Source organism: Phyllobates terribilis, unplaced genomic scaffold (genome assembly GCF_046119375.1).
Source record: "Phyllobates terribilis strain yellow unplaced genomic scaffold, ASM4611937v1 Scaffold_24__1_contigs__length_18792416, whole genome shotgun sequence".
Taxonomy (NCBI): domain Eukaryota; kingdom Metazoa; phylum Chordata; class Amphibia; order Anura; family Dendrobatidae; genus Phyllobates; species Phyllobates terribilis.
The window spans coordinates 18,180,673-18,252,761 of NW_027362784.1; positions in this window are offsets into that span (position 1 = coordinate 18,180,673).

Consider the following 72,089-nt stretch of genomic DNA (forward strand, 5'->3'; position numbering starts at 1 on the left):
CCTCAGACTGGTGTTTCTAATCCCATCATCATGTGCTATACTCCCCAGACTTGTGTATGTAATCCCGTCATCATGTGCGATACTCCCCAGATGGGTGTATTAAATCCCGTGATTATGTGCGATACTCCTTACACCGGTGTATCTAATGCCGTCATATGCGATACCCCCCAGACTGGTGTATTACGCCTTTCACTGGTGTATCTAATTCCGTCATCATGTGCGATACTCCTTAGACTGGTGTATCTAATCCCATCATGTGTGACACTTTTTAGACCGGTGTTTCTAATCCCGTCATATGCTATACCCCCCAGACTGGTGTATTACACCTTTCACTGGTGCATCTAATTCCGTCATCATGTGCGATACTCCTTAGACTGGTGTATCTAATCCCATCATGTGTGACACTTTTTAGACCGGTGTTTCTAATCCCGTCATATGCTATACCCCCCAGAGTGGTGTATTACACCTTTCACTGGTGTATCTAATCCCATCATTATGTGCAATACTCCCCAGACTGGTGTATCTAATCCTATCATCATGTGTGATACTCCTTATACTTGTGTATCTAATTCCATGATATGCGATACTCCCCAGACTGGTGTGTTACGCTTTTCACTGGTGTATCTAATCCGGTCATCATGTGTGATACTCCTTAGACTGGTGTATCTAATCCTATCATCATGTGCCATACTCCTTATACTGGTGTATCTAATTCCATCATATGAGATACTCCCCAGACTGGTGTGTTACGCCTTTCACTGGTGTATCTAATCCGGTCATCATGTGCGATACTCCCCTGACTGGTGTATCTAATCCCATCATCTTGTGCGATACTCCCCAGACCGATGTATCAAATCCCGTCATCATGTGTGATACTCCCCAGACTGGTGTATGTAATCCCGTCATCATGTGCGATACTCCCCAGACTGGTGTATGTAACCCCGTCATCATGTGCCATACTCCCCAGACCGGTGTATCAAATCCCGTCATCATGTGCCATACTCCTTATACTGGTGTATCTAATTCCGTCATAAGCGATACTCCCCAGACTGGTGTGTTACGCCTTTCACTGGTGTATCTAATCCGGTCATCATGTGCGATACTCCTTAGACTGGTGTATCTAATCCCATCATGTGTGACACTCCTTAGACCGGTGTATCTAATCTTGTCAAGTGTGATACTCCCAAGACTGGTGTATTACGTCTTAGACCGGTGTACCTAATTCCGTCATATGCGATACCCCCAGACTGGTGTATTACACCTTTCACTGGTGTATCTAATTCTGTCATCATATGCGATACTCCTTAGACTGGTGTATCTAATCCCATCATTATGTGCAATACTCCCCAGACTGGTGTTTCTAATCCCATCATCATGTGCAATACTCCCCAGACTTGTGTATGTAATCCCGTCATTATGTGCGATACTCCTTAGACCGTTGTATCTAATCCAATCGTGCTATACTTCCCAGACTGGTGTATTACTCCTTAGACCAGTGTATTTATTGCCATCATCATGTGCGATACTCCCCAGACGGGTATATCAAATCCGGTCATCATGTGCGATACTCCTTATACCAGTGTATCTAATCATGTCATATGCGATACTCCACAGAATGGTGTATTATGCTTTAGACTGGTATATCCAATCCTGTCATCATGTGCAATACTCCTTAGATCGGTGTACCTAATCCAGTCATGTGCGATACTCCCCAGACTGGTGTATCTTATTCCATCATCATGTCCGATACTCCTTAGACTGGTGTATCTAATCCCATCATGTGTGATACTCCTTAGACTGGTGTATCTAATCCTGTCATGTGCGCTACTCCCCAGACTGGTGTATCTAATCCTGTCATCCTGTGCGATACTCCTTAGACCGGTGTATCTAATTCCATCATGTGTGATACTTCCCAGACTGATGTATCTAATCCCGTCATCATGTGCGATACTCCTTAGACTGATGTATCTAATCCCATCATGTGCGATACTCCCCAGACTGATGTATCTAATCCCATCATCTTGTGTGATACTCCCCAGACTGGTGTATGTATTCCCGTCATCATGTGCGATACTCCCCAGACTGGTGTATGTAACCCCGTCATCATGTGCCATACTCCCCAGACCGGTGTATGAAATCTCGTCATCATGTGCCATACTCCTTATACTGGTGTATCTAATTCCGTCATAAGCGATATTCCCCAGACTGGTGTTACGCCTTTCACTGGTGTATCTAATCCGGTCATCATGTATGATACTCCTTAGACTGGTGTATCTAATCCCATCATGTGTGACACTCCTTAGACCAGTGTATCTAATCTCGTCAAGTGTGATACTCCCAAGACTGGTGTATTACGCCTTAGACCGGTGTATCTAATCCCGTCATATGCGATACCCCACAGACTGGTGTATTACACCTTTCACTGGTGTGTCTAATTCTGTCATCATATGCGATACTCCTTAGACTGGTGTATCTAATCCCATCATTATGTGCGATACTCCCCAGACCAGTGTATCAAATCCCGTCATCATGTACCATACTCCTTATACTGGTGTATCTAATTCCGTCATAAACGATATTCCCCAGACTGGTGTGTTACGCCTTTCACTGGTGTATCTACTCCGGTCATCATGTGAGATACTCCTTAGACTGGTGTATCTAATCCCATCATTATGTGCAATACTCCCCAGACTGGTGTTTCTAATCCCATCATCATGTGCTATACTCCCCAGACTTGTGTATGTAATCCCGTCATCATGTGCGATACTCCCCAGATGGGTGTATCAAATCCCGTGATTATGTGCGATACTCCTTACACCGGTGTATCTAATGCCGTCATATGCGATACCCCCCAGACTGGTGTATTACGCCTTTCACTGGTGTATCTAATTCCGTCATCATGTGCGATACTCCTTAGACTGGTGTATCTAATCCCATCATGTGTGACACTTTTTAGACCGGTGTTTCTAATCCCGTCATATGCTATACCCCCCAGACTGGTGTATTACACCTTTCACTGGTGTATCTAATTCCGTCATCATGTGCGATACTCCTTAGACTGGTGTATCTAATCCCATCATGTGTGACACTTTTTAGACCGGTGTTTCTAATCCCGTCATATGCTATACCCCCCAGAGTGGTGTATTACACCTTTCACTGGTGTATCTAATCCCATCATTATGTGCAATACTTCCCAGACTGGTGTATCTAATCCTATCATCATGTGTGATACTCCTTATACTGGTGTATCTAATTCCATGATATGCGATACTCCCCAGACTGGTGTGTTACGCCTTTCACTGGTGTATCTAATCCGGTCATCATGTGTGATACTCCTTAGACTGGTGTATCTAATCCTATCATCATGTGCCATACTCCTTATACTGGTGTATCTAATTCCATCATATGCGATACTCCCCAGACTGGTGTGTTACGCCTTTCACTGGTGTATCTAATCCGGTCATCATGTGCGATACTCCCCTGACTGGTGTATCTAATCCCATCATCTTGTGCGATACTCCCCAGACCGATGTATCAAATCCCGTCATCATGTGTGATACTCCCCAGACTGGTGTATGTAATCCCGTCATCATGTGCGATACTCCCCAGACTGGTGTATGTAACCCCGTCATCATGTGCCATACTCCCCAGACCGGTGTATCAAATCCCGTCATCATGTGCCATACTCCTTATACTGGTGTATCTAATTCCGTCATAAGCGATACTCCCCAGACTGGTGTGTTACGCCTTTCACTGGTGTATCTAATCCGGTCATCATATGCGATACTCCTTAGACTGGTGTATCTAATCCCATCATGTGTGACACTCCTTAGACCGGTGTATCTAATCTTGTCAAGTGTGATACTCCCAAGACTGGTGTATTACGCCTTAGACCGGTGTTTCTAATCCCGTCATATGCGATACCCCCCAGACTGGTGTATTACACCTTTCACTGGTGTATCTAATTCTGTCATCTTATGCGATACTCCTTAGACTGGTGTATCTAATCCCATCATTATGTGGAATACTCCCCAGACTGGTGTTTCTAATCCCATCATCATGTGCAATACTCCCCAGACTTGTGTATGTAATCCCGTCATTATGTGCGATACTCCTTAGACCGTTGTATCTAATCCAATCGTGCTATACTTCCCAGACTGGTGTATTACTCCTTAGACCAGTGTATTTATTGCCATCATCATGTGCGATACTCCCCAGACGGGTATATCAAATCCGGTCATCATGTGCGATACTCCTTATACCAGTGTATCTAATCACGTCATATGCGATACTCCACAGAATGGTGTATTATGCTTTAGACTGGTATATCCAATCCTGTCATCATGTGCAATACTCCTTAGATCGGTGTACCTAATCCAGTCATGTGCGATACTCCCCAGACTGGTGTATCTTATTCCATCATCATGTCCGATACTCCTTAGACTGGTGTATCTAATCCCATCATGTGTGATACTCCTTAGACTGGTGTATCTAATCCTGTCATGTGCGCTACTCCCCAGACTGGTGTATCTAATCCTGTCATCCTGTGCGATACTCCTTAGACCGGTGTATCTAATTCCATCATGTGTGATACTTCCCAGACTGATGTATCTAATCCCGTCATCATGTGCGATACTCCTTAGACTGATGTATCTAATCCCATCATGTGCGATTCTTCCCAGACTGATGTATCTAATCCCATCATCTTGTGTGATACTCCCCAGACTGGTGTATGTATTCCCGTCATCATGTGCGATACTCCCCAGACTGGTGTATGTAACCCCGTCATCATGTGCCATACTCCCCAGACCGGTGTATGAAATCTCGTCATCATGTGCCATACTCCTTATACTGGTGTATCTAATTCCGTCATAAGCGATATTCCCCAGACTGGTGTTACGCCTTTCACTGGTGTATCTAATCCGGTCATCATGTATGATACTCCTTAGACTGGTGTATCTAATCCCATCATGTGTGACACTCCTTAGACCAGTGTATCTAATCTCGTCAAGTGTGATACTCCCAAGACTGGTGTATTACGCCTTAGACCGGTGTATCTAATCCCGTCATATGCGATACCCCACAGACTGGTGTATTACACCTTTCACTGGTGTGTCTAATTCTGTCATCATATGCGATACTCCTTAGACTGGTGTATCTAATCCCATCATTATGTGCGATACTCCCCAGACCAGTGTATCAAATCCCGTCATCATGTACCATACTCCTTATACTGGTGTATCTAATTCCGTCATAAACGATATTCCCCAGACTGGTGTGTTACGCCTTTCACTGGTGTATCTACTCCGGTCATCATGTGCGATACTCCTTAGACTGGTGTATCTAATCCTATCATTATGTGCAATACTCCCCAGACTGGTGTTTCTAATCCCATCATCATGTGCTATACTCCCCAGACTTGTGTATGTAATCCCGTCATCATGTGCGATACTCCCCAGACGGGTGTATCAAATCCCGTGATTATGTGTGATACTCCTTACACCGGTGTATCTAATGCCATCATATGCGATACCCCCCAGACTGGTGTATTACGCCTTTCACTGGTGTATCTAATTCCGTCATCATGTGCGATACTCCTTAGACTGGTGTATCTAATCCCATCATGTGTGACACTTTTTAGACCGGTGTTTCTAATCCCGTCATATGCTATACCCCCCAGACTGGTGTATTACACCTTTCACTGGTGTATCTAATTCCGTCATCATGTGCGATACTCCTTAGACTGGTGTATCTAATCCCATCATGTGTGACACTTTTTAGACCGGTGTTTCTAATCCCGTCATATGCTATACCCCCCAGAGTGGTGTATTACACCTTTCACTGGTGTATCTAATCCCATCATTATGTTCAATACTCCCCAGACTGGTGTATCTAATCCTATCATCATGTGTGATACTCCTTATACTGGTGTATCTAATTCCATGATATGCGATACTCCCCAGACTGGTGTGTTACGCCTTTCACTGGTGTATCTAATCCGGTCATCATGTGTGACACTCCTTAGACCGGTGTATCTAATCCCATCATGTGCGATACTCCCCAGACTGGTGTATCTAATCCCATCATGTGCGATACTCCCCAGGCCGGTGCATCTAATCCCGTCATCCTGTGTGATACTCCCCAGACTGGTGTATTTAATCCCATCATCATGTGCGATACTCTCCAGACTTGTGTATGTAATCCCGTCGTTATGTGCGATACTCCTTACACCGGTGTATCTAATCCCGTCATATGCGATACCCCCCAGACTGGTGTATTGCGCCTTTCACTGGTGTATCTAATTCCGTCATCATATGCGATACTTCTTAGACTGGTGTATCTAATCCCATCATTATGTGCATTACTCCCCAGACTGGTGTATCTAATCCCGTCATCATGTGCGATATTCCTTAGACCGTTGTATCTAATCCAATTGTGCTATACTTCCCAGACTGGTGTATTACTCCTTAGACCAGTGTTTTTATTGCCATCATCATGTGCGATACTCCCCAGACGGGTGTATCAAATCCCGTCATCATGTGCGATACTCCTTATACCAGTGTATCTAATCACGTCATATGCGATACTCCACAGAATGGTGTATTATGCTTTAGACTGGTATATCCAATCCTGTCATCATGTGCAATACTCCTTAGATCGGTGTACCTAATCCAGTCATGTGCGATACTCCCCAGACTGGTGTATCTTATTCCATCATCATGTCCGATACTCCTTAGACTGGTGTATCTAATCCCATCATGTGTGATACTCCTTAGACTGGTGTTTCTAATCCTGTCATGTGCGCTACTCCCCAGACTGGTGTATCTAATCCTGTCATCCTGTGCGATACTCCTTAGACCGGTGTATCTAATTCCATCATGTGTGATACTTCCCAGACTGGTGTATCTAATCCCATCATCATGTGCGATACTCCTTAGACTGGTGTATCTAATCCCATCATTTGCGATACTCCCCAGACTGGTGTATCTAATCCCATCATCTTGTGCGATACTCCCCAGACCGATGTATCAAATCCCGTCGTCATGTGTAATACTCCCCAGACTGGTGTATGTAACCCCGTCATCATGTGCCATACTCCCCAGACCGGTGTATGAAATCCCGTCATCATGTGCCATACTCCTTATACTGGTGTATCTAATTCCGTCATAAGCGATATTCCCCAGACTGGTGTGTTACGCCTTTCACTGGTGTATCTAATCCGGTCATCATGTGCGATACTCCTTAGACTGGTGTATCTAATCCCATCATGTGTGACACTCCTTAGACCGGTGTATCTAATCTCGTCAAGTGTGATACTCCCAAGACTGGTGTATTATGCCTTAGACCGGTGTATCTAATCCCGTCATATGCTATACCCCCAGACTGGTGTATTACACCTTTCTCTGGTGTATCTAATTCTGTCATCATATGCGATACTCCTTCGACTGGTGTATCTAATCCCATCATTATGTGCGATACTCCCCAGACCGATGTATCAAATCCCGTCATCATGTGTGATACTCCCCAGACTGGTGTATGTAATCCCGTCTTCATGTGCGATACTCCCCAGACTAGTGTATGTAACCCCGTCATCATGTGCCATACTCCCCAGACCAGTGTATCAAATCCCGTCATCATGTACCATACTCCTTATACTGGTGTATCTAATTCCGTCATAAACGATATTCCCCAGACTGGTGTGTTACGCCTTTCACTGCTGTATCTAATCCGGTCATCATGTGCGATACTCCTTAGACTGGTGTATCTAATCCCATCATGTGTAACACTCCTTAGACCGGTGTATCTAATCTTGTCAAGTGTGATTCTCCCAAGACTGGTGTATTACGTCTTAGACCGGTGTACCTAATTCCGTCATATGCGATACCCCCCAGACTGGTGTATTACACCTTTCACTGGTGTATCTAATTCTGTCATCATATGCGATACTCCTTAGACTGGTGTATCTAATCCCATCATTATGTGCAATACTCCCCAGACTGGTGTTTCTAATCCCATCATCATGTGCAATACTCCCCAGACTTGTGTATGTAATCCCGTCATTATGTGCGATACTCCTTAGACCGTTGTATCTAATCCAATTGTGCTATACTTCCCAGACTGGTGTATTACTCCTTAGACCAGTGTATTTATTGCCATCATCATGTGCGATACTCCCCAGACGGGTATATCAAATCCGGTCATCATGTGCGATACTCCTTATACCAGTGTATCTAATCACGTCATATGCGATACTCCACAGAATGGTGTATTATGCTTTAGACTGGTATATCCAATCCTGTCATCATGTGCAATACTCCTTAGATCGGTGTACCTAATCCAGTCATGTGCGATACTCCCCAGACTGGTGTATCTTATTCCATCATCATGTCCGATACTCCTTAGACTGGTGTATCTAATCCCATCATGTGTGATACTCCTTAGACTGGTGTATCTAATCCTGTCATGTGTGATACTTCCCAGACTGATGTATCTAATCCCGTCATCATGTGCGATACTCCTTAGACTGATGTATCTAATCCCATCATGTGCGATACTCCCCAGACTGATGTATCTAATCCCATCATCTTGTGTGATACTCCCCAGACTGGTGTATGTATTCCCGTCATCATGTGCGATACTCCCCAGACTGGTGTATGTAACCCCGTCATCATGTGCCATACTCCCCAGACCGGTGTATGAAATCTCGTCATCATGTGCCATACTCCTTATACTGGTGTATCTAATTCCGTCATAAGCGATATTCCCCAGACTGGTGTTACGCCTTTCACTGGTGTATCTAATCCGTTCATCATGTATGATACTCCTTAGACTGGTGTATCTAATCCGATCATGTGTGACACTCCTTAGACCAGTGTATCTAATGTCGTCAAGTGTGATACTCCCAAGACTGGTGTATTACGCCTTAGACCGGTGTATCTAATCCCGTCATATGCGATACCCCACAGAACGGTGTATTACACCTTTCACTGGTGTGTCTAATTCTGTCATCATATGCGATACTCCTTAGACTGGTGTATCTAATCCCATCATTATGTGCGATACTCCCCAGACCAGTGTATCAAATCCCGTCATCATGTACCATACTCCTTATACTGGTGTATCTAATTCCGTCATAAACGATATTCCCCAGACTGGTGTGTTACGCCTTTCACTGGTGTATCTACTCCGGTCATCATGTGCGATACTCCTTAGACTGGTGTATCTAATCCCATCATTATGTGCAATACTCCCCAGACTGGTGTTTATAATCCCATCATCATGTGCTATACTCCCCAGACTTGTGTATGTAATCCCGTCATCATGTGCGATACTCCCCAGATGGGTGTATCAAATCCCGTGATTATGTGCGATACTCCTTACACCGGTGTATCTAATGCCGTCATATGCGATACCCCCCAGACTGGTGTATTACGCCTTTCACTGGTGTATCTAATTCCGTCATCATGTGCGATACTCCTTAGACTGGTGTATCTAATCCCATCATGTGTGACACTTTTTAGACCGGTGTTTCTAATCCCGTCATATGCTATACCCCCCAGACTGGTGTATTACACCTTTCACTGGTGTATCTAATTCCGTCATCATGTGCGATACTCCTTAGACTGGTGTATCTAATCCCATCATGTGTGACACTTTTTAGACCAGTGTTTCTAATCCCGTCATATGCTATACCCCCCAGAGTGGTGTATTACACCTTTCACTGATGTATCTAATCCCATCATTATGTGCAATACTCCCCAGACTGGTGTATCTAATCCTATCATCATGTGTGATACTCCCCAGACTGGTGTATCTAATCCAGTCATCCTGTGCGATAGTCCCCAGACTGGTGTATGTAATCCCATCATCATTTGCGATACACCCTAGACCGATGTATCTAATCCCGTCATCATGTGCAATACTCCCCAGACTGCTGTATCAATTCAGTTATGTGTGATACTCCCAAGACTGGTGTATCTAATCCCATTATCATGTGAGATACTCCCCAGACCAGTGTATCTGATCCCATCATGTGCGATACTCCTTAGACTGGTATATCTAATCACATTATGTGCGATACCCCCCAGACTGGTGTATTACACCTTTCACTGGTGTATCTAATTCTGTCATCATATGCGATACTCCTTAGACTGGTGTATCTAATCCCATCATTATGTGCAATACTCCCCAGACTGGTGTTTCTAATCCCATCATCATGTGCGATACTCCCCAGACTTGTGTATGTAATCCCGTCATCATGTGCGATACTCCCCAGACGGGTGTATCAAATCCCGTCATTATGTGCGATACTCCTTACACCGGTGTATCTAATGCCGTCATATGCGATACCCCCCAGACTGGTGTATTACGCCTTTCACTGGTGTATCTAATTCCGTCATCATATGCGATACTCCTTAGACTGGTGTATCGAAGCCCATCATTATGTGCAGTACTCCCCAGACTGGTGTATCTAATCCCGTCATCATGTGCGATATTCCTTAGACCGTTGTATCTAATCCAATCGTGCTATACTTCCCAGACTGGTGTATTACTCCTTAGACCAGTGTATTTATTGCCATCATCATGTGCGATACTCCCCAGACGAGTGTATCAAATCCCGTCATCATGTGCGATACTCCTTATACCAGTGTATCTAATCCCGTCATATGCGATACTCCACAGAATGGTGTATTATGCTTTAGACTGGCATATCCAATCCTGTCATCATGTGCAATACTCCTTAGACCGGTGTACCTAATCCAGTCATGTGCGATACTCCCCAGACTGGTGTAACGTATTCCATCATCATGTCCGATACTCCTTAGACTGGTGTATCTAATCCCATCATGTGTGATACTCCTTAGACTGGTGTATCTAATCCTGTCATGTGCGCTACTCCCCAGACTGGTGTATCTAATCCTGTCATCCTGTGCGATACTCCTTAGACTGATGTATCTAATCCCATCATGTGCGATACTCCCCAAACTGGTGTATCTAATCCCGTCATCCTGTGCATTACTCCCCAGACTGATGTATTTAATACCATCATCATTTGCGATACTCCCCAGACTGGTGTATTTAATCCCATCATCATTTGCGATACACCCTAGACCGATGTATCTAATCCCATCATCATGTGCAATACTCCCCAGACTGGTGTACCTAATTCAGTTATCATGTGTGATACTCCCCAGACTGATGTATCTAATCCTGTAATCATGGGCGATGCTCCTTAGGCTGGTGCATCTAACCTCGTCAAGTGTGATACTCCCAAGACTGGTGTATTACGCCTTAGACCGGTGTATCTAATCCAGTCATATGCGATACCCCCCAGACTGGTGTATTACACCTTTCACTGGTGTATCTAATTCTGTCATCATATGCGATACTCCTTAGACTGGTGTATCTAATCCCATCATTATGTGTAATACTCCCCAGACTGGTGTTTCTAATCCTATCATCATGTGCGACACTCCCCAGACTTGTGTATGTAATCCCGTCATCATGTGCGATACTCCCCAGACGGGTGTATCAAATCCCGTGATTATGTGCGATACTCCTTACACCGGTGTATCCAATGCCGTCATATGCGATACCCCCCAGACTGGTGTATTACGCCTTTCACTGGTGTATCTAATTCCGTCATCATATGCGATACTCCTTAGACTGGTGTATGTAATCCCATCATTATGTGCAATACTCCCCAGACTGGTGTATCTAATCCCGTCATCATGTGTGATATTCCTTAGACCGTTGTATGTAATCCAATCGTGCTATACTTCCCAGACTGGTGTATTACTCCTTAGACCAGTCTATTTATTGCCATCATCATGTGTGATACTCCCCAGACGGGTGTATCAAATCCCGTCATGTGCGATACTCCTTATACCAGTGTATCTAATCCCGTCATATGCAATACTCCACAGAATGGTGTATTATGCTTTAGACTGGTATATCCAATCCTGTCATCATGTGCAATACTCCTTAGACCGGTGTACCTAATCCAGTCATGTGCGATACTCCCCAGACTGGTGTATCTTATTCCATCATCATGTCCGATACTCCTTAGACTGGTGTATCTAATCCCATCGTGTGTGATACTCCTTAGACTGGTGTATCTAATCCTGTCATGTGCGCTACTCCCCAGACTGGTGTATCTAATCCTGTCATCCTGTGCGATACTCCTTAGACTGATGTATCTAATCCCATCATGTGCGATACTCCCCAAACTGGTGTATCTAATCCCGTCATCCTGTGCGATACTCCCCAGACTGATGTATTTAATACCATCATCATTTGCGATACTCCCCAGACTGGTGTATTTAATCCCATCATCATTTGCGATACACCCTAGACCGATGTATCTAATCCCGTCATCATGTGCAATACTCCCCAGACTGGTGTACCTAATTCAGTTATCATGTGTGATACGCCCCAGACTGATGTATCTAATCCCGTAATCATGTGCGATACTCCTTAGGCTGGTGCATCTAACCTCGTCAAGTGTGATACTCCCAAGACTGGTGTATTACACCTTAGACTGATGTTTCTAATCCCATCATGTGTGATACTCCCCAGACTGGTGTATCTAATCCAGTCATCCTGTGCGATAGTCCCCAGACTGGTGTATGTAATCCCATCATCATTTGCGATACACCCTAGACCGATGTATCTAATCCCGTCATCATGTGCAATACTCCCCAGACTGCTGTATCAATTCAGTTATGTGTGATACTCCCAAGACTGGTATATCTAATCCCATTATCATGTGAGATACTCCCCAGACCAGTGTATCTGATCCCATCATGTGCGATACTCCTTAGTCTGGTGTATCTAATCACATTATGTGCGATACCCCCCAGACTGGTGTATTACACCTTTCACTGGTGTATCTAATTCTGTCATCATATGCGATACTCCTTAGACTGGTGTATCTAATCCCATCATTATGTGCAATACTCCCCAGACTGGTGTTTCTAATCCCATCATCATGTGCGATACTCCCCAGATTTGTGTATGTAATCCCGTCATCATGTGCGATACTCCCCAGACGGGTGTATCAAATCCCGTCATTATGTGCGATACTCCTTACACCGGTGTATCTAATGCCGTCATATGCGATACCCCCCAGACTGGTGTATTACGCCTTTCACTGGTGTATCTAATTCCGTCATCATATGCGATACTCCTTAGACTGGTGTATCTAATCCCATCATTATGTGCAATACTCCCCAGACTGGTGTATCTAATCCCGTCATCATGTGCGATATTCCTTAGACCGTTGTATCTAATCCAATCGTGCTATACTTCCCAGACTGGTGTATTACTCCTTAGACCAATGTATTTATTGCCATCATTATGTGCGATACTCCCCAGACGGGTGTATCAAATCCCGTCTTCATGTGCGATACTCCTTATACCAGTGTATCTAATCCCGTCATATGCGATACTCCACAGAATGGTGTATTATGCTTTAGACTGGTATATCCAATCCTGTCATCATGTGCAATACTCCTTAGACCGGTGTACCTAATCCAGTCATGTGCGATACTCCCCAGACTGGTGTATCTTATTCCATCATCATGTCTGATACTCCTTAGACTGGTGTATCTAATCCCATCATGTGTGATACTCCTTAGACTGGTGTATCTAATCCTGTCATGTGCGCTACTCCCCAGACTGGTGTATCTAATCCTGTCATCCTGTGCGATACTCCTTAGACTGATGTATCTAATCCCATCATGTGCGATACTCCCCAAACTGGTGTATCTAATCCCGTCATCCTGTGCGATACTCCCCAGACTGATGTATTTAATACCATCATCATTTGCGATACTCCCCAGACTGGTGTATTTAATCCCATCATCATTTGTGATACACCCTAGACCGATGTATCTAATCCCGTCGTCATGTGCAATACTCCCCAGACTGGTGTACCTAATTCAGTTATCATGTGTGATACTCCCCAGACTGATGTATCTAATCCCGTAATCATGTGCGATACTCCTTAGGCTGGTGCATCTAACCTCGTCAAGTGTGATACTCCCAAGACTGGTGTATTACACCTTAGACTGATGTTTCTAATCCCATCATGTGCGATACTCCTCAGACTGGTGTATCTAATCCAGTCATCCTGTGCGATAGTCCCCAGACTGGTGTATGTAATCCCATCATCATTTGCGATACACCCTAGACCGATGTATCTAATTCCGTCATCATGTGCAGTACTCCCCAGACTGCTGTATCAATTCAGTTATGTTTGATACTCCCAAGACTGGTGTATCTAATCCCATTATCATGTGAGATACTCCCCAGACCAGTGTATCTGATCCCATCATGTGCAATACTCCTTAGACTGGTGTATCTAATCACATTATGTGCGATACTCCCCAGACTGGTGTATCTAATCCCATTTTGTGCGATGCTCCCCAGACCGATGAATCTAATCACGTCATTATATGCAATACTCCTTACACCGGTGTATCTAATTCCGTCATCATGTGCGATACTCCTAATTCTGGTGTATCTAATCCCGTCTTGTGCGATACCTCTAGACTGGTGTATTACGCCTTTCACCGATGTATCTAATCCTAATCCCGTCATAAGGTGCGATACTCCTTAGACCGGTGTATCTAATCCTGTCATATGCTATACTCCGCAGAATGGTGTATCTTATTCCATCATCATGTCCGATACTCCACAGACCGATGTATCTAATCCCGTTATCATATGCGATAATCCTTAGACCGGTGTATCTAATCCCTTAATCATATGCGATACTCCTTATACAGGTGTATCTAATCCCGTCATGTGTGACACTCCTTGCACCAGTGTATCTAATCTTGTTAAGTGTGATACTCCCAAGACTGATGTATTACGCCTTAGACCGGTGTATCTAATCCCGTCATCATGTGCAATTCTCCCCAGACTGGTGTATCTAATAAAGTCATCATGTGCGATACTCCTCAGACTGGTGTATCTAATCCTGTCATCATATGCGATACTCTTTATGCTGGTGTATCTAATCCCGTCATATGCGATACTCCCCAGACTTTTGTATTATGACCTTCACCGGTGTATCTAATCCGGTCATCATGTACAATACTCCTTAGACTGGTGTATCTAATCCCATCATGTGTGACACTCCTTAGACCAGTGTATCTAATCTCGTTAAATATGATACTCCCAAGACTGATGTATTACGCCTTAGACCGGTGTATCTAATCCCGTCATCATGTGCAATTCTCTCCAGACTGGTGTATCTAATAAAGTCATTATGTGCGATACTCCTCAGATTGGTGTATCCAATCCAGTCATCATGTGCTGTCCTTTAGACTGGTTTATCTAATCCCATCATGTGCGCTTCTCCCCAGACCGGTATATTTAATCCCATCATGTGTGATACTCCTTAGATCGGTGTATCTAATCCTATCATCATGTGCGATACTCCTTAGACCGATGTATCGAATCTCGTCATGTGCGATACTCCACAGAAAGGTGTATTACTCTTTAGACTGGTGTATCCAATCCTGTCATCATGTGCGATACTCTTTAGACCGGTGTATCTAATCCCGACATGTGCGATACTCCCCAGACTGGTGTATCTAATCCTGTCATCATGTGCGGTACTCCTTAGATTGGTTTATCTATTCCCGTCATGTGCGCTACTCCCCAGACCGGTGTATTTAACCCTGTCATGTGCGATACTCCCCAGACTGGTGTATTACGCCTTAGACCAGTGTATCTAATCCCGTCATCATATGCGATACTCCTTAGACCGGTGTATCTAATACCATCATGTGCGATACTCCTTAAACCGGTGTATCTAATCCCGTCATCATGTGTGAAGGTATCAAGGATAGATGGATGAGATTGAATAGGGTAAAAAAGGGGGTTCTTTGTGGCGAACAAAGAATTTAAATTTATAGTTTCATGTGATCCTTCACTTTCCAAGGTTTTTAAATCAAGGAGGGAACAAGATTCCTGAAAGGTTCCCACATCTGTGAGTACTAGTAAGTGCGAGGTAGTGGGTTGATGAATAAAATTCTGGTCATATTGCTGTTCAACATTATCCTCAAAGTGACACCGTAATGTTATCATTCTTGCGAATTTATGAACATCTAGGATTGTTCTATATAAATCAAATTAATTCATTGGTGAAAACGATAAGTCTTTAGATAATAAAGATAGCTGCGGTTCACTGAGGATATAACTTGATAGGTTGATCCACTGATTGCAATAAAAAGTCCGTTGACGTGCTGTGAACTGGTTCATGGTTCTTGTGTTTCCTGCCACTCCTGCTCCACCTTTTATATTTTTTGAATGGTCCATATTTTCAAAACTAGTTTTGATCAAACCTTTGTTATAGACCGTATTCCTCCTAGTGGTGCTAATAAATTGGTTGTCCGAAAATGTGTCGGAAACATCCTTTGAAGTCATGCCAACTGAGGTTTCAAAAGATGTCTGTGTCTGAAAAACTAACTTTTTTTAAAAAAAAATCCTTCTGAGTATAGGTTTAAAGTTTTGCCACTTGCCATTATTTCTTTTGTAGCCATTATATGTTCTCCAAGACAATAGATTTTTAGTTTTTAGAGCAGAGTCCCACTCTTTAAATTCCTTGGAATCAGTATGAGGAAAAATAGTTGTTTTAACTTGCTGGATATCTGCCTGCACCGCAGTCAATGATTGTCCTTCATATGAAACTGTTAGCTGCTTCAGCTGATTAGAACACTGATCCAAGATACTATACCATTTTTTGTTGAATTCATCTGAACACTGTGTAGTAGGTACTTTTTTTTATACGAGTCCTTTTGGGATCATATGTTTCTCAAGATATGAACCTAAGGTTGTACTGTCCCATCATAACTTTAATTCTTTAACAAGGAGATTTTTCAACTATTTGAAGTTTGTGTCTAATTTGTTTGGGCTCTGATCCTGCTAAACTAAACATTTTCCACCGAACATAATGGGATTATTTCCTGTTCTGTGGTTACAGGGATTAAACGGGTTAAAAACCCAGGGCAGGATCACCATGGGCATTTTTTATCCTGAGAATCCTGGTGGATCTATGAACTAAATACTAGGTTTCCTCTGGGTATGAACTTGATCTACTATTACGAATATTTTTTTTATTGTACTTTGTTTCACCATTATTTTTATTGCTAACAAAAGTGTTTCTTTTAAAAAAAAATTCCTGCTCAGGATTGGTGATGCTTGATCACGTGTTTAGCCAGTATATGACTTAATACGCTAAACAAGTTCCTTAATCATTGCCTGCATTGAACACATGTAGTGTTCAATTCAGGCAATGATTAACCCCTTACTTACCGGGGACGTATTAGTACGCATATTTGCGTACCGCCGGTTCAGTGAGGGCTCCGGCGCTGAGCCCTCACTGAACCGAGCACATGTCAGCTGATTCTTACAGCTGACATGTGCCCGCAACAGCCGCGGGTGGAATCGCGATCCACCCGCGGCTGTTAACCAGTTAAATGCTGCTGTCAATCTCCGACAGCAGCATTTAACGCGCGCTTCCGGGTAGCGCGTCATAAGCCCCGCCCACCGGCGACCCCGTCACGTGATCGCGGGTCGCCGATGGGCGTGCATGACAACCCAGGGTCTGCAGCAGACGCCTGTGGTTGTCATGATCTTGTCGCTATGAGCGCCACCTAGTGGTCGGCGCTCATAGCACAGGACCATTTCTGCTGCATGCAGGGGACCTGCTCGTCCCCTGTATGTAGCAGAGGCGATCGGATAGTTGCTGCTTCTAGTCTCCTATGGAGACTATAGAAGCATGCAAAAAGTAAAAAAAAAAAGTTTTTAAAAATATAAAAAAAAATAAAAAAATATAAAAGTTTAAATCACCCCCCTTTCGCCCCATTCAAAATAAAATATATAAAAAAAAAACCCACATACACATGTTTGGTATCGCCGCGTTCAGAATCGCCCGATCTATCAATATAAAAAAAGAATTATTCCGATCGGTAAACGGCGTAACGAGAAAAAAATTCTAAACGCCAGAATTACGTTTTTTGGTCGCTGCAAAATTGCAATAAAATGCAATAACGGGCGATCAAAACATCGGATCTACCCCAAAATGGTATCAATAAAAACGTCAGCCCGGCACGCAAAAAATAAGCCCTCAAACAGCCCCAGATCCCGAAAAATGGAGACGCTACGGGTCTTAGAAAATGGCGCTATTTTTTTATTTTTTTTTTTACCAAATTTTGGAATTTTTTTTCACCACTTAAATATAAAAGAACCTATACATGTGTGGTGTCTATGAACTCGTAATGACCTGTAGAATAAGAAGAGCAGGCCAGTTTTAGCATTCAGTGAACATGGTAAAAAAAATAAATAAAAAACAACTGTGGTATTGCACTTTTTTTGCAATTTTACCGCACTTGGAATTTTTTTCCCGTTTTCCCGTACAGGATATGATAAAACTAGTAATGGCGTTGAAAAGTACAACTCGTCCCGCAAAAAATAAGCCCTCACATGGCCATATTGACCAAAAAATAAAAACGCTATGGCTCTGGGAACAAGGGGAGCAAAAACGAAAATGCAAAAACGAAAAATGCTCCGGGGCTTAAGGGGTTAAGGAACTGTTTCCGAAACACGTTTGCTGGTAAACACCCCTCTTCCATAGTGACTTAAAACCTTTTGTATACTTTAATTTTTTTAATGCATTTTCATTAAAAGTGTTTTTAAGAAGCTCAGGACGCTGGAATTACTTCTTTTTACTGACAAAAAATTTTAGGGGCTTCATCGCAAAAGGGGTGTCTACATTTGCACATGCAAATTTTTAGTCATTTGATCCCATAAATTTAATTTATGCCTGTATGTTTCTCACTTCCCTTCACCAATTAGATTATTTAGTGCTGATCCTTCACACACAAATCGACTTACAATAATAGGTAAAAAAACAAGATGGGTGAATGCTTTTGCAAACCACTGTACATCACTGGGGTGACCAAGGGGACAACGATATAACGGGGTAGGACTTAGAAGCATAGACATCACTGGTTAGAGCTGGGGGTCATATACATCACTGGCAAGGCATGTACATGATTTAGGAGAGCTGGGGGCCTTATATATCACTGGGGAGGACTGGGGGGCATATATATCACTGGAGAGGGCTGGGGGTCATATACACCACTGGGGAGCCTGGAAGCAAATAGAGGACTGGGGGACATAGATATCACTGGGAAACGCTGGGAGACATATACAGTGGCTTGCAAAATATTTTTACCTATTTTGTTACATTACAACCTGTGTTTAAATATTTTTGTAATTCTATTTGTGTGTAATGCAACAGCACTAAATACAGTGGGTACAGAAAGTAGTCAGACCCCTTTAAATTTTTCACTCTTTGTTTCATTGCAGCCATTTGGTAAATTCTAAAAAGTTCATTTTTTTTCTCATTAAAGTATACTCTGCACCCCATCTTGACCGAAAAAAAACAGAAATGTAGAAATTTTTGCAAATTTATTAAAAAAGAAAAACTGAAATATCACATGGTCATAAGTATTCAGACCCTTTGCTCAGTATTGAGTAGAAGCACCCTTTTGAGCTAGTACAGCCATGAGTCTTCTTGGGAATGGTGCAACAAGTTTTTCACACTTGGATTTGTGGATCCTCTGCCATCTTTCCTTGAAGATCTTCTCAAGTTTCGTCAGGTTGGATGGTGAACTTTGGTGGACAGCCATTTTCAGGTCTCTCCAGAGATGCTCAATTGGGTTTAGGTCAGGGCTCTGGCTCTGCCAGTCAAGAATGGTCACAGAGTTGTTCTGAAGCCACTCCTTTGTTGGCTGTATGCTTAGGGTCATTGTCTTGTTGGAAGGTGCACCTTTGGCCAAGTCTGAGGTCCAGAGCACTCTGGAAGAGGTTTTCATCCCGGATATCTCTGTACTTGGCGGCCGCATTCATGTTTCCTTCAACTGCACGCAGTCGTCCTGTCCCTGCAGCTGAAAAACACCCCCATAACATGATGCTACCACCACGTTTCACTGTTGGGATTTTATTGGGCAGGTGATGAGCAGTGCCTGGTTTTCTCCACACATACCGCATAGAATTATCACCCAAAAGGTCTATCTTCGTCTCATCAGACCAGAGAATCTTATTTCTCATAGTCTGGGAGTCCTTCATGTGTTTTTGAGCAAACTGTATGCGGGCTTTCATATGTCTTGCACTGAGTAGAGGCTTCCGTCGGGCCACTCTGCCATAAATGTCCGACTGGTGGAGGGCTTCAGTGATAGTTGACATTGTGGATCTTTCTCCCATCTCCCTACTGCATCTCTGAAGCTCAGCCACAGTGATCTTGTGGTTCTTCTTTACCTCTCTCACCAAGGCTCTTCTCCCACGATTGCTCAGTTTGGCTGGACAGCCAGGTCTAGGAAGACTTCTGGTGGTCCCAAACGTCTTCCATTTAAGAATTATGGAGGCCACTGTACTCTTAGGAACCTTGAGTAATGCAGAAATTATTTTGTAACCTTGGCCAGATCTATGCCTTGCCACAATTCTGTCTCCTTGGGCAGTTCCTTTGAGCTCATGATTCTCATTTGGTCTGACATGCACTGTGAGATGTGAGGTCTTATATAGACAGGTGTGTGCCTTTCCAAATTAAGTCCTATGAGTTTAATTAAACACAGCTGGGCTCCAATGAAGGAGTAGAACCATCTGAAGGAGGATCACAAGGAGATGGACAGCATGTGACTTAAATATGAGTGTCTGAGGAAAGGGTCTGTATACTTATGACCATGTGATATTTCAGTTTTTCTTTTTTAATAAATTTGCAAATATTTCTACATTTCTGTTTTTTTTCAGTCAAGATGTGGTGCAGAGTGTACTTTAATGAGAAAAAAAATGAACTTTTTAGAATTTACCAAATGGCTGCAATGAAACAAAGAGTGGAAAATTTAAAGGGGTCTGAATACTTTCCGTAACCACTGTAGTATGAGTTGGTGAAGTGAAGGGAGAAAAATATAGGCATTAAAGGGAACCTGTCACCAGCTTTGCCCCATATGAGATACGGCCACAACCTTTCAGGCCTCATATGCAGCATACTAATATGCCGTGTATATGCCCCCGATCAGGACTCCAACAAAAGAAAAACACCTTTTATTATACTCATCTGCGGGGCGGTCGGGTCCGAGGGCTTCGCTGGTCCTGGACCGGCGCCTCCCTACTTTCAATGCTGTCCTTCTTCTGTGTTTCATGTGGATGATACATCCCTACGTCATCCATACAGGGTCCCTTACATTGCGCTATTGCACAGGCGTACATCTCTGCCCTGTTGAGGGCACACTAAAGTACTGCAGTGCACATGCGCCAGAGCTCTTTGAACTTTCCCATCACGTGCGCACTGCAGTACTTTACTCTGATAAGTAAGTAATGGGTCAAATAGGTAGAACCACTAAATAGAGAATATGATATAGCAAGATGTGGTAAAATAAAACGTAGCTTTGTCATCCAAATAGAGTCCGTGGCATCCATATATAAAGAAGGGAACAACTTCTACATATCGAGTATATGCAACAAAGCAAGAAAAAAGAGGAATGTATACAATGGTGATCACCTTCAAAAATAGTTTATTACAATTGACAATGAAAAACAGGGCAAAAACAAATTAAAAACATTTAAAAAAACAAAATGGCTGAGACAAAAACAGACCCAGTCTCTGTAGGACTTAGGTCCACCCAACCTGGAGTGCCCTTAGACCTTAAACTATGCATAACATAATTGGCTTAATAATTATACAAAAAATATGATTACATACACAGTAGTTAGGGCTCATATACGTGATAAATTTAATATACACAAGAATATAGAAAAGTCATAGCATTAATATACAGTTCAATGTGAAGCTAATATGCTTTATGTATACACAGCAGCAAATAAATGAATGACACCTATATCAATCCGCAGTATTACTAATATTAATCTGCAGTTTTGGTATTCAGCACTTATGAGGAATGTTTAGTATAGAGTAAATTAGCATGAGCTCACTATAGGTACAAAGGAGTAATCCAGTACCAGAACCACCAATTTAAAGTGTGTCTGTTTAAGAAGGATACTACTCTGAGGTACTCAGTACAGGATAAGACCAGGAAGGTTGGTCCCCCACACGAATCGCCGCTACCAGTGCGGCTTCATCAGGGGTAGACACAGTAAGGAAAGAGCGTGTATATATATATTTATATATACAGTATATATACACTGTATATACACATAATTCATTAATTAAGGCAACTTACAGCTGGAGGGGCGGCCGCCTCAGCAAACAGACATCCGCCAAAATACTCTGACGTCATTTCCTCATAAGTGCCGACCCGAGTACTGTGGTCCCCAGTAATCTGCCTGGGGGGCCACAGAAAAGTTAATCGCAGGCCCGAGGTTCCCCACCCCTGCTCTAATGGGAATGTACTGCAGAGGAAACAAGCTATTGCAATGACAAGGACTCAAAACATCTAATCAAATAAAAGTGAAAGAACCTAGCTAGGACTGTATGTAGGCTGCATGGGAATTCTTCATTCAGCAAGGAACAGCATCATTCCTTTTTGGACTGCTTAAAATTATGTATAAAATATAACTAAAGTGTCGGTTGCAGGGTACAGTGCAAACCAAAGCCATTCAAGATTTTTTTTATGAATGAATCAGTGGACATCCGTTTAGGAATGAGCGATTGAATTATGCATGGGGAAATTCAGTTTTTCCGACTACATAAGTATAGATATACTGTATATGTAATTTTCCACTTACAGTAGGGCAGCCTGAAACACATTTCTCCCAAAGACAGGGCAAATACAATCATTACATAGCCCTTATTTGTTTACTGTGCAGTTTTTCTGTTATTATTGATTGAATTTATTTAATTTAATATAATATTTGTTAGAAATAATACAAAATATAATAGATAAATATCTTTGATCATGGGACGTTCTGATATATTCAGAATTCATAAAAAGTAATAAGAAAAATCCCACTTGTTATCTTTTCAATAGCTCAAATAGTTAATTTATGTTCATTTATTTATATCTTGTGGTGTTTACTTTGCTTATACCAAAGACAGGGCAAATACAATCATTACATAGCCCTTATTTGTTTACTGTTATGTATAAAATTTCCTGTGCAGTTTTTCTGTTATTATTGATTGAATTTATTTAATTTAATATAATATTTGTTATAAATAATAAAAAATGTTAATAGATAAATAAATATCTTTGTCTATCTTTGATCATGGGACTTTCATATATATTGAGAATTCATAAAAAGTAATAAGAAAAATCCATCACTCTGAAGTGAGTATGATAAAAACATGAGACTTTTTGTAACATCCCTGGCGGCGTGTCGCCATGGCTTCCTATCACTCACCATGCAAGGCTGCCATCCAGGCTGCGCACTGTGTTCCTCTTCTTGCTGTGTGGATGTTTCCTGGTAGAATGCCTAGAGCGGCGGCATCACTTCCTAATTCTTAAAGGAATATTCCTAATGCATCCCCAGCCTATTGCTGTGAGGCACTGGGTACTTAAGGCACCTCCACCCAGTGGGTGGTCCCTGAGGAACAGTCAACGTTGGTATTGCCAATCCTTGGTGAGTTGGCCCTCACCCCCATCTTACTTCTAACCCCAAGAACGACAGACATTGTGGCTTGGATACAATTGGCCACAGTCGCCCTTTATTATAGCAGTAGCAATTAAAACCGTGTTATATAAACAAATTGTCTTAGGGTCCTTGAAGCCAAGAAGAGTCTGGTGACCCCAATGACACAAACCCCACTTACTCCCAGCTGCGAACCTCAAGCTCAGGAGCTCCAAGAACCCCCTCGAAAGGGGGTTCAGAAACGGTTAAAACCGCCACACCCGGGACTCGATATTCCTTTGTCATAAGTCCCATAAATCACCAGACCCAAATACCACTTATAACTGAGGGATCCATGTCCTGTTGACACTCCCATACCAATTTATAACCAACTTCAAGGACCCTAAAGCACGCCACCACAAGAGTAATTGACAACCTTAAGTACTCGAGACCCCCTTTCCTTTCATAAACATCGCCTGCTCGATGCCCCCTTGTAAAGCTAATGACCATAAATCAATTCCGAAGTCATTCAAATGAACTCCGTCAGCCAACCAAAAATCTTCCGAGCAATTCTCCAAATCAAAATGCCGAATTGACGCCCCCCCATTTCTGGAAACAAAATTGGAAAACGCTCTGTTCACCTTCTTCTGTGCTCTATTCAAACTCTTTATGGACCAGGCATTTTGCCATCTCTTTCGGGGAACAATCTCGGAGCAGATCGTTATCATCCCCGGAAAAGATGCCCAAAGCCGTAATAAATCACGTCTCTGATTAGATCCCTACACGGCCGAACCCCTAAGTCATTACCCCCTACGTGTAATAACAGTATATCTGGGGGGGCGATCTAAATGGACAAAATTATTCACCTCCCGCAACAACCTGTTCCACCCTATACCCCTAAACCCAAGCCAGCAAGTAACAGCTTTGTCCCTTGAAGCACTGAGTTGCTTTCCATCTCGTCGTATGTCTGCCCACACCGCGCCCAGTGGACATAGGTGTGGCCCATTATCCAAATCAACAGAGGGAAACCTATCCAGAAAACAACATGTGATCAGAACACAACAATACACATTTTTTTCACAAGTTAACTGTCGACTCCGGTCTCACGCAAGACAAAATCCGCCTCGATTCCCATCTCCCTATCCGTTTTACAATATTCGAATTCAGGACGCAAGCCACCGCCTCCATAGCGGCCCCTATCCGAAAAGAATGAGGGGCAAAATTACACGGATCCAACCCCAACTTGTTCAAGCACATCCTAAAAATGACGGTGAATTGATACTGCAATAATGTTCCGTCTTCGTGACACAACAATGGTACGTCCGAATTCTGCCCCAGTCCCCTGGAGGACTCAAAAGTTTTTAAAGGACACATCCCTGACCCTTGCACCTCTCCTAACCATACCTTTTTTCCCCTTCCTAACTGGTCTGTTTTTGAAAGCCTCAACCAAAATTCAACACCTTGTTTTGTTGCGAACACATCTCCTGCTAGTACCCCCCGCCTTTCTTCTTAGATGGAGCTACTAGCTCGCTAACCCTTAGGTTTTTCCTGGGCATTTTTTGGGGCACTAACAGGAAAAGCCTTACCTCATACTCTGAGCTACAAATACCTCCCAGTTCCTTTCTCAAATATTTCAGGAGCTTAAACGAAACTGGGTGCTGATCATCCCTCTGTGCCCGCCCCCTACGAATACCCTTAACTGCTTGCTTCACTAGGAAATTCTTTGTCAGATCCCTACCACCCCTGATCCTAAAGCCGAATGCCAAACCTGCGATCAACCGATTAACCTAGAGCCCCCTCCCCTAACCGTAGGTGCAGCAAGCCTACCTGATCTTCTTCAGACAAGGTATTTTTGATACCCCTCAGCCGACCCTCCCACAGCCCCCAAGCAGCTTGATAGGCCTTCCATGTGCTAAGGGATATGGATGATTTAATTAATGGTTGGGCTGCACAAATACCAAGTTCCATAAGTGATGCGGGCACTCGAGCCCCCTCTCCTCTGCATCTGGGGTCAGCAACCGAAAGCGATCCCACTGGAAACGAGAAAGGGCGTCAGCAATTGAATTCCTTTCACCTGGAATGTGAGAAGCTGTTATACATTATTAAACATTCCAATGCCAGTTACCGTAACACCCTGATTACTGGTGGAGAAGATGCCGTAATATTGTTGATCGCCAACACTACTCCCATGTTATCACAGCGGAAACTAATCCATTTGTTTTGAAATTGATGACCCCACAGTGTCACCACAAACATTATTGGGAAAACTTCCAGCAACGCTACGTTTTTTAACAGCCCTTCCACTCTCCAACTCTGGGGCCACTCCCCTGCACACCACTGGCCCTTGAAATAAGCGCCAAAACCTGTGCTTTCTGCAGCATCCATGAACAGCTCTAAGTCCACTTTGTCTGTTACCTCTTCCATTATCAAAACGCCCATTATACACTTCGAGGAAAGTGTCCCACACCGACAAATCTTCCTTATGCTCATTTGACAATCTAATTTAATGATGAAGAGCCTTTACCCCCGCCGTTGCATTTACCAGCTTCTGGAGAAGACCCTCCCCATGGGCATTACCCTACGTGCAAAATTCTGCTTGTCTAGCAGCGACTGTGTCTCCCTCAATGTAATCTTTTTCAGCCACCTAGCCCTTGCCACTTCAGCCCTTAACGCCACCACTTTCTCCTCTTGTAATCGGAGTTTCCACTTCTCTGCATCAATAATGATCCCCAGAAAACAAATACAAGACGCCAGGCACTCGGTTTTTTCAGAAGCCAGGCGGACTCCAAACAGCTCGGCAATCCATTCCATGGCATGCAATGTGGATTCACACAGCGGTGAATCCTTCAAGCCGAAACACAAAAAATCGTCCAGATTATGAATGATTGGTGCCCCCCCCCCAGACACGTCTCGGACAACCCATTCCAGGAAGCAACTGAATGCCTCAAACAAGGAGCAAGAAATGGAACAGCTTATTGGCAGGCAACGATCTATGAAATATGCTCCGTCCCAGAAACAACCCAGCAGTCTAACGTTTTTCCTTATTTTCTGACCCATCCCACCGCCTCGTCAAAAGAGGTATAAACAACGGAGCATAATTCTGTTGCAATTCCATCATTCACCGACCTACCCTTTGGATAAGAGACATGATGAATTAACCTAAATTTGTTGGGCTCCGTTCTTGCAGGGAAGATGCTCCTGGTGCCGTCCGGGCTCCACAGTCGGCGATCCGGGCCACTTGCTCATCCAGCCAGCCAGGGGGGTGATCCATTGCCGACGTCCTAAGGGTCTCCAGCAGCAATATTTGGTATTGCCGCATCTGGAACGACCTGACCTATAAAACTGTCCCACTAGTTAATCTCTTTAGTTAACACGGTAAAAAAAAAAAATAAAGCAAAAAACTATGCTTTATCATCATACTGCCAAATAAAAAATGGAATAAAATGCGATTAAAAAGACAACTGTAAATAAATATGGTGGCTTTGAAAAGGTCATCTTGTTCCCCACCCCCCAAAAAAAAAGCCGCCATACTGCTTCATCAGCCGAAAAATAAAAAAGTTATATCTCTCAGAATAAAGCAATGCAAAAAAAAATATTTTTTCTATTGTGTAAAAGCGCCAAAACATAAAAAGAAGATATCAATGTGGTACCGCTGTAAACGTACTGACCCGAAGAATAAAGCTACCTTATCAATTTTACCACACGCAGAATGGCATAAAAAAAATTCCTGAATTGTTGGTTTCTGTTTATTCTGCCTCCCAAAAATCGGCATAGAAAGCGATCAAAAAATGTCACGTGCCCGAAAATGGTACCAATGGAAAAATTATAGCTCTCTAAATATGGCGATGCAAAAAAAAAGAATTTTTTAGTGTGTGACAGCTGTCAATCATAAAAACCCGATATGAATCTGGTATCGCTTGAATCGCACCGACCTGAAGAATAAAGTCATCTAATCACTTATACCGCACGAGGAAAGCCGTAAAAAATAAACTCTAGGGTTAAGATTGTGCTGGGATTAAGGTTGTGCTAGGGTTAGGTCTTTGCTAGGGTTAGGGTTGTGCTAGGGATAGGGTTGTGTTAGGGTTATGTTTTGCCAAGTATTTAAAGGGCTCGGATGCGGCTTTAAAGAAGGCGATTAATTTTTATTATAATTAAATGATTACAGAACATAGGAAATAGTGTGATATTGCGTACACCTTTGCATAATATAAATCACAAAGGTAAAGTACTTACAGCGCACACTATACAGGAAAAACTTCACCAGGAGAAACATACATCATCTGTCTGGGAGACATCAGCCGTGAGAAGAAAAATAGCGAAGACCGAGAAAAGTCCTGGGATGAATCCACACTGCGACGTCAGTGTATCCCCTTTTAGTCCACAGGTCAACAGGCTTCTGTCTTAGCTGAAAACTTCACTAGCTTATATCTTGTTTGAAAACAAATGTTTGCGTAACCAAATGTTACACAAATTCTGACAAGAGTCTTTTTGTTCAATATAGTATCTTTCTTCTGAGTGACCAGCTCTTCAGATGTCACTTAACACCGATCAAATATAGTTATATGAAAAAGTTTGGGCACCCCTATTAATCTTAAGCTTAATGTTTTATAAAAATTGGTGTTTTTGCAACAGCTATTTCAGTTTGATATATGTAATAACTGTTGGACACAGTAATGTTTCTGCCTTGAAATGAGGTTTATTATATTAACAGAAAATGTGAAATCTGCATTCAAACAAAATTTGACAGGTGTATAAGTATGTGCACCTCACCAGAAAAGTGACATTAATATTTAGTAGATCCTCCTTTTGCAAAAATAACAGCCTCTAGTCGCCTCCTGTAGCTTTTAATGAGTTCCTGGATCCTGGATGAAGGTATTTTTGACCATTCCTCTTTACAAAACAATTCCAGTTCAGTTAAGTTTGATGGTCGCCGAGCATGGACCGCCCTCTTCAAATGATCCCACAGATGTTCAATGATATTCAGGTCTGGGGACTGGGATGGCCATTCCGGAACATTGTAATTGTTCCTCTGCATGAATGCCTGAGTAGATTTGGAGCGGTGTTTTGGATCATTGTATTGGTGAAAGATCCATCCCCTGCGTAACTTCAACTTTATCACTGATTCTTGAACATTATTGTCAAGAATCTGCTGATACTGAGTGGAATCCATGCGTCCCTCAACTTTAACAAGATTCCCGGTGCCGGCATTGGCCACACAGCCCCAAAGCATGATGGAACCTCCACCAAATTTTACTGTGGGTAGCAAGTGTTTTTCTTGGAATGCTGTGTTTTTTTGCCGCCATGCATAACGCCTTTTTGTATGACCAAACAACCCAATCTTGGTTTCATCAGTCCACAGGACCTTCTTCCAAAAATAAATTGGCTTCCCCAAATGTGCTTTTGCATACCTCAGCCGACTCTGTTTGTGGCTTGCTTGCAGAAACGGCTTCTTTCGCATCACTCTCCCATACAGCTTCTCCTTGTGCAAAGTGCGTTGTATAGTTGACCGATGCACAGTGACACCATCTGCAGCAAGTTGATGCTGCAGCTCTCTGGAGGTGGTCTGAGGATTGTCCTTGACTGATCTCACCATTCTTCTTCTCTGCCTTTCTGATGTTTTTCTTGGCCTGCCACTTCTGGCCTTAACAAGAACTGTCCCTGTGTTCTTCCATTTCCTTACTATGTTCCTCACAGTGGAAACTGACAGGTTAAATCTCTGAGACAGCTTTTTGTATCCTTCCCCTGAACAACTATGTTGAATAATCTTTGTTTTCAGATCATTTGCCAGTTGTTTTGAGGAGCCCATGATGCCACTCTTCAGAGGAGATTCAAACAGGAGAACAACTTGCAAGTGGCCACTTTAAGTAGCTTTTCTCATGATTGCATACACCTGGCTATGAAGTTCAAAGCTCAATGAGGTTACAAAACCAAAAAAAGTGCTTTAGTAAGTCAGTAAAAAGTAGGTAGGAGTATTTAAAACAAGAAAATGATAAGGGTGCCCATACCTATGCACCTGTCAAATTTTGTTTGAATGCAGATTGTACATTTTCTGTTAGTACAATAAACCTCATTTTAAGGCAGAAACATTACTGTGTCCAACAGTTATTACATATATCAAACTGAAATAGCTGTTGCAAAAACACCAATTTTTATAAAACATTAAGCTTAAGGTTAATAGGGGTGCCCAAACTTTTTCATATAACTGTATATCACCGGAGATGAAACATGCCAAAGGCTCCTGGTACCAGATGTTTTACCATTCTATAAACACAGCATATTCTTACCAAATATTGCTAATGAATATAAACATGCATCGTTCTCACTAAACATTAATAAAAGACTGCTTGATACTATAAACTAAACATTGATAATAGAGCTATGAGGTCCAGGTGTTGGGAAAATTGCAAGGCTAACATAAGCTGAACTGTTAAAGGGTTCTTTAAAGACAGGCTACCAATATGGATTCCTGATGGACATTAAAAACCTTAGCACTATAAACCACCCTTGGTCATCTGGAAGCGATATATCATTTACATACAATACCATATCCCAAGGGAATATCTTCAGCAGATGAACGACACATTGCTATAAAAGAAGGAATACATTGTATACAACAGCATAAGGCGATACAAGCACAGATTATAGCAAAAATTATTCCTAAAATATAGCGTAAATAACCAAAATCAGGCAACCAATAAAATAACCAATCCCACCATTTACCATTACGCTGTGTGATGTGATCAATGTCATCATGTAACTGATCTATCTGAAATTGCAAATCCTGACTATGGTCTGACAAGTTAAAACAACACATACCTTCAAACTCTTCACATCCATGGTGGTGAATTAATAACAAATAATCTATAGTCGCTCTATTCTGTAAGACAGCTTTTCTGGTAAATTTGTAAATCTAATAATATATCTTCTAAGGCTCTACTGGTAGCATTTATTGATCTAGCTACAAGACAAGATAATCTCCCTACAGTCATAGCCGCATATGGGACTATGGCAGGAGATCCTACAATCGTAAGGGATAACCCTATAATTTCTGATTCAGTTAAAAGGTTTACATTATACTTATAGGGAAAATATATATTCTTGTACCGTGTTAGCCAGTAGATAAAAAAAATATTTAGATTTGAGAGTCCTCAATGGTTGATACCTTTTAATGGCTAACTGAAAAGATGGTAACAAATTGCAAGCTTTCGAGACTACTCAGGTCTCTTCATCAGGCATAGTATACCACAAAATCTGAAGAGTCACATATTTATACACAATAAGACATACAAAAATTGCAAGAGGTAAGACAGGTGAGGAAAAGCAGAGTTATTATGGAAGAGATAAACAGATCTGGCTATAAATATTTTAGCAGTTAATAGATAAAGAGTGTGAAGGTTTTATTGTCCTGCTATTAGGTCCAATGTTATGATGGCCTCACAAGTCTGAGGAGTAAATTCCTTAGTTGATGTAGAATGACATAAATCCATGCGACACATTCATTCCTGCTATGAAAGTGTTAAAGGTCACCATCAGTTTATATTCTGAAATTCTTCAGACCCCCAGCTGGACAATTGGTACATATAATTAAGTACACTACATTAGATGTGATACAGCTGAACGTGCCTGGGATCTTATAGTCCTGATGTGAATTGGGAATCTTTATCTTGTCTGTGGTCGTTCTAAACGGACAGGTTTTATATTTTTTCTGGTTGCAAGGAAAGGTACCTGTAGCTGGAGGAGATGACAGGGAGCTTCTGACAATGATGCTTCTTAGATTTGGGGGGTTGCCTGAAACACAGAAGTGGGGGGTCTGGAAATATGGATTGTAATCGGGCATCTTTTTGTAGTAAAGGTTATAGTTTCCGTGCAGCTCTCCTTAGCGCCTCCAGATTTGGATTGTAGGTGATTACTAGAGGCAACCGGCTGCTTTCTTGTTTGGTTTGGTAATGTAGGAGATGATTCCTTGATATTCTGGTGGCTCTTGTAATCTGGTTCTCAATTGTTCTTTGATGGTAGCCCTGTTTCAAAAAGGTCTTTCTGAGGCCATCAAGGTGTTTGTCTCTATCCATCTGGTTGGAACATATCCGATTGTATCTGATGGCTTGGCTGTAAACAATAGAGTTTTTTATGTGTTTTGGATGGAAACTGTCCCATTTAAGGTATGTAGGACGGTCGATTGGTTCAAGGATGTCTCTATTTCATTGTTCTCTAGCTTGATGGTGGTGTCCAAAAAGTTAATTTCAGTACAGGAGTAGTTGAGTGTTAGGTTGATGGTGGGATGAAATTAATTAAAGTGTTCATGGAACGTCTTCAGTTGTTGCTCAGACCCCGTCCAGATGATTAAAATATCGTCAATGAAACGATAGTAGGCCAGAGTCCTGATGGGACATGAGGACAAAAAGTCACTTTCAAGCTTGGCCATGAAAAGATTTGCGTACTGTGGAGCCATTTTACTTCCCATCGCTGTACCAGTTTCCTGTAGATATATACTAGGAGGTCCCTGCTAAGCAGAGAAAAAAAGATGGCCACTAGAGTTCGTACAAATTCATAAAAATATCTTTATTGAAAATATAAATACCACATCAAAACAATTCGTATCGATGCACAAACAGACCACATCATGTGGACACAATGCTGGAGACCAAAACTATTGGATTAAAAAGTTACACCATAAAAACCATGTGACACAGCGGCCACAATTGGTGAGCCTACGTATAGTAGATGATTAAGGGGAGGTAATGAAAAAAATATATACATTTTATCTCCAATATATAAATGTTGCATGTAAATTTGTCAATAAAATATAGAGTATTTCATCCTCCCAATTTGTTTAAATCTAATTATGACATCCAGAATACTTATAAATTATGGTTATTAAAGAACATACCCCATATTCAAATGAATGGCATTGCTCAAACATATACCTAGATAGTCACTTGGCCACCAAACGAACCGCTGTTGGCGTCACCCCGACGCACGTTTCGGTAAGAACCTTTTTCAAGGGGTATTCATGCATACTGATCACCCACCCTAATATACCCTGTGACAATTAGTGAAGTGTGCACATGCTATACCGCCATACCGGAAGTATCCAGCGGCGCGCACAGGCCAATCACCTGACTTCCTACAGACGCATCCCAGTCACCATGGAGAGGCGTCACATGATCCACAGTCACGCGATCGGAAGTACCGCCTCGTCGTCAGGGACGCCATCCCCGCTACATACCTGCTCATGGAGTGACGCGGCCCCACCGCCGCAACCGTGGCGCACAGCGGCGTCGGCATCAGCAAGATGTCGAAAGCCAATGAGCGCAACAGAGCGACCGCGTACCGGCGATGCAGCAGCGGTATGTATCAAGGGTGGTCCCAGAGATCATATACTCGGAAACCAAAGTCTGCAATATTTCACAACTAACAAAATGGCAGTACTGTATATTTATATCTATGTATATAGAGTACACTGAGGAGGTGTACCCACCTATAAAACATATGTACCAATTATATACCATCTCTCATCACATGATTTGACATAAAAAAAAAAGGGGGTACCCTATAACCACCATCGCCTCAGGACGAAGAAAATACCACATAGAGATACCACTAAGAAATATAGCATTATTCTGGACCCACCATTCAATAGCAAAAAATCCTCATTAAGATCACATCAATCCATAGCAATGTATAACAACATTTCCATATTTACACACATATGGATACATATACAAGAATATAATATTTCATATTTAAGTATTCTTACATATTTTTTTGATAGATATTATTTACATATTATACTCTTCTTTATTTCTTTACGGATCACTCCTACAATTCTTCCACCTATAAAACTCTAGGGTCCATACAGATCATTGCTTGGTAATAGTTGTTGAAGTAATTGGAACTGGTGAGTCCAAATGAGTACTGTCATCATAGATATTGCAGGCCGATAGTGGATCAGAGGTATCGCAACCAATCTGATGGGAAGTCAATATGCATGAAATTAAAACACAAATAATCACACAAAGAATAAATAAAACTGATATTATTAATATTGGTCAAGATATACCTGGGCATCACATACAGTATGGAGATTACAAAAATGGGACGAAACTAACGTTCTCATTAAGCCCCTTGGGGTGCAGGGTTTTGAACGCCCAAATCCATTTGGATTCCAATTGAGCCAGTTTCTGTGAAACGGGTCCACCACGAATACCCACCAAAATACTATCAACGCCTTTTATTCTCAATCCAGTAGAATCACAATTGTGATATAACTTAAAGTGGCGTGGGATGGTTTTAAGCGTGGATGCATCCACATGGCCAAGTGCCGCCTCAATCCCCAACACATGCTCTCTTACCCGTGTTTTAAATTGGTGTGTAGTCATACCTATGTAGATAAGCCCACACGGACAAGATGCATGGTATATCACATATCATGTTTGACAAGTGATGTATTTATTGATCTTAAATCTTGTACCGTCCGAATCACAAAAATCCGTACAACGGTCGATGTTGGGTCAGGCGACACAGTGACCATATGGACTGCAGCCACGCCGTCCCCCACCCACTCCATCTAAGAAGGTTTGTCGAGGTTCACCCTCATAGTGACTCCGCACCAGATGGTCTCGGAGTAAGAATACATATGTAAGAATACTTAAATATGAAATATTATATTCTTGTATATGTATCCATATGTGTGTAAATATGGAAATGTTGTTATACATGGCTATGGATTGATGTGATCTTAATGAGGATTTTTTGCTATTGAATGGTGGGTCCAGAATAATGCTATATTTCTTAGTGGTATCTCTATGTGGTATTTTCTTCGTCCTGAGGCGATGGTGGTTATAGGGTACCCCCTTTTTTTCTTATGTCAAATCATGTGATGAGAGATGGTATATAATTGGTACATATGTGTTTTAGGTGGGTACACCTCCTCAGTGTACTCTATATACATAGATATAAATATACAGTACTGCCATTTTGTTAGTTGTGAAATATTGCAGACTTTGGTTTCCGAGTATATGATCTCTGGGACCACTCTTGATACATACTGCTGCTGCCTCGCCGGTATGCGGTCGATCCGTTGCTCCGATGCGCTCATCGGCTTTCGACATCTTGCTGATGCCGACGCCGCTGTGCGCCACGGTTGCGGCGGTGGGGCCGCGTCACTCCATGGCCAGGCATGTAGCGGGGATGGCGTCCCTGACGACGGGGGCGGTACTTCCGATCGTGTGACTGGATCATGTGACGCCTCTCCATGGTGACTGGGATGCGTCTGTAGGAAGTCAGGTGATTGGCCTGTGCGCGCCGCTGGATACTTCCGGTATGGCGGTATAGCATGTGCACACTTCACTAATTGTCACGGGGTATATTAGGGTGGGTGATCAGTATGCATGAATACCCCTTGAAAAAGGTTCTTACCGAAACGTGCGTCGGGGTGACGCCAACAGCGGTTCGTTTGGTGGCCAAGTGACTATCCAGGTATATGTTTGAGCAATGCCATTCATTTGAATATGGGGTATTTTCTTTAATAACCATAATTTATAAGTATTCTGGATGTCATAATTAGATTTAAACAAATTGGGAGGATGAAATACTCTATATTTTATTGACAAATTTACATGCAACATTTATTTTTTTCATTACCTCCCCTTAATCATCTACTATACGTAGGCTCACCAATTGTGGCCGCTGTGTCACATGGTTTTTATGGTGTAACTTTTAATCCAATAGTTTTGGTCTCCAGCATTGTGTCCACATGATGTGGTCTGTTTGTGCATACATACAAATTGTTTTGATGTGGTATTTATATTTTCAATAAAGATATTTTTATGAATTTGTACGAACTCTAGTGGCCATCTTTTTTTCTCTGCTCAGCAGGGACCTCCTAGTATATTTATATGATGGTCCGTTCTGACTTAAAGTCCTGCATGCAATAACATGGGTCCATATGGATTTTATGTACTTCAACCCTGTTTATTGATTTGGTTCTTTAGCCTTTCATTTCCTGTAGATATATGTTGTTATCAAATTCAAAGTAATTGTGGGTGAGGATGAATTCTGTAAGTTTGACCACAGAATCAGCAACAATTCCTGTATTTTCTATGAAGATTTTGCAGGCATTTAATCCATCCTTGTGTGGGATATTAGAATACAAAGATTCCACATCCATGGTGGTCAGGATGGTTCCTTCTGGTAGAGGACCTATTGCTGCTAGTTTATTCAGTAGGTCTGTCATGTCCCGAATGTAGCTGGGTGTACTCTTTACCAGTCCAGAAACTTGCTCAGTAAGGGTGCCCACACATGAAATAACTGGTCTTCCTGAATTTCCAAATTTGTGGATTTTGGGGAGCATATAGAATGTCCCTATTCTTGGACTCTCTGGTATCAGGTCATTCGTCAGGCAAACAAGATACCAACTTGTTTAGTTCCTTATAGTCCTGTGTAGGGTCAGACTCCAGTTTTTTGTAGTAGCGTGTGTCCATCAGTTGTCTGTTTGCTTCCTTCATGAATATAAACTGATGGTGACCTTTAACACTTTCAGAACAGGAATGAATGTGTCGCATGGATTTGTCATTCTACATCAACTAAGGAATTTACTCCTCAGACTTGTGAGGCCATCATAACACTGGACCTAATCACAGGACAATAAAACCTTCACACTCTTTATCTATTAACTGCTAAAATATTTATAGCCAGATCTGTTTATCTCTTCCATAATAACTCTGCTTTTCATCACCTGTCTTACCTATTGCATTTTTTGTATGTCTTATTGTGTATAAATATGTGACTCTTCAGATTTTGTGGTATACTATGCCTGATGAAGAGGCCTGAGTAGTCTCGAAAGCTTGCAATTTGTTACCATCTTTTCAGTTAGCCATTAAAAGGTATCAACCATTGAGGACTCTCAAATCTAAATATTTTTACATTATACTTACAATCTTCAGCTAAACAGGAAAATCCCCTCTTTGGACGTTTAGCTTTATGGGATGGAAACAAAGGATACATCATTAGGGCTAATCTAGAAATAACACATGGCCCACCTATTATGTTAGCTGAAATATAATTAAAAGTTGTATTCCCACAAGAAAACATCCACCCCTTGGGCAATTTTACATGTTGTATATGTGAGAGAGAGATTACGGTTTTGTTGCACTTCATGTTTTTCGCTACCTCATTCTCTTGAAATTTTTATCTGAACGTGAACCGCACATGATATTATGTTCATTGTGCCTTTTGTTACCTTCTATTTTTACCTATTTTATTTTGATTACAAGTCATTTGATAACATAACTCAGCAGATGCATTATTTTGAGTCTTTATAGTTATCATGTCTTCAGTAAGGAAGTCCTCTCCAGTACAGTTTATACAAGCGTAATACAGGTTATATGTATCATTTTGGATCACATCTCCTTCAATCTCCTCATCTTGGACAAACCCCCCTATTGAGTTTGTCCACAGTTGTAAGGGAGTTGGTATAGCTACCATACAATTCTCCAGTATATTGGTAGCGGTAGCAGTTTTTGTCATACAAAAATGGCTCATGTTCATCAATTGTGCCAAGTAACTCCATAGGTTCTGTTTAATTTTACACAATGCCACATTTTCTTTGACTGGCACTTCTTCTCTTTGTTGATACTACGGTTGGGTAGAGACAGAGACCGAAAGGACCATGCCTGTAACACCGATCAGCCACCATCTCCATATTTGAATTGGACACTAAAAAGAAAGAGCAGATTTATTATTCTCTGAGATAACACCTGTCTGCTGGAATATGTTCCCATTTTTCCTGTCCTGGCTTCATCACTATTAACACATTACCTGCCCCTCTAGCAATCACCTCTGCAGGCTCTGGGGGACCTTTATCCCCAGCTTGTTTTACCCATGTTTTTGCACCATCATTTAAAGAATGACTGGAACCAAAATCTTTATCTCCTCTGACAGTTATTACTGTGGGGGCTGTTCCCTTGATCACCTTCATTTTCTGGATGGATAAAATCAACAATTGAGCTACCCTGTCTCCTTTTTGAATCAACCAGTCACTATCCCCACTATTCAGCAGGAGTACCTTAATTTCACTTTGATAGTCCTGATCTATCACTCCTCCCATCACCTGAATTCCCTTTAAGGCTAAATCTGACCTTGGAGCTATAAGACCAAAATGTTTAGGAGGCATTTGTAATCCTATAGCAGTTCTGATTGCCTTTATAACTCCTGTTCCAATCTGATTTCCTCATGGGATTGTAGATCTAATCCTGCAGCTTGTGGAGTAGCCCTATAGGGTCCTAGTGCTCCCGTCTCCAATTCCCAATAGAGAACTGTCTGTTCTGTGGTAGAAGCTTTTAAGGGCATTATCTGTAAATTGGGGGTAATCATCCTCATTAATAGTGTTTCCTGTTCTCCAATTGGCCTGTTAAGAATGTTAAGGGCTTCATTTAAATGTTTTCTCCACCCTTTGTAAGTTCCATCTCCCAATTTCTTTAATTGTTCTTTGAATAACCCATTCATCTGCTCTACCAATCCTGCAGCTTGGGGATAATATGGGATATGAAAGATTCACTCAATGTTATGTTCTGAGCAAAATTCTGCAACCTTCTTGTTCCTGAAGTGACTACCATTGTCACTCTGAATTTGTTACGGAATTCCGTAGTATAATACTATGGTTTCCATTGTTTTGATCGTACTGTTGGCATTGGCCGCTTTACACGGACAAGCCATCATGTACCCTGAGTATGTATCCACAGCCGTGCATACATACACACATCCTCCATCTTGTGGAAGGGGACCAATATAATCTACCTGCCAAATTTGTCCAGGCAATTTGCCTCGGGCTATATGGCCCCTAACCACATGGGGAATAGGTCTCTGTTGTGAATGTTGACACACTGGCCATTTCATAATTGTTTCCTTAATTACATGTAACCTGAGGGGCACTCCTCTGGTTTGTGCCCATTCATAAGTAGCTTTTTCTACAAGATGCCCACATTTCTGATGTGCCCATTGAGCCAATCCAAGTTGCTTTTCAGCTGAGTCAGGCTCCTCACTGGCATCAGCAACTGATATTTTGGAATGTTCATCCGCTATTGAATTGAAGAGTCTTTCCAGGTTATCTGAAGCACAATGGACGTCAACGTGAAATACAGTCACTTTAATTCTTTGCACAATTGCCCAAACATCTTGCCACAGTTCTTTCCCCCACACATCTTTGCTGTATATTTTCCAGCATATGGAGTGGGACAGACTTAGGTCTATATCATCAAAAGGAGTATTTGGCTCTGATCTGATGAGTGTTTATAAATGATGATGGAATAGCAACCTCTATAGGTCATGGGGAATACTAGATGAATCTCTAAATAAAAGCTACAGCAAGAGAGACACTAGAAGAAGATTTATTTGTTGATTTCTCAGTGGAGTAGACAGAAACTGTTATCTGTAATGTGTTATACATAACCATATATTGGCTTGTTAACTTGTGTTGCCCCTGAAGAGCCGCTACGACAGTTGGTGGTGAAACGCGTCGGGCATTAAGCATTTTTCATCTGAAAGGATGGTTATAGTTGAAATTGGGTACTAGGCATCTTCCTTTGAGTGGATGGTTATAGATATGTCATACTGAAATCATCTAACCAATATACTACTTGTTTAGGTATACCTAGGAGAGTATAGGCTGACCTCGGACAATATAACTACTAACAGTAGATGGGAAGCTGAACCATGATTATAACCTAGGTTATTGGTTGGGTTTTTTTTCTGTTTGATTGGTAATTAGTATACAATGTTTAGTCTGTTAGCCTGTGAGTCAGGGTTGTTTTGTTTTTTTGCACAATTGTTTGGTATGTTTTTAACTTTATACCTTAATAAATATATAATTTTAAAATGTCTTCCCTTTAGTTTATATACTGTGATTGGTTAAGATTAATAACATTTATTGTTGTGAGCCCCTATTCTTATTTTGCCAATTAATGACCAAATTTACATGAGGGCGTCTATCTATGTGGAGGGCTCGGCCAAGAAGTCAATCACTTGTGTCTCCCTCTGACTGGGAAACCTCTCTGGGAGAAAAAGTCAACTCCTGTCGCTGTGTTTTGACCTCCTGCAACAGCAATTTTACTTCAGCGTAAAGATCCTCAAACCCCGGCGCTGTGGGTTTCACTGGGGACGAAGTCGGAGTGGGCCCTCCCGCTCTCTCCGTGTCCAACTACGCCCACGCTGTGGGGATCCAGAATCTTCCACTGTCACCTTTTTATTTTGTAAACTTCCTGATTTCTTATGAAGCCCTCGCTTTTGGTATAATTTCCACATTTCATCAGTACTAGTGATGGGCGAGCACTAAAATGCTCGAGTCGAGCAAATTGGAATGCTCGACCCGAGCAATGAGCCCAATGTAAGTCTATGAAAAATTCGAACATTTTTCAGGCGGCTCCCCCCGGAGGTCTGCAGAGGCCTAAAAATTGCCCAAATCGATGGGAACAGTGCTCAAATGACATGGGAACAGCATGGGGAAGACCCCTGAAAGCATTTCTGACTCCCAGGTCACTGCTGTGAACAACGTTGTCAGAGGTATTACGCCACTTTTACGAACTCACAATAAAACATACAAAAACTAAACCAAAATGGATTTTCCTGGGAAATATGTTAAGGAACATCCTTTACAGGGTAATGACTTGTATATAAGGCAAAATAAATAACCAAAACCAAAAATACTCCTCCACACCAGCGTTTTTGATGCCTTTTTGCATTCAACCGTGACAAATGCATTCACCGGGAGATGTAATTTTAATATTTTACAACCTTATCTGGCCATGTGGTGTGTGACACATCAGACACATCCTGTTTCATTTATGAAGGAGGCACTCTGAAAGTCACAAAGCCTATTTTTATAGGGTTATCAGGCGGCCTTTTCTATTCTTAAAGGGCCAGCAGTCAGCCCTCACCATTCTTAGAGAGCCATCAGCCGGCTGTGCTTTGTTGTTCCCATTACTAAAGAGTGGGTCTCCTATACTATTATTGCGTATGCAGTGAGTGGCAGGGCTGCACAAAATTTGGACGCACCCCAGTACCCCTTTGAAGAGACTTAGAGGAGGACCTCCTGAAAACAATGTTCCCATTATTAGAAAGTGGGTCTCCCATGCTGTTTGCCTATGCAGTGAATGCAAGGGCTGCCAAACATTGGGAGGCACTCCAATGTCCCTTGGAAGAGACGTGGAGGTTAGAGGGCCTCCTGAAAACAATGTTCCTATTAATAGGAAGTGGGTCTCCCATTGTGTTGGCCTATGCAGTGAATGCAAGGGCGCCAAAAATTTGGAGGCACTCCAATGCACCTTGGAAAAGATGTGGAGGAGGGCCTCATAAAAAAATGTTCCCATTAGAAAGGAGCGGGTCTCCTATACTTGTAATGCCCATGCACTAAGCGTATGGGCTGACAAACATTTACCCCTGGGGGGTATAAATGAACATATTGAAGACCAGAAGCAAATATCCAAAATCAGGAAGCGTATACCCATGTGTGGCTGTGAAAAGATGCATGGGAATACACCTCCCAAAAAAAGACTGGATTTAAGTTTATGTTACGCTGCTATCATGGTGGTGTTAAGAAGTCTGGCCCAATCCAGCCCTTGTTCATTTTTATAAGAGTCAGCCTGTCAGCTTTTACAGTTGACAGGTGGATGCTCTTATCAGTTGTAATTTCACCAGCGGCACTAAAAACCCTCTCTGATAAAATGCTAGCGGCCAGGCAGGCCAGGACCTCCAAGGCGTAGAGAGTCAGTTCATTCCACGTGTCCAGCTTGGATATCCAATAATTATAAGGCACAGAGGAATCATGGAGGACATTGGTACAGTCGGCAAGGTACTCCCTCAGCATCTTCCCAAACTTTGCACTCCTTGTGAGAGTAACCCGCACCTCAGGGCCTGTGCAATGGGAGGGGCTGAGAAAACTCTCCCAGAACTTTGACAGTGTTCCCCTGCCTCTGCTGGATTGGAGTTGTGTCTCTCTCGGCTGTACTCCTTGGTTGTCCAATGAACTGTGACCTCTGCTGCCAGCGTTTTCAAAAGGGAATTTTTTTTAATAGTTCCACAACAAGGGCCTTCTGGTACTGCCCCATTTTTGTAGACCTGTCCGCCTCAGGAATAAGAGATATAATGTTTTCCTTGTAGCGTGGGTCTAGAAGTGTCATCAACCAGTAATGACTGTCACCCAAAATTTGGAGAACGCAAGGGTCACGGGAAAGGCAGCGTAACACAAACTCAGCCATGCGTGCCAGACTGCTAACAGGCAAGACTTCCGTGTCCTCACCAAGAGGATGACTGATCATGCTCTCCTCCTCCTCTTCCCTGTCCTCAGGACATCCACGCTGAACTGACGGTATGACAGTTGTGCAGGTAGTACCGTCTATAGCGCAAGAAACTAGCTCCTGTTCTTCCTCCTCCTTCTCTTGCTCATTGTCACCCAATCCCCGTTGGGATGAGATGAGGCTGGACTGTGTGTAATCATCCTGTATGGTTCCTTGCTCCATCTCATTGTGCTCCGCCTGCAATTCATCCTCTTTGCTTCTGAGCAGAGAGCGTTTCAGCAGACAGAGAAGCGGGATGGTGACACTAATTATGGCGTCATCACCGCTCACCATCTTGGTGGAATCCTCAAAATTTTGGAGGATGGTACAGATGTCTGCTATCCATGTCCACCCCTGAGGTCTTGTGTGGAGTCTGAACTGAATACAGCCTTGTTGATGCTGGTAGTGAACAACTGCCCTCTTCTGCTAACAAATTCTTTCCAACATCTGCAGTGTAGAGTTCCAACGCGTGGAGACATCACACACCAGTCGATGAGCCGGAAGCTGCAAACGCTGCTGAAGCACGGTAAGGGCAGCGGAAGCTGTACCTTACTTTCTAAAATGGGCACACAGGCGGCGTACTTTGATGAGCAGATCCGGCAGCTCTGGGTAGGTTTTGAGAAACCGATGAACCACGAGGTTAAACACATGGGCCAGGCATGGTACATGTGTGAGCTCGCCTCACCTCAGAGCCGCCACCAGGTTCCGGCCATTGTCACACATGACCATGCCTGACTGTAGGTTCAGTAGTGTCAGACACAGATCTGCTTGCTTTTTCAGAGCTGTCCACAACTTTTCAGCATTGTGCGGTTTGCCACCTAAGCATATTAGCTTCAGCACAGCCCGCTTGGCTGAGGCAGTGCTTCCAGCTTGTGACTGATGTGGTCATTTCGGAGATTGAGGCTGAAAAGGAGGAGAAGGATGAGGTGCAGGAGCTGTAGACTGTGGGGGGCAACCCTGATTGACCTAGGGCCTGCAATCCTCGGCATCGGGAGGATGTGTTCCGTCCCAAGGTCCGACTGGGCTTCCACTATGTTAACCCAGTGTGCCGTCAGCGAGATGTACCGTCCCTAACCACAAACACTTGTACACGTGTCCCTGGTTAGGTGGACTTTCCCTGTAACTGCATTGTTGAGGGCATGGCTAATGTTGTGGGACACGTGGTTGTGTAATGCAGGGACGGCACATCAGGAGAAATAGTGGCGGCTGGGGACCGAGTACCGAGGGATGGTCGCTGCCATCAGGTCGCGGAAAGCTTCCGTCTCCACGAGCCTAGAAGGCAACATTTCGAGCGCAAGCAGTCGCAAAATGTGGAAATTTAGTAGTGTGGCCTATGGGGCGTTGTCTGCGTATTTGCGCTTGCGTTCCAAGGACTGGGGTATGGACAACTGAATGCTGCGCTGGGACAAGGACGTGCTTGCTGATGATGCTATTTGAGATTGTGCAACGACAGGTGCAGGGCAGGAGGCATCTTCGCATGCACTATGGACAGGGGATTGGCTTGCACACAAAACAGCGGAAGAAGCAGTGGTGTCACCTGCAGACACTGTTCCTGGACCCTGGGGTTCGGCCCACAAAGTCGGGTGCTTTGCTGCCATGTGCCTAATCATTCTGGCCTAATGCTGGCCTGGCAGGTGGTGTAAATGGCCTTTTTGGGGTTATCGGCAGAGTCTTTAAAAATCAATTAGACTCGAGAAGACCTAACAGTTGCACTGGCAACGTCCGTCGAGTTGGTGTTACTGGGAACTCTTTCTCGCCTTCTGTTTGCGACCACCACAGTGCATCTTCATGCCTGTTGGGGTGCTCTTCCTTCCTCCCCCTGTGTGCTGCTGTCCTCATTCTGCATGTCCTCCTGCCAGGTTGGGTTAGTTACTATATCATCCACCACCTCGTCTTCCACCTCCGCACAATGGTCCTCCTCCTGACTTTCTGGCAATTGTGTCTCATAGTCCACCTCTCGTGACACTTTCCCACCATCGCCTTCGTATGACCGTGGCTGCTCAAATATTTGGGCATTGCTAAATGCGATCTTCTCTTGCCCCGCTTCAAGTAGACCAGGCAAGAGGCCCGAATCTATAAATGGAAAAGTGAACAGCTCTTCGGAGTGTCCAAGTGTGGGATCAGTTGTCTCTGGGCACTCGGCATGGTGGGAGGAAGGGGAGGATCAGGGTGAGGAATATGCAGTCCAGACTCACGGCTACTGAGACTTGACCTGTGTGGAAGACAGGGTGGTGGTGGTGGTGGTGGCTAAGTGACTGGAAGCATTATCTGCTATCCAACCACTAACCTTTTCACACTGCTCTGTGTTCAATAGTGGTGTTCTATGGTCCCCTATTAATTGGGACAGGAAGGTCGAGCGAGAAGCAGTGGGTGTTTGTTGTGGCACAATTTCAGCTTGCCCACGGCCTCGGCCTCTGCATGCACCATCACCATCACGTCCAGTTCCCCGTCTCTTGCCACGTGCCTTGTCCATTTAAAATGGACGACAATATCTTCCACGCTCACTACAAATGGCTCAAATTGGAGCGCAATTATATGTGATCCGTGTGATGGACAAACCAGTTTTAAATAGCTGCATTTTTAGCGCTGTAATATGAAAAGGACCTGGCTGTACTCTGCAGTGCCAACAAGCAAATGACGATGAAAAATGGTGTTCTCTGGATTGCTTTTTAAGTATATAATCAGGATTAAAATAAAAATATATATATTCCTGACCCGATACCTAGGGCTATTTTCTGGAAATATCTGGAAAAGCAGCAGACAGAACTGGAATGGACCCTCTTGCTATGTGCACTGCAGTCTGCTATATACTCTGCCTGCCTGCCTAGCACTGATATCTCTGCAGCTGGATTAGTCCTCAGAAGGACTGTTAGTTGAGATGAATATGTGTCTCTAATATAGTCTGGCATACCTACACTAACTAGAAACAAGCAAATCTCTCCCTAGCTTAGCAGCAGCTCTCCCTACACTGTCTGATTCCGGAGTGACTGTGACGAGCATGGCGGCGCCAGGTCTGATATAGACCTGATGACGCTGTGCGGCCAGCCAATCACTGTAATGCCACAACCAACATGGCTGCGGCATTACAGTGTGTGGCAGACCATCCCTGCATGTTGCTTGGCGCTCTAAAGAGCACCAAACATGCAGGGAGGAGACCCGAGTTCCCGCCAAGCAACCCCCGGAAATACTCGGCGAGCGCCGAGCATCTGCGACGCTCCAGCCCTCCCTGGGATATGGGTTTACTCAGAGCCGGGTCAGTGTAGGGGTAGCGGGGGAGGCAGTCGTGGCCTGGACCGTTCCGTGCCCAGGGCCGTCACATAAAAATATTGGCCTTTCAAGTAAGAGTGATATTTCGACTACGCCACCTGCGGTTTCCGGTGATGGACACCAGCGCTGCTACAGTCCACTGAGGCTGGTGTTACGGGCTGCTAAGATGGGACAGCTCCCCACAGGCGGAGCAGGCCTCAGGGCAGTGTGAGAAGGAATGGTGGGTGCAGTGCCGCGCAGGAAATAACAGGCTGAGGCGGTGTGTGAAGTCATCCAGGGCTTTTACTCACTTTCAGATGAACTTCAGCCGCAAAAGCTTCCCTCTGCTACTCACGGCGTACTGCGACCACCGGGATGGTGGGTCCAGCACTTTCCAGGTAGATCAGGAGCACCTGTCGAGACCCCTCTGGTGTGTGTTCCTCTCCTTGGTAAGTTCTCCCACTAAGTCTTCTCCTGACTGTGTGTGGTTAGAACGAGGTGTAAGGCCGGGTCCCACTGGATAAACGCAGTGTAAGAGATACAGGTGGCGTAAGCCACTCCGTCCGTATCCCCCCTGGGATCCACTAAGCCTCCGGGCTTTTCTGACTGAGACGTGAAGTAACAAAGTCAGATATCGGGGGCCAGTCACCCCTCTTGCAGCAGGAATCCCTCTGACTAGGCCAGAATAAAGAGTACAGGTGGCCACTCCGCTCCGTCCGTATCCCCCCTGGGATCCTTTTGCCTGCTCCCCTCCAGGCCTTCTTAGGTCAGGACCTTGACCGGGTAGAGACAGTGGTTAACTCAGACCCGCTCCTCGTCTCAAGGCCAGAGAACGAGGACCGTGTATCTTCAGTCAGCTGCAGACTTTTGCTGGACTCTGGCAGAAGACCACAATCACAGACGAATATCACAATCAAAGACCTTGAACTTAAGATGGCCGTAGATTAAATATGAAAGAATAAGTGTTTCCTAAAAGTATGTTCTCCACCCTCACCCACTACATGGTTCCCCCCATCTTTGGTTCCCCCCCCCCATCTCCTCTATCCCGGGCTGGGGCAGCACCCTGGTGCATTTAGACCCCCTACTGGACAGGAGTGGTTTAGTGTTGAGTGGTAAAGTGGGGTCCTGAGAAATGCTCCATCCTTACCTGGAAGAGGAGATACCACACTTCGAGCTGAGGTGCAGTACCCCTGTGGCGACTGAACCCTCAGGGGCGCCACACATCTCGAGCAGTGAAATGCTCGGGGGAGCACCGAGCAGTAGCGAGCATGCACGCTCATCACTAGTCAGTACCAATCCCATCAATTTCCTCTTTGGGAACCTCATCTTTCAACAAGGCAATAAACATATCCTTGCGCGATATGCGGGAGCCATTGTTATTGTTTTTAGATTCTCTACGCTGCTCTCCGGAAACAAAATTACCACTAGTCCTGGGGCCCCAATCTCCCAAATTACCCAATTGCCGAATTGCCTCTAGGGTGTTGGAGATGGTCTTCCCAGTCTGGTTTACCATTAGGGTCATCATTATATGTTTATAAGCTGGGGAGCAGCCCTGATTATGCGATTTCTGACAGACACACTAACTAGGACTGCCATGTAGTCATCATAGGTCCTTACAGAAATAGCATTTTTTCATGACCTCTTCCTTCAACCTATGGGAACAATCTTTTAATGTAAACCATGGCTTCTTATTAGGGGGCCAATCTGCTTCAGATGGATTTTTAGGCTGTAATGCCATAGCCACAACATCCAGTATACTGCAAGTCGAATGTTGCAACCGAATCCGCAGTGTACAGAACGCTTCCTTCACTACAGGATCATGACTTAGTTGCACAAACTTGGGACCATCTACTGTATCCACTTGTACTCCATGGGCCCCTATCTCCCACAGTCTTACCTCCCAAGTAATCAATGATTCATTGGCTTTTTGAGAAAAACAATCATGAAGATCATTAAGTTCTTGCTGACTATAATCCTCCAACACATCTCTCTGTTGTGCACCTACAGGGGTATCTATGATCCGCCTGCGATGTATGGGATGTGCTTTTACTGAGTCAGTGGGGGAATTAACCTCTCTTTCCGCATTAAAGCACTCATCCTTCTGATCAGAATCAGTGGAATCCCACTTCTACACGTAATTTCAGTTATATACATTACTTTCCTATAAAGCTTGTTGTGTGTATATGTGTCACCCCAGGTCTGGATGCCACAAATATTAAAGGCTGTGTCTGAGAGCAGGAGGGAGGTTCCCTGGTTAGGGACAATTAGCATACAGCACCTCCTGTCCTAGGCCAGTAGGGGGAGCTGGCTGCCCCTATAAAAGCTGGAACTGGGGGTAGGGTTAGAGAGAACTGGACGACCTAGCTCAGGACTGAGACTAGTCCCAGAGAAGAAGGGACAGTTCAGCTGTAGCTGAGGAGTCCGTGAGGCAGAGGAGAAACTGCAAGCCAGGGACAGAGGCGATGAGAGCCGCTCCTGGCTGAGAGAATCACACAACCGGACATTGGAGTCCGAAGCTGTCAGGGTTGTAAGCCCAGCAGCAGAGAACCAACTCGCAAGGGATTGCAGGTCCCTTGGCCTAAGAAGCCTGGAGGCTCCGCCACACAGAGGGACCAGTACAGCGAGGAGAAAGCAAAAGGTACCCAAGGCCCGAGTCGCAAGCCATACAGGCGAGAAGTACACGGCCAGCTCAGGGACGTGGGCTATTACACCACAAAGAGGGGGATAGTCAGAAAGAGCATAGAGAGAACGGTAGGCCTACACACTCACCCTGACCAGTGGGGCTCGCCCGAATGCTCTCAGACACCCAGGCCCATTCCTAACCTGTACTACTGTTGGGTCATTAATAACACCTACAATAAAGACCCTGGACTGTTTGAAGCGGACTCTGAACTCTTACTATTGTGGCCTGCACTATCACCCCCAGCATTCACCTACACTGCCCTGAGGCTACACTCTTCCCGTGGGGAGTTATCCTACCCCTGTGCTGCACACCAACACCAGCCTCAGCGGTCTGCCTTGCAGCGGCGGTTATCCCTGACCGCAATCCACGGGTGGTGTAGTCGGACATTCACAAATCTATAAATAGACTGCCACAACATTTGGTCTGACCATCCTGAGCCACGGAATCGGGTTGCCACTACTACCCCCAGCGTCGTACAGAAGCCCGGTTCCGGGTATCCCACAGCCCAGGGGGTGAGTCAGCTTTTTGGCGTAGTCGGCAGGATTGTGACCAACCCGCCACAAACGGGTATTGTGTGCCTGAAAAAGACTTTATACATACCTGGGTGAAGTTTCCCGCCATTCGGGCCATTTCCCGCCATCCGTTGCAGTTTCCCGCCATCGGGCGCCATCTTCGGGACGCCGCGCGGGAAGAAGAGGGGCATGGACGTCAAAAATGCGCAAGACCTATAGCCCCGCCCTACGCTGAGACGCTGCGCAAGGTCCTGGAAAGAGATCCAGCGGACGCCGGCGTCATCACCGTGCGACGCAAGGTCCTCGCCCAGAGCATCGCGAGCGGAGCCACGGCGTACAGAAGAGGATCGCCGGAAGGTAGGCCACGGTTAACTAGGGGGGAGGAAGATGTCGGACGCGGAGGGACCCTCTACCACCAGCGTAGCTGCTGCAGCTTGTGATGCCGTTTTCCATGCCCTATATCCCCGGAGCAGCCTGGCTGCCACAGTATGCCGGCGAGTAGCATACCTTGGGTGACTTTAAAGAAAGACTGTATAGCCTGTTTAAAGTTTATCCCCTGACAGAAGAACAGAAAGTAAGCATACTGATAGGGCAGTTAACTGGTGCGGCCCAGCGGGAGGTAAAGTCTTGCACAGCTGAGGAGAAAAGGACTGTAAGGGGGGTTCTGACCCATCTACGGGACACCTTTGATACCCGTACCTCAGCAGAAATCAAAATGTGGTTCTATGGATGTAAGCAGCGAGCTCAAGATAGCATCAGAGATTATGGCCTAAATTTACAGGAAGCCTTGGGAGCAATCAAGCAAGCTGACCCTGGCAGCGTGCAGGATACAGATAAATTATTGACTGAGCAGTTCATAGAAGGTCTGCTGTCCAGCGCCCACAGAACCCAGCTGCGCCTCATGGCCCTACAGAACCCCGATTTGACTTTTGCACAGTTCAAAGATAGGGCCATCCGGGTGCTCCGAGAACCCGCACCAGGTGGCGCTGTAGTTTCCCGGCGCCCTGCCATCACTTACCACCAGGGGGCGGCGCCCTACCCCGCAGACCTTGTGGGGGCTGATGTGCAGGCTCTAAACCCATCCCCGCCAGCAAACCTGCACCACCAGGTCCAAGAACTAACAAAGAGTGTTGCTGCATTGACCAGGACCGTACAGTCATTACAGATGGACTCGTCAGGACCAATCAAGCTGGCTTCAAGTCCGGAGGATGTCCAGTGGCGTCGACAGAGGAGGATCCTGTCGTTCAGAGGGAGGCCCACCGACTGTTACACTGAGGATGGACAGCCGATTTGCCGCCGTTGCAGCCAGCCGGGACACGTAGCCAGGTACTGTACTTTAAATGGGTCTGACCTGGGGCAGAGGGCCAACCCCCAGGCATAAGGTCATTAGGCCCGTCTAATTGGCGTGATGAATACATGGGGGGGGACGCACAGTTTTACCCATAGTGCTGGACGGTATCCCCATGAGTGTACCGCTGGATACCGGGTCACAAGTAACTACCATCCCCTATGTACTTTTTAAGCAGTATTGGAGTGACACTGACATAACCCACTACCCAGACAATGACTTGAGCATCATCGCCAGCAATGGCCAGCCCGTGCCGCAGGTGGGGTTCAGAGAGATGACCGTTAAGATTGGTAAAGTTGAACTGCCGGCACAGGGAGTGATCATTGTGGACATTGATCGTCGAGAAAGTCACCCTAAAATAACCTTGGGTACTAACGTGATTGAAAATTGTCTCTTTCAGAAGTAATTGTAATTTTGCAGCAGGTGGCGATGAATGTGAGCTCCAGCCAACAGAGGGTCCTCCAGAAGGAGATAAGAGCCCTGATGAGACAGCAACAGGTAGAACTGTCTGGTGGTGAGATCGGTAGTGTGAGGATGAGCGACCCGTTCCCCATTGCCATGCCTCCCAAAAGTGAAATGATGATCTGGTGTCGGACTGCAATCGGGTTAAGAGGGAAAGACTACCAAGCCATGGTAGAACCAGTGTACTCAGACAGCAGGCCCACCATTTTGACAGCCTGGGGGGTGGTTGATGTCCGCCATGGAAGGGTGCCCGTCCGGATCTTAAACATCGGGGAAAGGGAAGTACACTTGCCCCGGTACGCTACACTTGCCAAATTGTATACTGTTGAACACAATGCTGTCAGGGCCGTGGAACCCTTGCCTCCATCTCCCCAGGCGGAAGGTAATGGCTCCCAGAAACACAAGGAGGACTGGTGCCAGAAACTCCACGTGGGTGCTGACTCCACAGCCCTTGCACCAAAAACAAGGAGTCTACCGGGTGGTTCAGGAGTACAAGAGAATCTTTAGTAAGCACCCGCTAGACTTCGGCAGAGTGAAAGGGGTAGAACACCACATCCCCACGGGGAGCCACCCACCAATAAAAGAGATACAGACCTGTACCCCCCGCACACTATCAGAACGCAAAGGGCATGCTGAGAGAAATTAAAGAATCCGGGGTCATTAGAGACAGCTGTAACCCCTGGGCAGCCCACTTGGTTCTGGTAAAAAAGAGAAAGACGGTACCATGAGAATGTGCGTGGACTATAGACAAGTCAATCGTATCACCCATAAAGACGCATACCCGAGGCCTAGAATAGAGGAGTCTTTGGCCGCACTATAATCAGCTAATTTCTTCTCTACGTAGGACCTTACTAGCGGGTACTGGCAGGTTCCTGTGGCAGAGGCTGACAAGGAGAATGCCGCCTTCACCACCCCGATGGGATTAAGTGAATTCAACTGTATGCCATTCAGGCTCTGCAATGCACCCGGGACCTTCCAGAGGCTGATGGAATGCTGTCTAGGGCACCAAAACTTTGAGACGGTCCTACTCTACCTGGATGACGTGATTGTCTATTCGAAGACTTACGAGGACCATCTAAAGCACCTGGCTGAGGTGTTTGAGGCCATGGCAGGCTTTGGCATGAAAGTGAAACCCTCCAAGTGCCATCTGTTAAAGCCGAAGGTACAGTACCTAGGACACGTGGTGAGTGCAGAGGGAGTAGCCGCCGACCCTGACAAGGTTACAGTAATCCAGAGCTGGCCAAGCCCCTCTAACATCAAAGAAGTGAGGCAATTCCTCGGGTTGGTAGGCTACTACCGAAGGTTCATCCCCGGGTTCACAAAGATGGCAGCTCCAATGCAGGACCTCCTGATAGGTCAGTCTAAATCCAGAAGTCACAAGCCACCCTTCAAGTGGGACAAGCCGGAAGAGGAGTCCTTCCGCCAGTTGAAGATGGCCCTCACGGGGGATGAGATCCTGGCCTACCCAGATTATGACCAGCCTTTTATCCTCCACACAGACGACAGTAATGTGGGGCTGGGAGCCGTACTGTCACAGAACCAACAGGGCAGAGAAAGGGTGATCGCGTACGCCAGTCGGAAGCTGAGGCCCACTGAAAGAAACCCGGAGAATTACAGCTCCTTCAAGCTAGAATTCTTGGCAGTGGTGTGGGCCGTCACAGAACGGTTTAAACATTACCTGGCCTCCGCAAAGTTCACCGTGTACACGGACAACAACCCGTTGACACACCTGGACAATGCAAGACTTGGTGCCCTGGAACAGCAGTGGATGGCCCGGCTATCGAACTATGACTTCACAATCAAATACCGGGCAGGCAGGACCAACGCCAACGCAGATGCCCTATCGAGAATGCCCCACCTACCCGAAGGGGAAGAAGACTCGGAGGAGCTGGAGGAAGTAGAGCTCCCTGCGTTCCACCGGTATGGGGCCACTCAGTATTCTCACCGGGTAAGAGACAAAGACCTAACCACCGTCATGTTCAACTCCTTACCCCACCACGGCTGGGCTGAAACGCAAGATAGTGACCCTGCAATTCGCCTGGTGAAAGACCTGTTGACCCAGGCAGGCGCTAGCCCTGGCCCGGACGCTCTAGAGGAAGCCAAGCAGTTATGGAAGAAAAAAAGCAGGCTATTCCTCTACAAAGGTAAACTGTGCAGAAGGCTTGTCAACCACCGGACGCACGAGCTGACCTGGCAGGTAGTGGTCCCGAGACTAGATGCAGCAATGGTCCTGGAGGCCTACCATAACAGAGCAGGACACTTCGGGTTGGAAGAAACTGGAGTTCCTACTGAGAGAGCGGTTCTACTGGGTCGGTATGAGAGGGGCCATAGAGAAGTGGTGCAGGGACTGCGGCCCATGTAACCTCAGAAGGAAGGACTTACCAGCCAGAAGACACCCTTGAGGCCCATTGTCACCAGGCAGCCTCTTGAGCTGGTAGCTCTGGACCCTGTGAAATTGGCTCCAAGCCGGTCGGGCTACGTCTATGCCCTGACAATAGTGGACCACTATTCCCGGTTCCTGGTGGTGGTTCCCGTTAAAGACTTGACAGCCCAAACAGCGGCCAGAGCCTTCCAACAACACTTCTGCCGTCCACACGGGTATCCGGAACAGGTCTTGACAGATCAAGGTCCAGCGTTCGAGGCGGAAATCTTCCAGGAGTTCTGCAACCTCTACGACTGTAAGAAGATTCGGACAACGCCTGGTTTCAGAGTCAGGAGGGAATTTTTCCTCACGTGAAGATTGGCTAAATCATTTGGGGTTTTTGCCCTCCTCTGGATCAACTTTAGCAATTACAGAACTTACAGGTCGAACTTGATGGGCGCAAGTCTTTATTCGGCTTTACTAACTATGTAACCGGCAAACAAACGGGCTGTGTGAGAAAATTAATAATATTGTCATTGATCTCCTCAAAACGTTGCCCCTAGAGGAACGCAGCCTGTGGCCGGAAAAACTGCCGGACCTGATAGACTTATACAACCATATCCCGGTGAATGCTACCAATTGCACCCCGGCTTACCTGATGCGAACAAGACCAGGTAAGCTGCCGATAGACCTGGAGATGGGAGTCCTGACACCCGAGGACACCTCCCCCAGACGCGGACTGGGATACGGAACGGCGGCTGCAGTACAAGAAGGTACAGGAGAGTGTGGAGAGGAATCTGGCTCAAGCGAGAGAAAAGCAAGAGAGCCCTTGCTGGTCCCCTGAAACCTGGCGAGCAGGTCCTGAAGCGGAAGAGAAAGCTTCACAAGCTGGATGACCAGTGGGAGAGAGACCCGTAAACAGTACTGCCGTCCAACCACGACAACTCGAAGGTATGTGTAATTACCAAGGATGGAGGAGAAACCACTAGCACTGTCTCCAGAGACCACCTAAAACGGAGCCCCGAGCAACTACAGAGTGCAGGAGAAGATCGAGATGACCTTGAACTCGCAGAGGACAAAGAAGAAATGATCAACACAGTTCTTGGAGAGTATCCTGGACTCTGATAAACGATGCAATAGTGGTACCCGTCCTACACTTCCTTCAGCCAACCCAGCAGGAGCCTACAGCAGAGCAGGAAGAACAAGAGGAACAAGCAGCCCCGGAGGCAGAAGAACCCATGCCAGCAGCCCAGGAGAGTCAACCCTCTGCTGACAGTGATCCTGCCATGCCTGCGGTAAGCCAAAGGACCTGCAGACAGCTGCCTGCCCTGCCTGTAAACCCAGCTAGTAGCTGTACCCTAAATGCTAGTGGGGAAAGCCAGGTTAGACCACCACCAGACAGTGGGTTACGCAGGTCAACCCGGATTACTAGGGGTCAAATACCAGCTCGCTGGAAGATCTAAATGTAAAGTATGTAGTTAATGTGTTATACTTGTTACCTGGTTACTAATACTGTTTTCCCAGTTTTCCTAGATACAATGGACTGACAGGTTATGGACGGTGAATAACCGGAACTACCACGTAGATAGTTGCACCTGGTGCCCTCTTGTGAAGATTGCCACAGAAGAAAAACCTGTCCGGCGTGGCCTCCTTGTGGTCCAAAGTAGTTAGCTTTTACCTTGCCGCCATGCCCAAGGCCAGGAACTTGGGGTTTATGGAGACAGGTCCCCACACTGTGGAAAACTTCACCTTGTTGGGTGATATGGACACCCGGTCACGGAAGCGCCGTGGCCTTAAGGACAAAATGTACTTGTAAATATGTTATGTTGTCATTTATACCCTGTATTTGTGTTTCCTGTTTAGTCCGGAGTACTAAATTTTACTAGGGGGGAATGTGTCACCCCAGGTCTGGATGCCACAAATATTAAAGGCTGTGTCTGAGAGCAGGAGGGAGGTTCCCTGGTTAGGGACAATTAGCATACAGCACCTCCTGTCCCAGGCCAGTAGGGTGAGCTGGCTGCCCCTATAAAAGCTGGAACTGGGGGCAGGGTTAGAGAGAACTGGACGACCTAGCTCAGGACTGAGACTAGTCCCAGAGAAGGAGGGACAGTTCAGCTGTAGCTGAGGAGTCCGTGAGGCAGAGGAGAAACTGCAAGCCAGGGACAGAGGCGACGAGAGTCGGTCCTGGCTGAGAGAATCACACAACCGGACATTGGGGTCCGAGGCTGTCAGGGTTGTAAGCCCAGCAGCAGAGAACCAACTCGAAAGGGATTGCAGGTCCCTTGGCCTAAGAAGCCTGGAGGCTCCGCCACACAGAGGGACCAGTACAGCGAGGAGAAAGCAAAAGGTACCCAAGGCCCGAGTCGCAAGCCATACAGGCGAGAAGTACACGGCCAGCTCAGGGACGTGGGCTATTACACCACGAAGAGGGGGATAGTCAGAAAGAGCATAGAGAGAACGGTAGGCCTACACACTCGCCCTGACCAGTGGGGCTCGCCCGAATGCTCTCAGACACCCAGGCCCATTCCTAACCTGTACTACTGTTGGGTCATTAATAACACCTACAATAAAGACCCTGGACTGTTTGAAGCGGACTCTGAACTCTTACTATTGCGGCCTGCACTATCACCCCCAGCATTCACCTACACTGCCCTGAGGCTACACTCTTCCCGTGGGGAGTTATCCTACCCATGTGCTGCACATCAACACCAGCCTCAGCTGTCTGCCTTGCAGCGGCGGTTACCCTGACCACAATCCACGGGTGGCGTAGTCGGACATTCACAAATCTATAAATAGACTGCCACAACATTTGGTCTGACCACCCTGAGCCACGGGATCGGGTTGCCACTATTACCCCCAACATCGTACAGAAGCCCGGTTCCGGGTGCCCCACAGCCCAGGGGGTGAGTCATATACATATATAGTTCTCCTGCTCTCTTGTCCCCTTTCTCTCTATGACCAGTGATAGACTATTTTTATATCACATTTAGGCATCCATTTAATGTATACGCTGGGACATATAAGATAAACCGATACCTCTGACGGATGATGCACACTTTTAATGTTTCTTTTATGACTCTAAAACTATAAATCTGTTACACAGCTCCTTCCCGATCAAATAATGTGAACAGCTCCATTCCTCCCTCTGTGTATACATTGTGTAATGTGAATGTATTGTGCTCTGTGAACTGTATATGGGCTACAGAGAATGATACTTGCCACACGATGACCAGTAAAGGATGATGGAATCCTGTAAATCCTGCAAAAATGAAAAAAGGGGAAATGGGGGAGGGTACAAATGGGAGGAAAAGGAAAAAATGACAAAACATTGTGCCTTTATGGCTAAAAACTCTCCGGATGCTCCTTGTAGACAAGTCGCTGTGCTCGCTCTCTCATTGCAGGTGCCAGGAATGACCAGTAACTGCCAATCACATGACCTCCTCACTGCAGCCAGAACATTTCTATTACATTTGAAACTTTCAAGTAAAGATTTAGCCCTGATTCATCAAGACTGGCAGTTCTCATATCGGAATGTGGTGGTTTCTGGTCCCTTAGTCTGACATTTATTTTCTAAACACTGTGTATTCATGAGCTCCTGAGTATTTTGGGGGGGGGGCATTCAGTATTATGGGTACCACATAGTCCTCCATACAGTATAATGTTCCCCATATAGTGCTCCATACAGTATTACGGGCAACACATAGTCCTCCATACAGTATTATGGACCCCATATAGTCCTCCATACAGTATTATTGGCACCACATAATCCTTGGAACAGTATAATGGGCCCCATATAGTGGTTCATACAGTATAATGGGCACCATTTAGTGCTCCATACAGTATTAAGGGCACCATATAGTGCTCCATACAGTATTATGGGCCCCATGTAGTCCTCTATACATATAAAATAAATAAACAAATACTCACCTCTCCCTTATCCCTCGCAGCTCCAGCCCCTGCACTGCTCAGCACAGAGGGCGTGCTGTAGTGATGTCATCGCGCCTTCTACACTGAGACATCACAGAGTTCAGATGGAGAGGGGGAATGATGGGAGAGGGAGCAACAGCTGATGGCTCCCTTTCCTATTGTTGTTTTCAACTGTATCGGCATCCATGATATGGATACACACGTTCCATTAATTTGGGGCAAAAGCAGAAATTGTTTTTAATTGGTTTTTCACCTTTTCAGCAACAAGCAAAACAGTGAGAGTAACACCAACCAATATTGAGATATGTTCTCACTATAGATTAGATACTAGACAGCAATTAAAGTGAGAATCTAAAACATAACTTTTAATATTTAATAGTTAAGAACAATAAACAGATAATGCCACCCATAAAAAGAGAGATGGATCTCAATGCTGGAATGATTATTACCATTAACACAGTCAGGGGACCATCTCTATATTAAATATGTGTAAAAATACATAAAGAGCTTGTACTCTATCTTCAGGTGTGAAGACCAGGCTCTGGATAGAATCTGTAGAGGGAAGAGGGTGTATACGGGGGACACAGTAAGTCGCCCTCCCCTGAAACACCAATTTTTAACAGATCCAGATATACATCAATTAAACTAGGGGAAAATCTCTGTTCTTCCCTTTATTCCATGGATTAAGCATTTATTTCTATCTCCAGGAATCCAGACACTTAAATGAAAAACAGAGATTTCTCAAAACACAAGTATGAGGTCTGAGTGCAGATCCTACATATTTATAATAATTCATACATGATTGTGTCAACAAAATGTCAAAGGGAAAGTGCAGGGCCTCCATACAGGGCTGGCTGTGGTCTGCCCTTGTCAGAGCGGGAGCTTTGTGGGGATAGTTTAAGCTTGAGCCTAAAGGGACTAATAGGGCCAGCTTATACAACTACTTGGTCCAGAAGGAACTCCCCAGACAGCAACTTTCATCCCGGAGAAACAAAGAATGGGTGAGAGAATTCCATTTTGTTGACACAATCATGTATGATGAGTATTACTGTGTATCTACACAATGTTACTTTACTGTGTCCTGTTTGCTTTTTACACCTTCCACCATGTATTCTAGTTTCAATTTATGCGAGCCCCCCCCCCATAATCCCAGGCGTGGGGAGCAGTGAATATTCTGGCAGCTGATGTCGGCATGTGAGGGCCGCTGCGCCGTTTATACACTGAAGTAAGTTGCCAGCCTCAGAAGATGGTGCCGCACCGTGTAGGAGCAAAGGGAAGGTGAGCAGAATGGTTTATTTTTTTTAAGTATGCGGCATGATGGGGATCATATATACTAGAAATGGCGACATATATACAAAGATAGAGGGCCACATATACAAGGATGGAGATCATATATACCAGAATGGGAGTGCCATATACACCAGGATGGGAGGGCCAAATACCAGGTTGGGGAGGACATATATACCAGGAAGGAGGGCCACATATACCAGTATTTTAGATCATATATACCAGGATGGAAGGGCCATAAATACCAGGACGAGAGGGCCATATATACCAGGATGAGAGGGCTATATATACCAGGATTGGATGACCATATATACTAGGATGGGAGGGCCATATATACAAGTATAGGGGGAACATATATAACAGGATGGGGGGGATATATATATATACCAGGATGGGAGGGCATATACAGATGAAACCAGAAGTTTACATGCATTATATAAAAAGACACATATACATGTTTTTCTCAATATCTAACATGACATCAGGATAAACCTTTCACGTTCAATTAGGATTACCATCATTTTTAATATTTGCCAAATGCCAGAATAATGAGAGAGAGAATGTTTTAAAGCATTTTTATTACTTACTGCAAAGTCAAAAGTTTACATACTGTACATTTCATTAGTATTTGGTACCATTGCCCTTAAACTGAATGACTTGGGTCAATCGTTTCTCACAAGCTTCTCACAATAGTTGGTCGGAATTTGGGCCCATTCCTCCTGACAAAACTTGTGTAACTGATCCAGGTTTGTAGGTCGCCTTGCTCGCACCTTCGTTTTCAGCTTTGCTCATAAATTTTCTATAGGATTGAGATCAGGGCTTTGTAATGGTCACTCCAAAACATTGACTTTGATATCCTTAAGCCACTTTGTTACCATTTTGTCAGTATGCGTCGGGTCATTGTCCAATTGGAAGACCAATTTATGCCAAAGCTTTAACTTCCTGGCTGATGTCTTAAGATGTTGCTTCAGTATTGCCACATAATCTTCTTTTCTCATGATGCCATCTATTTTGTGAAGTGCACCAGTCCCTCCTGCAGCAAAACAACCGCACAACATGATGCTGCCACCCACGTGTTTCACATTTGGGATGGTATTTTTAGGCTTCCAAGCTTCTCCCTTTTTCCTTCAAACGTAATGATGGTCATTATGACCACAGGACATGTATCCAAAAATTAAGGTCTTTGCTCCTGTGCGTTGCAAACATTAATCTGGCTTTTTATGTTTCTTTTGGAGTAATGGCTTCTTCCTGGCAGAGTGGCCTTTCAGCCCATATTGATACAGTACTCGTTTCACTGTGGATATTGACACAATCTTACCAGCTTCCACCATCATCTTCATAAGGTCTTTTGTTTTTGTCCTTGGGTTGATATGCACATGTTGGACTAAAGCATGTTCATCTCTGGGACACAGAACCGTTTCCTTCCTGAGTGGTATGATGGCTGGACATTCCCATTTTGTTTGTACTTGCATATAATTGTTTGCACAGATGAATGAGGCACCTTCAGGTATCTTGAAATTGTACTCAAGGATGAGCCAGACTTGTGCAAGTCCACAATTCTCTTCCTGATATCTTGGCTAATTTCTTTAGATATTTCCATGATGCTATACAAAGAAGCAGTGCGTTTCAGGTGTGCATTAAAGTACATCCACAGGTGTGTCTCTAATTAACTCAGATGTTGCCAAAAAAATAGAAGCTTACAAACACATGACATCATCATATGGGCAGTCCAGAATTGTTTAAAGGCATAGTAATCTTAGTGTATGTAAACTTCTGGTTTCAACTGTTTACCAGGATGGGTGACATAACAAAATTGAGGGACATACAGTTATATATTTGGACAGAGACAACATTTTTCTAATTTTGGTTCTAGACATTACCACAATGAATTTTAAACAAAACAATTCAGATGCAGTTGAAGTTCAGACTGTCAGCTTTCATTTGAGGGTATCCACATTAAAATTGGATGAAGGGTTTAGGAGTTTCAGCTCCTTAACATGTGCCACCCTGTTTTTAAAGGGACCAAAAGTAATTGGACAGATGAAATAATTGTAAATAAAATGTTCATTTCTAGTACTTGGTTGAAAACCCTTTGTTGGCAATGACTGCCTGAAGTCTTGAACTCATGGACATCACCAGATGCTGTGTTTCCTCCTTTTTGATGCTCTACCAGGCCTTCACTGCGGTGGTTTTCAGTTGCTGTTTGTTTGTGGGCCTTTCTGTCTGAAGTTTAGTCTTTAACAAGTGAAATGCATGCTCAATTGGGTTGAGATCAGGTGATTGACTTGGCCATTCAAGAATATTCCACTTCCTTGCTTTAATAAACTCCTGGGTTGCTTTGGGTCATTGTCCATCTGTAGTATGAAACGACGACCAATCAGTTTGGCTGCATTTGGCTGGATCTGAGCACACAGTATGGCTCTGAATACATCAGAATTCATTCAGCTGCTTCTGTCCTGTGTCGCATCATAAATAAACACTAGTGACCCAGTGCCACTAGCAGCCATGCATGCCCAAGCCATCACACTGTCTCCGCCGTGTTTTACAGATGATGTGGTATGCTTTGGATCATGAGCTGTACCACGCCTTCGCCATACTTTTCTCTTTCCATCATTCTGGTAGAGGTTGATCTTGGTTTCATCTGTCCAAAGAATGTTCTTCCAGAACGGTGCTGGCTTTTTTAGATGTTTTTTTAGCAAAGTCCAGTCTAGCCTTTTTATTCTTGATGCTTATGAGTGGCTTGTACCGTGCAGTGAACCTCTGTATTTACTTTCATGCAGTCTTCTCTTTATGGTAGATTTGGATATTGATACGCCTACCTCCTGGAGAGTGTTGTTCACTTGGTTGGCTGTTGTGAAGGGGTTTCTCTTCACCATGGAGATTATTCTGCGATCATCCACCACTGTTGTCTTCCGTGGGCGCCCAGGTCTTTTTGCATTGATGAGTTCACCAGAGCTTTCTTTCTTTCTCAGGATGTACCAAACTGTAGATTTTGCCACTCCTAATATTGTAGCAATTTCTCGGATGGGTTTTTCTGTTTTTTGCAGCTTAAGGATGGCTTGTTTCACCTGCATGGAGAGCTCCTTTGACCGCATGTTTACTTCACAGAAAAACCTTCCAAATGCAAGCACCACACCTCAAATCAACTCCAGGCCTTTTATCTGCTTAATTGAGAATGACATAACGAAAGGATTGCCCACACCTGTCCATGAAATAACCTTGGAGTCAATTGTCCAATTACTTTTGGTCCCTTTAAAAACAGGGTGGCACATGTTAAGGAGCTGAAACTCCTAAACCCTTCATCCAATTTTAATGTGGATACCCTCAAATGAAAGCTGAAAGTCTGAACTTCAAATGCATCTAAATTGTTTTGTTTAAAATTCATTGTGGTAATGTCTAGAACCAAAATTAGAAAAATGTTGTCTCTGTCCAAATATATATGGACCTAACTATATACATAATGAGGAGGAGGAGGAGTTAAGGAGCTGGTTGTTAGAGCTCTCCTGTTAGTTTTTTTTTAGTTTGCTGGTCACATGACCATTTTTGCCTATTTTATCCGGCTCCGCCCTCCTGGCCTTGCTGGACTTCATTGTATTTACTACTCTTGAGCTAGCTTGGTGCTCTGTTGCCGTTCTCTGTTAGTTTTGCTAGGTCTTCTGACCTCTATGCTTTTTGTTGTGGGTTTGTCTTTGACTGCTACTATTTCTGCTAGGAGGTGTCCAACTTATCCCAGTCCCTAGTTCTTGTAGGGATCCCTCCCTCACATCTATAGGTCTTCGTACAGACTAGCCGAGGACTTTAGCGGGTCTGATCGCAGGATCAGGTTCCCCGTTACATCGTAGGGATCTAGTTTAGTTTTATTGTAGGGACAGATATCCTGTCTTTCCTTAGTCCCTGTAGCTGATCATAACACTGGTTGCCTGAGCTACAGACGGTACTACCCACACCACCTTCATCCAATCAGTACAGTGAGGATGGCCTGAAGAGGAGGAGTAGAGGAAGGACGAGGTGGAGAAGATGGACAGGTGTCCTCTTGGTGGGGACAGAAGTCTTGGCTGTTGGCAGTCTAACACACATGGCTGAGTTTATGTTCCACTGCATTTCCTGCGACCCTCACGTTATATGCATTTTGGCCAACACTAATTACTGGTTGGTCACCCTTCTAGACCTACGCTACAATGAGAACTTTCCATCTCTCCTTCCCGTGGCGGAGAGGTCTAATAAAATGTTGCAGTACTCGAAGGCCCTAGTTGAGGAATTATTAAAAAAAAAATTCCATCTGACAACGCAGGCAGCAGAGGTCACAGTTCCTTAGACAACAAAGGAGTACTGACGATTGAGACGCACACCAGATGGAGCAGAGGCAGGGGAACACTAAAAAAGGTCTGGGACAGTTTTCTCAAACCCTCCCAGCGCCCAGGCCCTGATGTCTGGTGTACTCTGACAAGGAGGGAAAAGTTTTGGAAGATGCTGAGTACCTTGCTGACTGTACCAGCGTCCTTCATGATTCCTCTGTGCCTTACAACTATTGGGTATCCAAGCTGGACACATGGCATGTACTGTCTCTCTACACCTTGGATGTCCTGACCTGCCCTGCTGCTAGCGTTTTGTCAGAGCGGGTTTTTAGTGCCGCCGGGAAAATTATAACTGATAGGCACATCCGCCTCTCATCTGAAAATGCTGACAGGTTGACCTTTTTATGTCCTCCTCCTCCTTCTCCTCCACCACCATATCAACAGGGTGATCATGCTACCCTTACTATAAATCTTTTAAGGGTGTTTATAATACCCGCATTGAGAATTTTGAGAGGCCTATCGCTAACATTTTCTGATATAAATGTATACCCCCTCCGGGGGTAAGGCTGTGTGCCCACGTAGCGTTTTTCAAGCGTATATGCTGCGGAATTTCCGCAGCGTAAACGCTTGAAAAACGCATGTATATCCGCACCCCATGGTCCCCAATGGCATTCCGCAATGTCAATGCCCATGCTGCGGATTTTTCCGCAGCGTATATGCTGCGGTCAAAAATCCGCAGCATGTTCATTAATTTTGCGGAAGCGCAGCGGAATCAATGTGCGGATGGTACCCAAGTCTGGATGAGAGGAGACTCTCATCCAGACCTGGGTACCAAAGAACCTGTAAAAAAAAAGAATAAAATAAAGTTTATACTTATCTTCTGATGTTTTCCCTCCGTCGCGCTGTTGTCTGAAGGACCTGCCACGTCATTGAGTCATGTGACCCACCACATGACACAATGACGTCACCGCAAGTCCTGCACACAACAGCGTGAGCCGCTCAAGCCTCCGGACGGGGCAGAGAATGCATCAGAAGGTGAGTATAAAGTTTATTTTTTACCATTCTGAACAAGTTGTCAAGCACTTTTCCAAGTGATGCTTGGAGAAGTGCTTGATAACCCGCATGCGGAAATGCATGCAAAGACGCCTCACAAACGCTTCTACCTGGCGGGAAAACCGCATGTAATATCCGCATGCGATTTTCCCGCCAGGGAGAAGCGTAAAAAATATGCTTCAGGTCCGAAACGTGGGCACATAGCCTAAATGTTTTCCAGCCCATGCACTTAGTGCATGCGCATTATCAGTCTAGGATACCCACTCATTAATAATGGGAAAAAAAGGTTTTCTGAGTCCCTCCACTACGTCTCTTCAAAGAGGTATTGGAGTGCCTCCTTCTAATTTTTGGCAGTCCTTAAAGCGCATGCATTACCAGTCTAGGACACCCACTCCTTATTAATAGTAAAAAATGCTTTTCTGAGGCTCCATCTTCTTGTTGAGGGAGCATTTTTGGAAACCAAAAGAGCCGGATTCTATTAGTATATGATCCAGTGCCTTGTTGTGGGCTGTCAGGTGGTCGTCACATTGGGAGTTCTCACACTGCATACAGGATGTCACAGCCAGGACAGGAGACTTTGTACAGTAAGTATAGAAGATCCTGGTCTCCTCCATATTAGGCTGAGTAGATACGAAATGCTCCACTATATTCCCCAGCAGGGTTGATGAAATAACAGTCCTTGGTGCTGCTACGTTAAACTAATAGCTTTTTTCAGGGCTAATTCAAATAGATTATATTCTCTAATAATACCGTTCTTATCTGTAGTTCATGTAGTTTGAGCTGTCGCAGTAGGGATAGCTATTACAGGCATCTAGTCAAGAATTATTGCCTTATAGTCCTTGCTGCTGCAACCTAAAAAAAATATCAAGGTAACATCTATTCTATTCCCTATTAATACCGCTGTTAGCTGTATTTAGTGTAGGGATAGGTCATAGGTATCATCTGCTGGAAATGAGTGTTCATTTTGGTCACATATATCTCTTCCACAGTCCATAACTTGTTTGCTTTTTCCCATAAACTCATTGACAGATTCGTGTTTTTTATGGTGATCTGTACTCAGAAATTAAGTAATAAAAAGGATGGTGGTGCTTGCAGTTGAGCCCTTGAAACCTGCTGCAAGAAAGGACGATTACCACAGTCGTCTAATGGGTAAAGTAGATAAAATGGTATATATCTGATATATACAGACTTGCGCTTGTAACAGGGCTGGGGTAAAAGGAGAAAGGGAATGACAAGAATCAGGTAGTTAAAAATGTAAATTCATTAGAGTACAATAAAAGAACTGAAAAAGTAAAAATGGCGGGAGGATATTCTGTTTTTTTATTTTTAATTATATACGGTATATATATGGCGCCCCTGAGGGTTCAGTCGCCACAGAAGTACTGCACCTCACCCCGAGGTGTGGTGTCTCCCTTCTCTCAGGTAAGGTGGGAGTGCTGCACGGAACCCCAAACACCTGCATCCAACACTACCCTACTCCAGGCCGGCTGGGGGGGCAACATGCAGAGCGCAGCTGCTGAGCCTTGTCCCTGGCTGGATGGGGGGAACCAGTAGTGGGTGTGGGTGGAGGAAGTAGTTAGAGAAAGCACTTTGATAGGAGTATAAATAGGGAAGCCATCTTAGAGAGAGTGTGTTCAGTCAGAGGAGGAGAGTGAGAGGATCAGAGCCTCTACAGGAGCTCTGCTCCAGAGGCGGGCCTAGCCAGTGAGGCCCAAGTCTGAAGAGATCAGTGTTCTAGGGACAGTTCAGAGGAACAGTCTGGGAGCAGAGTCTCTGTAGGAGCTCTGCTCCACTACAAGGGCCTAGGACAGAGGCCCAGGAGGGGAGCAGGGAGTAAGCTCCGTCCTGCAGAAGGGATCCTAGGGGGTACGGCGAGTGCAGGCGGCACCCGTACACCCCGAACCTGCCAAGTGTCAGGAGGATCTAGGCCACAAGAAGGGGACCGGCCCCTGGCCCAGTCGTGCAGCTTCAAGCCTCGGCTGGAAAAAACGGAGGCTTCTATAGCCAGTAGTCGAACCCCCCACCCCAATCCTAGTAAGGTCAAGCAGGTCTGTGCAACTCCGACGGACAGGGGGGGCTCGCAGCACCCGAACAGGATTCATAGTGGGAAGCGCAGGGCAGGAGGGAGTAAAGACCCAACGTGAAGTCGGTCTAGGAAGGTACATATGAAAGTGGGGTTCTGCCAGGTACACCCGAGCTGCCTGAGGAAAGACTGAACCCTTGCCCGGTGAACGCAGTGCGACGCGGGAGGCTTGCGCCGGTACAGTGCACCTGTGGACTGTCTAAGAACTGTGAGTAAATCTTGGATGACTGCACTGAGCTGCCTCCGCTCCTTTATTTCGCCGGTGCCATTTCCCTCCCTGCACTATAACGCCCAGCACACCTCCTCCATTTATCTACACTGCCCTGAGGCCTGCTCCACCTGTGGGGAGCCGATCCATCACAAGCTGTCCTAACATTTGCCTCAGAGGACTGTTGCAGCGCTGGTGATCCTCACCAGACACCGCAGGTGGCGTCACGGCAAATTCCCCTACAAAATATCCCCCTTTTTACACTGACCCGCCCTGGGTTACGGACCGGGCCAGCCACCGTGATCTCCCCCAAAAGCAGCCATAAGGCTCGGCTGTCGAGTACCCCATGGCCCTGGGGGCGAGTCATATATATAACAATAAGGACACTCGAGGTATATTCCTGTTGGTCCTGGATAAAGTGCGCTGTGCTTCTGATGTTAGAGGATAATAAGTGTGTGTACATATATCTCAGACATTAGCGCCAACAGACTAATAGAAGGGACAAAAAAATAATAATTAAGTCAATATAGCGATTCATAAATAAATGTCATAAAAGATTAACTTTATTGATGAAGTAAAAAGGTGCAGTGGACATACAAAAACAGGAAGATGGTGCAGATCACACATATAAATAGTAAAATGTAAAGGAGACTCACTGCTTAGTATAAAATCACAAATACAGTATACTGTATATAACCATCATCTGAAATATATATAAGCAAATATGTGTAAAAATACATGTATACTATTGATGATGCTATGAGAATATACGGGGGTATGGGGACTAAATAATGGTCAAGTATACAAGATTGGGGTAAAAGGTATATATATATTCCCATACATGGCACGGTCAAATAGCGTACACTCAGGATGGATGAGAAAAAATGAGTTTACTGCATACTTTGTTCACAGCAGGAGCTGCCTTACAATGTGCCCACCCCGACACATCACAGGAAGAGAGAGAATAAAAATGCTGCGCTAGCCAATAGGAGAGGGACGCAGAGTGTAGTGACGCATGCGTGAACTGGTGAAGTCCGGGAGCTTGCCTCGACCCACATCACATGACCGACCGTGACACAAACTGGATTGTGACGCCGAAGGGAACAAAAGATACAGGAAGAGAACTGGCAGGGCACCAGATGAGAATGCGTGCCACCGGGGCAATCTGCAAAAGTAGTGTAGCATTCATAGTTCATAGAGAGAAATCAACACTGTGCATAGTGGGAGCGTAATACTCAAAAAAGGCCACAAGATGGTGCAAAACAGCATGGTGTTATCTGTATAAAGCACAATGAAGATAACACAATTATGTGATGATATTATGACAAAAGGATAATAATATTGCCAGGGTCGGACTGGGGTGCCTAGGGCCCACCAGGGTAATTGACTCTAGGCGCCCACACTACAGCTCTGTAATCTAACGAGATGCAATTTGCAGCTTGTCACTACATTACAGAACAGGAGGAAGCGCTGGGCATTGTATATGAGTATATGTAAGTGTAATGCCGGCACGATCTTCCTCCAGAGCGGATATACCAGCAGCGTGTTTCACACAGTAGATTCACTTGTGTGAAACTAGCCTAAATTCCATTTAGTATTCATTGTATTTCTGAGTCAATGTTCTACCAGTAAAACAAAAAGCTAGCTATCAATACTAGATTTCGTGTATCAGCTACCCTGTATCACTTTATAACTGGCTACCAACTTATCCGGTGGTCTACGCAGTATTCTCAGCTCTTGCTTGTTCACAATGCACAGCATTCACATTGGTCCTACATAAAAGAACATGTAATACTATTAGTTCTTTCATTGTAAAGAGGAAACTGTTGTATATTGTCTTATTTTGCAATTGTACTGTTTGCAGCGTACTTTGACCTGTAAAGGGGATGTTCTGGAAAAATTATTTTCTAGCAAGTGCCCTCAGCATGCCTGTCTAAACAGAAGATTCGTACCTAGGCACTGTTCACACCGTGTCTAAAATGTGTACGTTTCATCCATGAAGGGTCCGTTTCACGTCTGTGTGCCCTCAATGGGTCATCCGTATTCCATGGACACTGCTCAGCTCAGAAAATAATTTCCAATGCATCTATCTGTTAAAAACGGACCAAACATGGATGTCATTCCCGTGATTTTCACAGACCCATAGAATTTAGTGTGTGTGTGTTTGGTCCGCATCACGGACCAAAAATAGTGCATGTGTTCATGAATTTTTTTCATTGACCCATGGTCCGTAAAACAACACTGATATGTGAACACACATTAAAATCAATGTGTATGCGTGCTGCAAATGAGAAATGTGGACAACACATGTCAGTGAAAAATTGAAATGTGAATAGGTCCTTACCCGCTATGCACCGCTACGGTCTTCTACATCACCTTCTCCATGTCCATGGAACAGTCCACATAGTGTTTCCATCTATCACAGCCGGCACAGGAGCCAATAACTGGTTTCAGTGGTGACATGTGAAGCCAGTCATTGACTGCAGTGGAGCATGTGGCCATTGCTGTGGCAGATATAAGCACAGCGAGACCCAGAGCATTGACATGCAAGAGGCATGGAGGACCTCAGCGGTAGGGAGCAAGTATGAAACCTCTGTTTATAAAAGCAGGATGCAAAAATATGGTAAAAAATCATGAAGATCATCCCAGCATTTTTTCCTTAAATTATACACAGGTACCTGTTACAGCTTACCATGGGAATGTGCCAGGCAGAGGCGATTTCACTGCTCCAATATGAGTCGCCTCCCTCTGCTTTACGTCACAGATTCTACAATTGCTATTGAACGTGGCATCTGAGGGTTTAAATAACCGGGTATGGTGGCATCGCCAGCCCTGATCTTTTCAGCTCGGTGCCTGCTGTATTATACAGCCTGCACCTGGCATGTATAGAGCACAGTCAATGTAGCAGCGCGCTTGCCTATTTTGCTGGCTCACGACCAGCCTCCCTTTATAGTCAAAGGGAGCATCAGGCTGTATCAGGAAAGTGCTGGAATTTTGTGAAATCTATCCGACTCTTTCCAGGCAGAAGAGTTGGACGGATTTCACAACGCAAGTGTGAAAATAGCCTTACAGTGTGAATGACTTGGTGCTGTGGGCTCGGATGCAATACCTGTCCCCGCATCATCAGTGCAGTAACAAACCTACAACTCCCAGTAAACCCTGAAGGGTTAAATCTGACAGGGCCTGCTGGGAGTGGTAAGTTTCAGAGGGGAAACCACTCACATTATTATTATTATACATTTTATTTTAGCAGTGCAGTGTGTATATACAGATACTGAGAATTACACCCAGTATACAGTGCAGGAGAATTGGTACTATCCAGTGTATATAAAGGATAATACATAGAGAATTATGCCCAGTATACAGGACAGAAGTGGTACTCTGCAATATATATAAATATATATATATTTATACACACACATTATATATACTGTAAGGCAGCGCTTGTCATTATCCTGGGGGATACTCGCTTCGCTGCGTCAATTTAAAACACACCTGCCATATTTTCCGGTATTTCTCAAGTCAGCAGTTTATTAACTCCATAAACTGCTGATTTCCGGGTCCAACTCCGTGGCCCACCGACACAGATATAAAGTCCACGAGCCCAAGTGGCAGACCGGCCCACTTGGCTCTAGTTACAGCCTCCCGCAAGGTAATAATAAAACAATGTCCATGAAAATGTCCATAACACAAATAGTATTACCTACGTCGGGCTTTAGCTGCTTTGGTCCATTTGTTTCCCAGATGGGGTCTCTAGCCTCTGGCCCTCCAAGGCTTACTGACATCCACACGGGATCCAGGCTTCACCCGGCCTCACTAGGCTTCAGACAAACAGTGTCCCACCCACCCGGGGAACAGGCCTCATGCCTCTCTCACAGGTGCACTGCACACTGCTTAACTCACCAGGTTTTTATATATCCTGTAGACACAGCCACAGGACCTGTGCTTATCTCACAGTCACGTGTCCATACCTTCTGTGAGCAAAAGGACCTGTGTGATGTCACAGTCATGTGACCAGTCAGCTGAGGGGGAGGAAATAGCCTAAATAGACATACTAGATCATTATAGCAATGCCGCTGCACCACATATTCCCCCCCTCTGTTCAAACCTGTGGGGTTGAACACATAATATACACAACAGTTTAAAACCCACAGTTCACAGAGACCATGCACTTGACCCTTACGTTGTCCAGCCCCTGGAACATTATTCATTGACATTAGCCCATTCCTTAGGGACCTCCCATCTGTCAATGTCACTGACTTCGTCAGGTCACCTTTCCGGGTCGTAACCTTGTCAGGCCTCCCCCGCTCCCAGCGGTCAGTCGAAACCCTGTCAGGTCTCCCCCGCTCCCAGCGGTCAATACGGCAGTGCAACTCACATGTCCTTGTACCTAAGGTCTGGTTCGACTCCATATTGTCCAGTCCTCTATTGGGTCGTTTGTATGGGCCACCCACACCTGAGTTACTGGAGGTCTCACTACCTCTAAACCCACGCCCACTACTCTCAGGACACCTTGAAGGGTCCCTAACTTCAGGTGTTCTGTTATTTAGGGGCCCCCTTCTCTGTCGGGTCCCACCATTTCCAGACGGCTGCCATCCTCTACTGCTCAGATGATGCTGTCCATCTACTCGCAGTCTAGCGAGACTCAATTGTTCCACCTCTCGCAGGTAGGTCACTCGGTACTCCACCAGCATGCTCATATATGCCAGACTTTCTCCGTTCCTATAGCGTAGAATGACACCATGCCGTCTTCATCCGGTATCCAGTCCTGACGATCATGTGGATTGCTCACCACACCAGACTTCTTCACCATCATCTGCATGGCTCGGCCATTTCTCCCAATGAGCTCTCTCACCAGAACATGAGGCACCCGGATGACCTCTTCTAGCAGACTGTGAGCCTCTCTCATCAGCTCCAGTTGTCTAGCGGCTTGCTCAGTCTTCAACCGGAGAAACCGCTTCGTGCGAATACATCGCCAATGTATGTCACTCAGGATTGCCACCCTCTTCACTGTGACTTCAGGTCGTGGACAGGACCACCAGCTGTTTGGCCTCTGAGGTCAAGTACACCTTCCAGGCTCCCACGGCCTTCTTAAACTCCTCATGCACGAACTCACGGGTGCATTCTTCCCTCAGGTCCTCGGGTACATCTACGAGGCACTTGTACCGAGACGTTTCGGTCTCACCAGTGGTTTCCAGACGATCAACCAGCTCAGGTTTCAGGGACAACTGACTTCCAGCTTCTTCACCCTGGATGCTTCCCCTGAGCGGACTCACAGCTACAACTTCTCAACTTTTCATCTTGACCACCTCCACTTCACCATTATCTTTCAACACCATACTCTTAGCTCTCCTCAGGTCCACCTTCTCATGGTCTAAGGGAGTAAGTGCAACTTGTTTGCCTTTTCCCTTCTCCAAGGAGACCTCGTTCACCGCGTGACACTTTGCTAGGCGGCCTTAGAGCTCTAAAACTTCTCCTTTTAGCTCAGTTACTCGCCTCTCAGCAGTCCATCTCTGAAGCTCTTCCTGCTTCAACTGCTCTTCCAGCAGGAGAGCTCTCTCAGACCTCTCCGTCTCCAATGTGCCCACTCGGCTCTCAATAGCCAGTCTCTCACGCTTCTCTTGCGTCCACTGGGCTTGTAGCAACTCCTTGAGCTGCTTGATCTCGGCTCCGACATCCACCGAATCATCAGAGCTCACATCACTCGAGGAGGTATCTGCTTCATACCCCCCATCACCAGCGGTCAACTCCTGGCTCTGGTCTGTGGCTTTTCCGATGGACTCCTCCATCTTCTCTCGCTCAGCTTCCATCTTGCTGACTGTTTCCTTAAGGTACGTCTCCGCCTTCTGGAGGGTATCACAGGACATCTGTAGCTCCTTCACCTGAGCTTCCAGATCTAGGGTCTTTCCCCGGAGATCATCATTCTCCTCACGGATATCTTGCAGAGTGGTCTCAACCACTTGGCGCTCTTGCTCTGCATCCGCCTTACCCTCCTCTAGTTTTCCTTTAAGCTTGAGGAGGTCCTCATAATCTCTCCTAATCTGTTGCAGTTCCTCACTGAACCTTTCATGCCTCTTTTCTGCCTCATGGTCGTGAGCAGACACTTCAACTTTTATTGCTTCTTTCAGGGCGGATAGCTCCTGGTCTCGCTGGTACAGAGTCCTCCAGTCGCTCCTTCTCCTGCATTAGAGGCTTTACTTGGTCCTGGAACTGCTGCAGCTCCCTCATGAGTTCATCATACTCCTTTTTAGATTCACACAGCTCCTGGTTGAACTGTTCGCGCAGTCGTTCTAGTTCCGGATGACGTCCAGAAACTCCATCCTGCCGCGTCTCCTTCTCAAGTTTCAACTGCGAAACCTCCTCCTTAATTTTGCGGCGGTCCTCCTTAATTGCGTGGAACATCTCCTTCCACTGGACAACTTCCTCGTTGCTTTCCTTTAGACTTCGCCGTAAGTCCTTCACAACCTGGAATACCCTCTGCCGTTCAGACTCCAGGCTCTGCTGGTCTGAGGACACGTTCTCCAGGTCCGTCACCTCCTCTTCTGCCTCTGAAGTAGGATCCACCCTTGTAACAACGGCACACACCATTACATTTTCTTTATTTTCACTTTTAGTCAAGACTACAGGAGCAACCTTTCTGTGGCCCTTGCGCCGTCTACGTCGAGATGTGGACTCTCTCCCCTCGTCTAGTCCCTCCTGACTGACCTCTCCTAC